Raw genomic sequence first — 71,820 nt, 5'->3', positions numbered from 1 at the left:
GTACTTTGTCTATAACTTTATTTATTGCAGCTTTCAGACGATGGTTAAAGTTAAAGTCCGTCATCTCCGCTACGTGCCGTGATGGTGTCACTTCCGGTTTAGCCACCAGAAGTCACCAAAGAAATTTGAAAACAAAAAGCGTCAACGCTGATTGGCTCAGCTGTTTCACCACTGAGTTGAATCCCCTTCTATGGGCTCCGACCCAGACTGAGCCCAGCTCCAAAATCCAAACATGGACGAGGAGTCAGCGGGGCTGGTTTACAAGGCAAGTGGGGCTAGGCAAGGCAAGATTATTTTACAGCCCATTTATTGCAGTCTCTTATGGCTGAAATACATTGGACACGCGCACAACGCGTGAAGCCAGCGTGTCCAATGTAGGCCTACTCCTGCCGTTAGGGGACAGAAGTTCCGTATCTGGCCCATTGGAAACGTTGTTATTGATTTTTGTTTTTTCGAAGACAAGCTGTAAGAGGCACTGCCTTACTGCAGTCTAGTTTACTGTTACTTGTATGAATATTTTGAAAATTATGGATCGCCTTGTGTTAGGATTTTACCATGAATTATTTCAACAATCAGTTTTGGGGTTTTTTCCGTGGTGAAATGTGAAAGAGGCGACTCAAAGTATCAGTAATCTGTTTTAACAGTGACAGGCATATGTGTGTGAGGATCATGAATGCAAATCAAACAAATTTTCTGTTTGTGATGCTAAAATTTAGAGTTAGGGGCCACTGTGCTCCTTGTAAAAAAAGTTAGTCTGGTGCCCTGGCTAGCTAAGCATCACGATCATTATCTTCATTGTAGTCAGCTTGATTTTTGCAGTATCATTAATTTTATTTATCTAGCTAGCTAGCTAGATAAATTTATGGCTTTATGAGAAATGAATAAAAAGTACATTTATTTCTGCCTTTAGAATGACTTAAATGATTGTTCCAGTTTACCAATAACACACTGTCCCTAACAATAGCATATTGTTAAAGTGGGACGGTAGCATAATGGCATTTTTAAAAAAGGGTAAGACATATGAATGTGATTTTTAAAAATTATGAATCACTATTACCCGCCCTAAACAAAATATATCACAATTACAAACCATCCGCCAGTTTTCTTATTTCTAGAACATTAACATCTTTCACCTAAAACCGCTATGCCATCTGGTTTCACTGCAGAGGTAGCTGAATAGGTGAACCACGCCCCTGGAAGTGATGTTGTGGATACAGAACCAATCTTTTTTAGTCTCATACTGACCTATGAGGAGCTCAGTGACAGTTTTTTCATAACAGAAGTATACACATGTAAAGACAAACACGATTAACCTTTACTCCCCCTAACCTGAGCATTAACCATATTAACCCAACTTTTTAGGGAACTTAACAGTAAAGTAAATTAACAGCACTGTGTCTTATTGCAGTCAAGTATATGGGAAGGATAATTACGCTCTAACTGATTTGATAGGCAGCGTTGCTGACGGATCCGATATAAATGAAAAATGAAACCTTTTTAATTTGCTCCCCCCTCCTCTTTTTTCTAGCAGGGCTGAACTTAAATTTTGTTTCTCAACATTGTTTTGAATGTTTCATTGTTTTTTTTTTCTATACAAGAACGCTGAAGAATAATTTCAGTCACTATCTATCTATCTATCTATCTATCTATCTATCTATCTGTCCATCCATCCACCTATCTGTCTGTCTGTCTGTCCAAGCTCTGAACCGGTGTGTGTGTGTGTGTGTGTGTGTGTGTGTGTGTGTGTGTGTGTGTGTGTGTGTTTAATGACTGATTCCAAACTTGTAGCCCCACATATCCATCTTTTCTTATCTTACACCTTTTTGCCTCTCTGCTTGTCATTAGGCCAAAGAACGCCCCTGAGCATTTACGCTACTGTAACATTGAAAATGAGGAAGCAATAATTATTTCCTCAGATGGTTTAAAGCTCGGGTCGACGATCTTGGAAAACTAGCATGTAGCACGAATGTAGCATCTCCCCAGGGCTCCGCCCAGCTCCCACCCCATTGGAGGAGCTCCCGTTGGGAGCGAACGCACTGGACGCGGAAGCGCCGCGCACGGAGTTTGTGATCGCCTCCAGTGTTATTAACCTTTCTGACTGCTGCACACAACGCACACAGGAGCGCAGCACGCCGCTCCGCTTCCTTCTATTTTTCACGCGAGCCGTGAGCACCGAGAGCGCCTTGGCAGCGCGCTCTGAACCAGGGCCAGTGCACGCTATTGAAATAAACGCGCAGGGGGCTGGTAGAACGGCGAAGGGATTTGATTGGTTCCTGAAGAGCGGTCCGCGCCTTTCGATTGGTTGGAGTTGTTACTGTCCTTTAGCCGCTACAATTGTCAGACTTTTTCCGCACCTTTTTCCGTCCACATAATGAATTGACTTCTCCCAGGGGGCAAGCAGCATTTCATTCAGTATGACAAGAAGTGCTTTTGGACAACATCGTCTACCCTAGCTTTAATGTAAGGGCTCATATTTATCATTATTACACAATATTCATTCTAAAACCATTACATTTTTCTCTTTACAGAGTGTGCACTTTCCGTTTGTTTGTGGTGAGTTCATTGCGTAAGAAGTCAAAGTTCTATGGCTCACTTTTTGGCTACTAGGCCTATTTACAAATACATTGTCAAATAACTTTACTTTCATCAACAGAACAAAACCAAAAGGATTTTGAAGGAAGAGATTGTGAGGAATGCACAATGTCTTAAGGAAAGGGGAGTGGAGTTTGACGTTATTGTCTCACAAACAGGGTTTGTGGGGACAAATGTGCAAAGCATTTGGTATTGCAAACACCAAAAATAATCTCCAGAAACTCCTGAATTGTCATGGATTACAGGAGGTAAGTATTAAATCAGTCAGCAAGATTCCTGTAAGACTAGATGAAACTTCGTATTTGTCCTTCTTGTGTAGCATCAAGCACCACTGACCACAGCCCCTCCAGTCCAGTCCGACGCCAGCAGTCCTGGAACTGATGGAGAGCCGGACACATCTGTACAAGTCAGCCACCACTGTGTCTAATATTCATGTCTGTCACATATATACTGTACAGTCTCTGACCTGTACTTATAAAACGTGTTTGTCCTTCCCATATAGCATCAAGCACCACTGACCACAGCCTCCCCAGTCCAATCTGATGCCAGCAGTCCTGGAACTGATGTACAGCAAGAGACATCTCCACAACAACTTTGTACATTCTGGTGGGTTTTTTTTTTGTTTGTTTATTAGTTTTGTTTTTTGTTTTTTTGTTTTTTTTGTTTTTTTTTGGGGGGGGGGTAATTATTAATATTATTATTACATTGTTTATTGTTGCTAGTCTTAATACTCATGCCAGTGAAGATATCAGTCTGACTAGTCTTCACTACTCTGACAATGGTCAGACTGGTGACGAGTCTAACGACTGTCACAATAGTGAAGACTAGTCAGACTGATATTTAATGAACTGATTAATCCCCTTGGATAAGAGGCAACACATCTTCCCTGACAAATACTAGACCAATTGCGTATGATTCAATTTGTTGTCCAGAGGTAATCTGTTATTGATTTACTTACACTATGAATTCATAGAATTAAATGATGCAAAATCTATAGTATTGTGCTTATCATTTTCAGGACACCACAAGCAGCTCCGAGAGCAATCTCATAAGAATCACACTCCCCTTCAATCCTTCCTTTTTTTTTTTTTTTTTTTTTTGAAAGGAAAGACTGGGAAAATCTACACAAAAATAGAAAACAAAGAAGTTTCAAGGGACTTTACTGGACAAACATTATTTCTAAAGGCTTAAGAACTCTTCACCCATACTGCTCTTTTGCTTTCAAAAGGCATACAGTTAAAGCTTTTGGCTCCAGCACATCAAGCCCCTACTTCAGGTGTCAAGGTTACTGCAAGTTCGAGGACTGTCCAGTCACAGTAACTGTTGCTGTTCAGAGTAACAGTGACTTAAAGGCCAAAGTGGAATTTCAAGGTGGAGTGGCCACACCAGTTGTTCTGAAATACAAAGACGACCTGTGTGGGACACTGAAAGAGTCAAAACTGGCCAGGAACTACAAAGGATGCTTGATGAGGATTTTCTGGAGTCCGGCTGTCGAGACCAAGTCCATAAACCACAGGTTCTCAAAAACATCTCACGAGAGTTCAGACGGAGAAGTAGAAAAAATTAAGTTCAAAGTCTGCAGTTGATGCTTGAGAGAACAGAAGAAAAATTCTCAGACCAAGTATTATAAAAGGTTTTCCTGGAACCCAAAGGGGTGATGCTGTGGTCATCAAAAAGCATTTCCATTTATCATGAAAGATGCAAGGAAGACATTGTTTATCTTGATGCTATGGGGAGCATCAAGACGAAAGAGAAAGGGTCTCCACCTTATTATGTCTACGAATTAATTGCAAGAAATCCACAAAAAAGAAAGTCCCCGTTTCCAGTGGCAACATACTTAGGCTGAATCCCATTTCTCTTTCTGTCCCTACCCCTTAGCCCTACCCCTTGCCCCTAGCCCTTTGAAATGGACTGCTAAGGGGTAGGGCCGAAAGTCAACCCCTCCAAATTGGGACATCCCTTCGACAATCGCGTACATCATCAGTAGTCACCGCTGCCGATTACGTAGGCAGATGCGACAATTGTTTGCCTTAAGACTTGAGAAATCATGCCGTCTGCGGCTGTAGTAATCTCCGTTGCGCGGGCTATTGGGATCTTTTTACGGTTGTCCGCTGCCAATCGGAGGAATGAAAGAAGGAGACACCTTCAACGCCTGGGAATGCTGGTGGATCGTTTTATGGTACGTAGAATGTAATGGAGAATGTTTTTGTGCCAAAAAAAAATAACTGTGTTCCGTTAGTAGACAGTAGTGGGTTGTGCTCAAAAGCTTGGTAATCAAGTGATAGCATTTGTTACTTCGCATTCTACCGTTTGTGTGTCATACGCTCACTGATCTGTGTGCAGGTCTGACAATATGGAGCATGAATGCATTGTTGCTATTAATGCGTTACGTTTTTGGGCTGGGGAAAAGGCAAATGTCCCCCACATAAAACTATAGTTAAATCCTTCTGAGACTAATGATATAAACATATTTCTGTTTCCAGGCTGGTCACCCTACAGCATATTGCAAATTGAACCACAACGTGCCCATCCTGTGACTGTGGTTTAAAGTGGAGGCAGAGTTGAAGCAGGACTTTCGCCTCAGCAGAAGAGCAATGAACAGTCTGCAGAGGCTACTGCAGAGTGATCAGGACCATGGCTAGGGAATTCAGCTAGAAGTGCTCAATATGTTTTCTGGCTGGCTCATGGACTGTCTTATCTCGTTGTATCTCGTGGTTTTAATGTGCCCAAATCCACAGTTCACCGCATCATCCCCAAAATAGCAAATGCTATATGGATCAACCTGAAGAATGTCATCTTTTTCCCCCAGACAGGACAGCTTCATGCAGTTGGACAAGGATTTTTCCACTTATCAGGGACCCCTGCATTCAACAATGTTGTGGGTGCAATAGATGGAGGCCATGTTAGGATAAAACCACCAGCACGGTACCAAATTGACTATTTAAATTACAAGGGATTCCATTCAATAAACATGCAGGCAATATGTGATTCCAGTGGAAGACTCCTGGACATCTTTGTTGGTACCCAGGGTCAGTTCATGACACGCGTGTAATGAAGAACAGCAGCTTTTATAGAGCAAGACGGTACCCTCCCAGAGGCTACATTCTTCAAGGAGATGATGGCTATCCATGTTTGGACACACCAGTCTGTCTGATGACACCGTACAAGGAGCCAGTCATATGCGGATCTAGGGGGTGGCTACTAGGGCTCAAGCCCCGGATGTTTTGTCAAGAGCCCCGGATCGCGGATCCGAGCTGGTCTGAGTATAATGTAGTACTGGAATTCACCAGAGAGTGGCAGCATGCGCTGGAGAGCAGCCAGCAGTCTGCCGCCTGTCCAGAAGAAGTGTTCACGTCTATGCGCCTGCTGCTCCTTGATTCTACTGCTAACCAGAGTCGACTCAAGGAATGAATATCAGAAGCTTTTTCAAAAAGCTGACGTCGCCACCAGCAGCAGCAGCAGCAGCAGAAGCTGCTGCACAGACTGATGTTCCCGGTTTGTGAAACTCTGACTGATTCTGCTCGCTGGCTATCAGTATTATCCGTTAATACCAACAACAACACAACCGCACTGAAAATGAAAGACAGCAAGATCAATGTTACATTCCAGGATAAGACTAAAACCCTTTATGAAATATGAATGAAAAGTATTACAAGCAAAATGATTAAAGTATTCATTGTGCAGGAAAGTGCTCCCTGTCACTGCTTTGCCATTATATAGGATGTTTTTGGATCATTATACTGTATATTACTACTGCAGATGTTTAAGCTTGTCCTAATTTTAGCTAATATGTACACTTTTGGGTGGTTCAATCAACAGTTAATAATGATGTATTCTTCAGCTAATCCAAGGGAGTTTAAAACAGTTCATTTATTTAAAGAAGAGGGAGAATTTTCTAATCTCATCAAGAAACATTTCAAACATTTAAACTCAATATATCAGTATGTTTCATAGGTTTTATTTCTAAATATTTTTGTTTACTTTAGTTCATGTGTGAGTGAAGAGGAAAAGACAGGAGATGACCCACATTTAACATTCCAAAAAAGGCATGACGAGACATGAGAACAGCTCTGAAATATTGTATTTAAAGGGGAACGGTCGTTTTTACAATCTGGACCTTATTTCACATTCGTCACAACAACATTTACTCACCCGTTTGACTTTCGTGTGATTTGCAGTTGGTTCGGAGATAATTAGATACTCCCAGATACTCCTGCAGAGCAGAGACGCTACTTCCATGTAAACAAACAGAATGAATGTGCGCCACGGCGCAGTGTGATGACATCATCGCTTCAGCGCTCCCGGAGAGTTGCTCAATCTAGCCGGTTTACAGACTTCCCAATAGCGCTAAGTGATGCTGACTTAATAAATTTACATGTATCTACCACCCCACAACAAACATAAGAGAAAAGAGCGTCTGTAATGGCTGCATGTCGGCGCCCCGTCCGCTGCCGTTATATGGATATGGGAGCATCTAATTATCTCCGAACCAACTGCAAATCACACGAAAGTCAAACGGGTGAGTAAATGTTGTTGTGACGAATGTGAAATAAGGTCCAGATTGTAAAAACGACCGTTCCCCTTTAAAGAGTAACAGAGACAGAAGAGAGGAAGGAGTGAAAGAGAAAGTGAGGGGAAAATGAACAGGAAATCGTAAAAAAAAATGTGCAGAGAAAGCAAGAGAGAAGAGACAGGAGGATTGAAGACAGGACTTGAGGACAGGATTGAAGAACAGAGCAGTAAAGGACAGCAGAGGTGCCAGCCAGGAACACAGGGAGCCTGCAGTAAGGAAATAAGGTATTTTATTTCTTTAGTTTATGATCAGTCTGAATACAGTTTGTATTTTATATTTTTTTCTTTCAGAGGACATGAGGCATAAAACAATGTTCTTCAAGGCTGCTGGTGGTAAGACATTTGAATCATTAAAGGGTCTGATTTTTAAGTGTTCTCTGTGCCTTTCTCAGCTTTCAGTTGGTGGTAAGTTGATGTAAAAAAAAAAAAAATAAAGATAGTTTAGTATGCATGGCACAAAAAATGCAGGAAAAAATAAATCGGCATCTGCACCCTCAGGGCTAAGCCCCTGATCTCCTAGAATCCTAGATCCACCCCTGGAGCCAGTTAATGGACCAATACAGGGAAGGTTCAATTATCATCATTCCAAAGGATTCAGCATAATAGAAAGGGCTTTTGGAATGACAAAGACCAGATGGAGGTGTACACTTTTCAAAGCCTTGGAGGTCAAGCCAACATTTGCACCTCAGGTTATTGCATCCTGTGCCTTTCTGCACAATGTGTGTCTGGACAACGGGGATGTGCTGGAGCCAGATGAAGATGCTGCACAGGATACTCTAGACCCCCAACCTCCTAGGGAACCCCTGGCAGCTAATGAGAGGTTGGGCAATGCATCAAGAGACCACCTGGCTGCTCTAATGTGTAGGCCCCATGAGGATGCTGACTGATCCGGAAATGGACAGTGTACATAGTTTTTGGTTATGGTACCGCAGGAATGTGTGTTTGAATATGTGCCTAATCCAGAAATGATGTGTATATTCTTTTCCACCTTACCTCAGAGATATGTCAAGTTTTTGTCTGAATAAATGTATTGAAATGCTATTATCTGTTTCAGGCGGTGTTAATGTTTAACTGGTGTGATAGTCATGCTCACAAACTTGTTGTAGAAAACAATATTGCACTTTATTCGGTAAATGGCATCACATTCAGATCGATTTATGCACTAGTCTCAAAAATATTTAAGAGCTACATTAAAACAAAAAGCAGCCACATGTGCCTTTGAGGTAGACATTAGAATACACACACGGGACAACACATCAAATTATTTCTTAAATGAGTCCTGAGAACAACTTTTCATAAACATCGAACAGTGCAAACATACACACAGGAACAAGTGTGTTAAGGGACCATAACTGCACAAAGTAAACTTAAATTTTGTCAATGAGTTTCTCAAACAGATTTAAAAAACGTTCTGTTTTCTTCTTCGTGTCTCTTCTGCTCCTTCTCACTCTCCTGTGCCAGGTGGTTTAGCTTCCTTGTCTTTTTGTTTGGGTGAACAGGGTTGGGGGCGTGTCCACAGTAGCAGTGGTCGGGGCATCAGATGTTGCTGCCTCCGAAGAAGCTGTGGCTGAGGTGGAAGGAGTGGGCTCGACGATCTCCTGAGAACAAATCAAATGAGAAGGTATTATATACCTGAAGAAGGTCATATGGCCACATGTATGTACACTCAACAAAAATATAAATGCAACACTTTTGTTTTTGCTCCCACTTTTCATAAGATGTTCTCAAAGATCTAAAATTCATTCCAGATACACAATATTACCATTTCTTTCAAATGTTCACAAATCTGTCTGAATGTGTGATAGTGAGCACTTCTGCTTTGCTGAGATAATCCGTCCCACCTCACAGGTGTGCCACATCAAGATGCTCATCAGACACCATGATTAGTGCACAGGTGAGCCTTAGACTGTCCACAATAAAAGGCCACCCTGAAATGTGCAGTTTTTTTGCTTTATTGGGGGTCTGGGGACTCAGAGCCAGTCAGTATCTGGTGTGACCACCATTTGCCTCATGCAGTGCAACACATCTTCTTCACAGAGTTTATCAGATTGTCGATTGTGGCCTGTGGAATGTTGGTCCACTCCTCTTCCAAGGCTGTGCCAAGCTGCTGGATATTAGTGGGAAGTGGTCCACGCTGTCGTATACGCCGGTCAGGCACATCCCAAAGATGCTCACTGGGTGACATGTCCGGTGAGATGCTGGCCATGCCAGAACTGGGACATTTTCAACTTCCAAGAATTGTGTACAGATCCTTGCAGCATGGGGCCGTGCATGATCCTGCTGAAACATGAGGTGATGTTCATGGATGTATGCCACAACAACGGGCCTCAGGATCTCATCACGGTATTTCTGTGCATTCAAAATGCCGTCAATAAAATGCACCTGTGTTCTTCGTCCATCACAGATGCCTGCCCATACCATAACCCCCCACCACCACGGGCCACTCCATCCACAACATGGACATCAGCAAAGCGCTGTCTGAGCGGCTGGTCTCAGACCATCCTGGAGGTGAACCTGCTGGATGTGGAGGTCCTGGGCTGGTGTGGTTACAGGAGGTCTGCGGTTGTGAGGCCGGGTGGATGGACTGCCATATTCTCTGAAACGCCTTTGGAGACGGCTTATGGTGGAGAAATGAACATTCAATGCACAAGCAACGGATCTGGGGCCTCACCTATAAAGCTCGCGGTGCACAAAACAAGCCCCAAACTTTGCGCAGCGGCTCCTCTGCGCCAAAGCAGGTACCTATACACATTTTGCGAAGGGAAAAAATGCGCGTGACTTTGTGGTCCTCACCGCCAACAAAATAGCTGCCGTACAGGACCGCACAATTCAGAAAAACTACGTGGAGACGACTAAGCAGAAGGAAACAGAATTTAAAGTCCTTTATTTTAAACTGCAGGGCTGCAGCAGCAAGACATGTAGAAAGAAACGTAGAAAAATACAAAGCCCAACCATACAAGGAAAAGTTAAATATAATTTGTATGTAAAATTAGATGTAATTGCATAACAGGAATATACCGACCGACACAACTAATTATTCAAGTTAAATTAAATACAGTGGAAATCCAAATCGAAGACACATATAATTAAATAATAGATAGAAGCCGACAGATATAAATCAAACATAATTTACACCAAGATTCAAGACAGATATAATGAAATGAATAACAGACATAAGTTCGATATAATTTAAATATAAATTTAAGACAGACGGTGAGTGGTGATGAGCACATGAGGGGAGACACTTTGAGGAAGTCACGTTCAGAGGCTTTGGAGTGTTTCCATCCTGAACCCTCACCTTTCTACGTCTTCTACAATAAACACTACAACAATAGTTCAAAGGGAGCAATCAGACACATCACGGAATAAAAACATGTACAATGTCTTTGTCTCTGCACTACAAATACCGACTGTCACTTGTAATGACATAATTTTTTTCATGATGCACACTTCAAATTGTTCTCAATTAAATGGCAAATTGACAGAAAAAATGTTTGCTGAGTCACCATGGCCACATCTGACGTCCGAACCCCGAATCCTCCGGGTTCTCAGCCTCTATGTGCTGCAGCGGGTTAAACCTGTTGACTCCAGAGGAAAAACAATTTTGATGATGCATGGACGCACAACCATATTGTGCAACCAATTTCCACTACATTTTTATAACTTTTTTCTTTTTTTTGTTTTTGTTTGTTTGTTTTTTTAAGATGTTTCTGCCATGTTGAGACACTATGAATTCTGACAACTCTCCTTTAAGTCGGACACTTTCCTTCCCTCCAGCAGTAGAGTCCCGACGGCTCTGGTCCTGCTCCACTCAGTGTCTCCGTCTGTCCCTCCACTGCTGTGTCCTCCGGAGAGGACAGCAGCCCGGCTCTCCTCCTCACCATGAGGGCCCAGCATCACCTCAGACCTCCACAGCAGCTAGGAGGTGACAGACATAAAAAAGGACAGCACTTCCATGTATGTTTGATAATTAGGCAGTCCTGTGTAGCGCCTTACTTTATCAGTGTCATTTTCAGAAAAAAATAAAGGACAAGCGGAGACAGGAAAAAAAAAAACACGGGAGGCATGCAGCCAGACTCTCTTGGGGGCTAGGCAGCTAAAGGCTAGCTCCCCAACATGGCGCCCGCTGTAACCGTGACGTCATGTGCAAGAGACCCATAGAACTGAATGTGGAGGAGAGTAAAAGAGTTGTTAAAACCAACACAGAAAGGATTAGAGCATAATGCAAATGAAAATATCCTCAAGAAGAGCTTTGTTGGGCCAGCTCACTGAGAGAGAGACAGCAAGACCGATTTGTGGCACTGGCAACTAGCAGTGACACCTCCGGTGGCAACGCGGGAATGCCACGGCAATTGCCACGATTTATGCCACTATTTGGGGCCATGCCACAGTTTATGTCGCTGTTTGGAAACATGCCACGACTAATGCCACGGTTTATGCCACTGTTTAAGAAAGATGTCACGGTTTGTGCAGCTGTTTCTGAAAGATGCCACAGCTATTGCCAAAAAAATACACCGCTGTTTGGGTGAGATGCCACGGTTTTTGTCGCTGTTTGGAAACACGCCACAGCGAATGAGACAGTTTACGCCATTGTTACGAACATGCCACAGTTTGTGCCGCTGTTTAAGAAAGATGCCACAGCTATTGCCAATACATATACCGCTGTTTGGGTGAGATGCCACGGTTTATGCCAAGGGCATCAGTTTGTAGCTGTGTGTATGTGTGTGTGTCTGTGTGTGTGTGTGTGTGTGTGTGTGTGTGTGTGTGTGTGTGTGCGCGCGCAAAATATACTTTCACTCACCATAGCTGAAGATTCACTTTCAAAGAAAGGCGCACAGAGGTTCTTATTTCGGTCAGACTTTTCATTGACTTTCATTCATCTTGATTTCCGATTGTTAGCTTTAGCTTTAGCGGTGTTGAACGGTCACGTCTCCCTCAACTTGTCAGTCAATAATCAGGACCCGCCTACATCAGCGGCAGCCAATCAGCTCTCAGCGGCAATCTGCGCCCACTTGGCAAAATAAATAGCCTACATAGATAGATTGCGCTCGGTCTTATTGAAGCAGCACAGATATTTCAGATAATCTTGAAGAATTTATGAGAGTGAGAGTTCTGAAGAATTCTCATCAGAACCTCGCTTTTGAAAAATACCAGAACAACCGTATCCACAGAAATAGAGTTCTGCAATTACAAACAGATGACAGATACAATTTCAAGTAAATATTAGTAACTATTAAATTTTAAATAAATTACAGAACGCCAAAAAGTAACATTTTGAATACAGTAATAAAAAACAAACTATATGTCAAAAGGTAAGGCATCTCAATGTTCTTGAAAAACTCTCAACTATTTCAATACACAATAAATCAAACACAGAATACCAAAAAGTTACAAAGAAAATACAGTAATAAAATACTAAATACAAGTGTTGTAACCTTATTTTTCTTGTAAAACTCACAACCATTTCAATGCTGTATAAATTAAATACAGAATACCAAAAAGTTACAAAGAAAATACAGTAGTAAAATACTAAATGCAAGTGTTTTAACCTTATTTTTCTTGGAAAACTCACAACCATTTTAATACACTGTAAAATATATATAGCGTGAGTGTGTGTGTGTTTGTGTGGGTGGGGGGACGGGGGTGGTGGTGGGGGTGGTGCTGTTGGATTACTTTATTTACTCAGGTCCATAGCCTCCTCAAACCTGGCAAAAATTTTCTTTTTTTTTGTGTCCACAATTTCCTCCATGAACTTCTCATAGTCATTCTGTTTTTCAAAAACAAATGTCATCATTTCCACTGGAGAGAACTCATCAGGTTCATCCTGCCAGCTCAGCAGTTCATTGAGGAGGTCCATCTGCTCATTTTCGTCCATTGAAAGGACAGCTGGCAGCTTCAAGGCTCCCTCAAATTTTGACTTTTTGCCCGAGTCTGCTGCAGCTTCAGCATGTTTCAAAAACACTGTTCCCTGCAGTAAAGAGAAAAACCGCATCAAGGTATTTTGCATATACATCGTTCACAGTTCTTAAAGTTACAGAGTACCGTATTGGCGCAAATCAAAGACGATATTTTTTTATTCCAGAAATTGTATTCTCAAAGGTGTAGTTGTACTATAATCTTGGACTAGATTGTCGTTACACATCCGCGCCGCTAGATGGAGCCAAAGTACAGGTGACCAGAAACACAATGAAGCGTCACAGTCAAATGGTCTGTGGTCACAGTGATTTGATGAAAAATTGAGGAATGTAAACATCTGGAACAAGGAGCTGGAACGCTAGACCAGTGAGCAAACAGAGGCGAAGTTTTGATGCCAATTTTAAACTGATGGTTTAACGCCGCAGAGTCAAACAACTGCCAAGCGGCCAAGATATATTAGACTGAATAATTAATGCTCATGAAGTTGAATAGTACTTGAATTTGATGGTTATGAAGTTATTTACATCATTAATGCAGTAAATGAACCTTTGAGGCTCCTTAATTGTTGCTTATTCACTGAGTCATCGCCTCACTGCAGCAATATCTTCTTCAATCACATGAAATGTTATCTCTGTTGTGAGTTTCCCTGGAATAACTGTACAATAAAAGTTTTTCTTTTATGAGTAACCTTGTCGTCTTCAACATATATTTTTTTTTCACAAAATGATATTTGAGAAATCAGGGTCGTCTTATAATCAGAGTCGTCTTATATTTGGGCCAATACGGTATTCACTGTACACTCTTAAACAGATCACACCTATTACAACTGTCTAAGCTATTTGTCACACACTTAATGCATACTGGCAGCATATGAAATCTGCGTCATGTCACGTATCAAAGTATTGTTATTAGGGACTGAGCCCTCCGGGCATGGTGGCCACAGGCCACCATGCCTGGAGGGCAAGTTCTCTATTGTTATTTGTCCGTTTATTAGGCCCGAGCCCCTGGCCTGCCAAGGGCGAAGGGCCTATTGTTTCTGTAATTAGGGACCGAGCCCGGAGGGCATGGTGCCCGTAGGGTAAGGTCTCTATTGTTATTTGTCCGTTTGTTTCTTCTTATATATTATGATATATTATGATATTATTTTACGTCCCTCCGATTTGACCCCAAATGTGACCCCCTAAACATGCACGAAAACTCACCAAATTTGGCACGCACATCATGACCGGCGAAAAATTTTATAAAATGGAAAAATTAACCCCATCTGCTCTCTAGCGCCACCTAGAAACAGTAAAATTGCCGCGACGGTCCGTAGGAATGTCGTAGAGAGATCAAACCAACACTCACGTGTTTGTCTCATCAAGATCTACATTTCACGTGCTGACATCCTTGACCTAAATCCAACAGGAAGTCCGCAATTTCCCTTTCAAAGTAAAATTTTGCTCAAAATCACTCCTCACGAAAAAATGATCTCCTCCGAGACAGTTTGTCGTACAGACATCAGACTAACGTCACATGGTAGAAGACAAATTTCTCTACAAAAGTTGTTCAAATCTTTGTCAAAAGTCTAACAGTGTGGATTTTATTAACGTTCAAAGTTGGAAGTCTGAAATCCTGCCTTGCTCCGGCCCTCATCCGTTATAATGGGAAAAAAGAAAAAAAGTCGCCTTTTTTCAGCACCTCGAACAAACGGCGACTGTGGCTAAACCGTGACTCCTACTAACAAACCGAGCACACGTAAACCCTCACCAGGTTCTCCCGAACAAGATGATGTAACATCAGTGGGGATAATTTCATGTTATATGTACGTTTTCACAGGTATGAAAAGGTGTGCGCTCTGCATTTTTTTTGCTCTCAGTTATAATGGAGCCGGATGGGGAAAAATCTCACACTTCTCACAAACTGAGGCCTCTATGGTCGAAACTAAAAGTCTGACTGCTCTGAAAGCTAAACGGGACATCTGATGAGGAGAGCTGCAATGCTGGTTTGTTAACGGGATAGCATTCACACTTCGAGACATTAATTCTATACCCTGAGAGCAAACCAAATCTATGTAAGGTTGAAATCATATTGGGGACCACCGTTTTAGGATCTGTAACATATAACAACAAATCATCCGCATAAAACGAAAGCTTAAATTCTGTGTGCTTCCGGACAATGCCTGTGAGCCAAGGAGAAGACCTCAGAAGAATAGATAAGGGTTCTATTGCAAGGGCAAATAAAAGAGGTGATAAGGGAAACTGTTCTGGAATTGATGAAGACTAAGAATCAGATTGTCCTGGTGACACAGCATCGTTATTTTATTACAATAAAAAGACGATCAGTGGAAGCAAATGAGTATTGATGTTTACATGAAGACATAGAGGATCTCAGTAAATCAGACAAATCGTCTGGATTACAATCACTTGATTCAGACTCCAAAATCAATCTGTAAAAAAAAGAAAAGCACCTGGCATGACTGTCTGAACGCTGTGCTGGAGTTGGATCTGTGACAGGAAGTGATGGAAGGCTCTGATAGGACAGACGACAGCTTAAACTGCAGCTGTGCTTTCATTTTCATTTACCTCACTGTGAAGACGCGTATTCAACAGGACACTTCATCAACAGACACCTCCAGCTCCAGGTAGACTCGACTCTGTGTGTGTGTGTGTGTGTTCAATTGCATGTCTTGAATTTACTCCTAATAAATAAAAAAAATAGATATATAATCTGGCCTTGAAATAATGACATGGCAAAAAAAAAAAAAAAAAACTCAAACTGTGTAATTTTGCGTTTAGTGTAGTTTTCTAAGTGAAAATGTCTTCAACTTTCAGAAGAATAACTTATAAGCATTAAAAGTAAAAAAAACAAACAAAACATTGAACTGCACATGAGCTTCTTTTTTTAGACTTTTGCTTCTCTCTGAATTTAGTTTGATCTCGTTAAAAACAGTTTTAAAGTAACTGGAACAGATGATAAAGTCATAAAGTCCTTAGGTTAGAGAAAACTAAATCACACTGACTGGTAGTCACTGTGACTTAGCAGATTGCAGAAATGGCTGCCTTTCGACATGTGGAGCCTGTGGAATGTCAGTGTGACTGTCTGCCGGTAAGTCTTCATATTTGACATGACATGTTGTTTTTCCAGACAACACCTGATACCACACGTGATGTGACATTCCAAAAACACACTTTGCCCGGAATTTTTTTTAATTTATTTATTTATTTATTTCAGTCTTCTTTTGGCATGAAAACACAAGTAGCATAATTCTTACAACTTAAACAATACATTTGACTGAAAGGGTATAGGCAGAAGTTTATCACTTGTATCGCCTACCCCTAGCAACATAAACATTACCAAGACAGCAACAAAAAATATATCTCAAAAAGAAAAGAACTAAACCGACCTAGTTCATACAGGTATTACTTCTTCTTCTCCTTTTTTTTTTTAAATTTATTTATTTATTTTTTTAATCCACCTTTCGGCATCTCTTACCCTCATACATCTCGCACCCACACACTATGCTATTATTCATGACATACACCCAAAATTATACACTCACACACAAACACACACGCTCAGCCATAATTTGACTACAATCATTTCTATACTTTGCAAGTTTTCCAGAGTGACTTAATCAGTAACTTTATATTTATTTATAATACTGACCTTATACATTTTTTTAAAAGTGTGAACATTTTTGGAGCCATTTAATGTATCATCCAGATCATTCCATAAGTTGACGCCTCTAAACGAAACGCATCGACTTTTCAAGTTGGTCCTCACTGGTGCCGTTTTAAAAATCATACCTCCTCTGAAATTATACTGTCTCTCTCTGGGTTTGAACAAGACTTGGATATTACGAGGGAGTATAGTATTATGAGCCTTATATATGACTAAAGCGGTGTTCAGATTGACAATATCCTGAAATTTAAGACACTTTAATTGTATGAAAAGATCATTGGTTGGAGCGTAGTAATCTGCCTGGGTTATGATTCTTATTGCCTTGATTCAAATGATTGAACTGGAAAAACCTGATATGTGTGATCAACCAACATATTTTGAAATTCTATTTGATCCTTCCTGACGGCCAGACAGCAGTGCTGAAAGCACTGAAAGTTCCCTTCATGCATGCGCAGTTCGAGTATGTATACCAACAATGTCAGTTTTGACCCCTGGGTGACCCTAGAAGAAGAAGAAGATTTTCACCAGCGCTGCAGATGGGCCTGCCGTCATTACACCCCCGAAGAGGTAGTTTGGACCGATTCTGCTTGGATGCCAAGTGGCACCGTCACCGGAAGCTCAGGGTGTCGCAGCAGCACCTCCTGGCCCTGGTCTGGAGGGACTGGACTTCCTGTTGAGGGCGTCCCACTGGGTGCGGCCCCAGACCACCAGGAGACTGTCATCACAGATGCCAGTCTCTCAAGGTGGGGTGCCCTCTGGCAACACAGACCAGTTCAGGGACTGTGGTCTGTGGAGGGCAGCAGAGACCCGATCAGTGCGCTAGAGCTGTGGGCAGTACACCTGGTCCTTAAACATCTCTTGGCCATACCTGAAGGGAAGACACGTACTCGCATGAGAGTCAACACCTTGGCCGTCTTCCACATCGACCACCAGGTTGACCCCATCGTTGCAGGCCTCCCAGCAACTTCTCAGTTGGGCTGCAACCTGTCTGGCCAGCCTGCGGGGTTCTGTATCTACCAGGGGCCTGAATCTACGATCAGACTCCCTCTGCTGTCGGAGTCATCCACCAGGAGAGTGGTCCCTCCACCTGGGGGTGGTGCAGTACCAACCCACTGTCCACTTGGTTTTCTCTGAGGGGAACCACCAGCCTCTGGGTCAAGACATGCTGTGGATGCCACGTAAGACTACACTTTTGCTGGGGAAAGGCATGGGTGAGGTACCCACTTTGTCTATCAGCCCATTATGCCTGAAGTGGCCTCTGGATGTTCGGGATGCCACTCGAAGTTCGAACGTTGCCCTTTTCCCAAAGCTGCCGTCGAGTCTACAGCCTATTCAGAGGCTCTATGAGGCTCATACGTTATGGCTCTCCATTGGACATTCCTCAAGACAGGGCAGAGCTCTTGTACCCAGTAGGAGGATGCAGTATTGATGCTACTACGGCATACGTCATTCCGAACAGCTTTGGTTTGTTATGGAGGCCCTGGCGGAGGCTCTGCTCTCTCCAAGCAGAGCTTCTCCCACTGGATTATGGATACCTTTCACCATTCTTAGCAGGTGGCGAACTGCTCTTTGCCGTTGGGTGTGTGCTGCCACTCCACCAGAGCAGTGCCTAGTGACGTGCAGTCAGAGGAGGTGGGGGGGGGGGGGTCTCCCCTGGTCATGGAAAGAAAAAAGAAAAAAAGAAAAAAAAGAAAGTAAATGGTTGTATTTTCCAGTGATTTTAGAAACTAATTATGAATTTAACTTCGCCGTTTTTATATTATCTTTTAATTTTCACGTTTACCATTAAAACACTGAGAAGAGATGAGGCAACAGACACAGTGCTGCCCCACCTCCATCTGGAGGCCAGGTCTGACCGGCCTCAGGTGAGGGCGGTGCTCTGTTATTATGTCGATATTAAATTTTCATATGCGAATACTATATGAACTAAATTTCCATAGTTTAGCTGATTTATATAATGAGCCGTGTTTTTGTCAGCAACTTTATTTCTGTAATGTGTTTCTTGTGCCAGACGATCAGTGGCGTAGAAACATAAGGCAGGCCGACAGCTCTCCGGCTTCATGTTAGGGGGCGCTAATGATGCCATGCAGTGGCAGTGGAATGAGACATTTACAGGTAGCTATCAAGTGCTGAGTCAATTGTTTTCTTCTCACCTTGTCATACATTGGGAATGGAGGATTACAATCAGAAGATAAAACAATTCTCAACTTTGGATTTCCGCTGGAAGGAGGAAATAACAGCTAAAGGCAGACCAGAGCCAGAGCTGAGAGATTAGCTTCAGAGCACAGATTGGAAAACCTGCTCCTTTGAAACAGACTGGTACTCCCGAAAAGCCTGGCTGTGTGGACGTCCACTGAGAAAGACCAGTTTCTGCTTCTCCTGCCTGCTTTTCTCACCCAGTTCATTTCTAAGTAAAGGTAAGACCGTAATGACTTTCTTTAAAGTTAAATGTGCTTTTTTGTGTGCTGGAACTAAAGCACTGAATAACTGTTTGGTAGGCAAGAGCCAAAGCATGAAGAACAGTTTTTTTGTGAAACTTTTTTTTTTGTTTTTTATTAAACATCTTTTTTTGTGTGCTTCTTGTGAGCACGCTGCTCTGGAGGCTCATGTGACGATCTGACTGAAGACGTCAGCGCCTCCCCAGCCATGAAGCTCCCTGCACGTCACTGGCAGTGTCAATATCTTGGACCGTCCTGAGGGGGTACCCTGGACGACGATGCCGCTGCTTCCTGGGCGGCGCCGGCATGTTTTTCTAGGTGGTGCAGCATGAACACCACCACTACCCGTCCACTGGGTGCGGTCCTTGGCACTGCAGAGGCTTCTCAGTGAGTTTGATATCTGGGATTCCCTTGACTAAGTTGGTTAAACATCATTCCAGAGCTTTCGGCACCGCCTTCTGGCAGTCAGGAGGGACAAAACAGAACAAAAGTTATAAATGCAACGATGTAGTCTGAGTTTATGGGTAATTTTCTCCATTGCCAGTATCTCTTCAACAGTGCTCGTCCACTGGTCCTCAGTCGGTGCGTCTAATTTGTACCACAATCTGGTGATGGATTTTTTACTTGCTGATAGCAGCACTTCCTCTTTTGGTGTTACATGAGATATTGCCCAAGAAGATTATCTTGTCTTTGGAGAATCAGAATATTATCCACAAATAATCCACAAATTATGTTCTTTCCTCCTACTTTACCCCCTTTCACTTCATCTTCCCACCTAATCATTCGGGCTAACGGTTTAGTAAATAATGCACATAGACTTGGAGAGAAGCTGCACCCCTGTCTGGTTCTTCTTTCCAACTTGAATCGTTTGGTCAAACTGCCACTGATTTTAATCCTTGCCATAGATTACTGATATAACGACTTACAGCTATTCACCAAGTCCTTATTGAATCCAATTTCTACCTGTACTTTGTACAGAAATACCCATTTAACACTGTCAAATGTTTTTTTTTGGCATCTATGCTAACCAGGACTGCACTTTCCCTATTGTTCTGTATATTTTCTATAATATGGAGGCTCCTTCTTGTATTTTCTTGTTTGCCTCTCTTAATAAAAACAGTCTGATCTTCATTGTGAAATTTCTGGTGAATCAGAGCCAAAGATGACGAGTCAAGATGTTGACGCTGCTCAAGGAGTTTTTGTTGAGGATTGCTGAGAATACACACACAAATCAGCTGATCGAGAGCAAGGCTGCTGCTCCGAGGAGAACTCAACCCAACTCTGGAATGACTTCCGGCAACACCAAGTCAAACAGACAGAATAGCAGGTGTTGTTTCTCGGATGAACGCTCATGAGCATTCTGTTCATAACACATATGGATATTTCACTAAGAGTACCTGGTGGACTGGGTGTTCTGTGTTTGTTGCACAAGGTTTTGATAAACAGGGCAGCAGTGAGAATCAAAACTTTTACATCATGATATGAATAATATTTACAGCACAACACACAGGTTTTTCATCTTTTACATCAGAGGAATTTATGATGTCCTAATCATTCATCTCTCTTTTTTTTCCAGCCGACATGGACTTCCCAAATTCCACCAACCTTGACAAAATACTGGGCTTGTGCAAAATGGTCATCAATTTGGTATCTAAAGCGAAGGAAAGCAACAAACGATGCCGGCGCCTTTCAGAACAAGTCCAAGTGTTGCAGAAAATTGTTGAGGGCATCAAGCAGATGGAGCCATCGCTGATCACTTCAAAAGTGACCACAGCTCTGAGCATGCTGAGGCGCACTCTGGACACGGCTCACAGGCTGGTCTCCAAATGCAGCAAATTCAACTTTATCAACGTGTGGCAGCACAAAAGTGACTTTGACGATGTGAACGAAAGCCTTCGAGACGACTTTCAGAACCTGACCGGAGCGCTGCGGGAGGTGCAGGGACAGATGACGCAGGGGATGCGCCACAGCTACAACCCCTTCCATGCTGGTCCATCAAGCCCCTGGTCCGCCGGTCCACCGGGCCCCTGGTCCACCGGTCCAACTCCCAACTTGTCCAGCCATCCACCAGTCCCCTTGTCCGCCGATCCACCTGTCCCCTGGTCTGCAAGTCCACGGGTCCCGGCTCCAACTGGGTCTATGGCTGGGATGTCTTACCAAGCCAGCACGCCTCAAGGTGCTGCTGCTTTTCAGGAATGGTTTGCTTTGGAGAACGATGCTGTTTTCATGAAATGGGAAAGATTTTTTTCCACGTATTGATGAGCTCAAGTTGTGATCAGATTGTTATTCACATCCTGCTGATTTACCTCAGTCCAAACTGAGGAAATGTTTGTAGATTGTTCTGGTGTTAAGTCTGTGACGATCGAACAATGCAGAGTCTGTTCTCCATACAGTTTAATCATTTTCATATCAATACCTAAAGGTTGATTTTTCCAATAACATGTTTTTTGTTCGTTTAAGATTGATTCTCTTTTTAAAGTTATCTAAAGGGGCTGTATCATGCAAAATTCAGTTTTTGTATGTTTTAACCTTGTTATATAGTTATGTACTCACCAAAAACACCCCCAAAGCGTTTTTTTTTTCCTTCGTGTCTGTGTGTTTGAGCTTTCCTGGTGTTTGTGCTGCTCAGAGAGGCAGCCCCTCCCGCACCCGTGAAAACGCTCCATTTCCCACGTTCACGTCACACGGTGAAGATGGCTCCCCTGAGTGTGTGTGTGTGTGTGTGTGTGTGTGTGTGTCGGGGGGTCTTGGCGTCCCCGCTGGCCAACGGTTATAAAGGCATCAAAATGGTAATATAATTTTTTGCTTGCCTTCAGGTACAGAATTTTACTGCACAGTTTGGTTACTGTGGAAGAATGTTAATGTTTCAGATCTATGGTAGGGGGCGCTATAGAGTTGAGTTGTATTAAACTTTATAATCCATTACATGAGGACCATTATGGCACATAACTGACTGTAATCTGAGTGTTCTGGGACAATGCCTGAGCTCGCGAGGGGCTGTCCAAATAACAGGAAATGAAGGCGTTTTTCGACGGCGTGCTGTGACGAGACCGAGCAACGTATCAAAAAAAGCTGGCTGAATATTGAAAGTCAATGTGTCCAGATGCAGTGTGCTGAGTTTGGGCTCATTTGGAAGAAAGGAAGTAAGAGTTCAGTTCATTTGAAAAATGAAAAGTGAAATGGCAGCAAATTTTGTATCCAAGATGGCCGCCTTCCTGTTGGTCCCGCAGATTTTAACCAAGAGAGTTTTCTGGTTGTCACCTCATGCTCTGTCACTGGTGTGAATTTCGTGTTCCTACGTCAAAATATGCCCTCTCTGTGGGCCATAGGGGTCTGATTGTAGGTGGCGCTGTTGAGCCAGTGTTGATCTGTCACTGTGGAGGTATACATTTTATCTAGTTTTTCGCTGGGCCGGTCGCGTAGATAGCAAAAAACCCCACATTCAGCTATGTTCAGGGGGTCAAAAATGCATTCTCGTGGGACAAAGAATAATAATAATACAGAAGAAACTGAGCAAGAACAATACCCTACGTGTTACGGCGATGGCTAACGAGTGCCTCGCTAACCCACAACAGTAGTCACAACTAACTATCTCAAAGAAGCACATGAGCATGGCAGATTGCAGCCAGCTGCAGTCTGTGTCCTGCCAGCTTCTTTTAACGCCTCAGGTGCGAGTGCAGGACTGGCTGAGGAGCTGCTCTCCGGCCAGGTTCCGCGGGTGCAGGCGATGAGGCGATGAGTGGTTCCTGCAGCAGCAGCAACCTGGGAACCACACACTCGGACACTCACTCACTCCTGGGAGGGGGAGAACAGAGAGGATACGGCGACGGCCGCAACAGTTTGGAATCTCAATACGTTTTATCTGAAATGAGATCTGGATGTTGTACAGCAAAATTAAAGATCTCTTATTATTTTCTATATGTTTTGCATGTGATTTTATGACATTGAACAGGCTTTTTCTACCTTTATGAATCTGCAGTTATGGCAAATTATAGCAGGAGTTGTGGAAAATTATGTTTTAATTTCCTTTCTTGGTTCTTTCTCAATCAATAAAATTGAAAAAACAGAAAACAAAAGTTGTTTTTTTCTCTCTCTCTTTAAGAAGAAAATGGAAGAGATGATTCCACTGATATTACATTTTTCCATTCTTGCATCTGGAATGTTTAGTGTGACATCTCTCACTTGTACATTCTTGTGCGTAAGCTGCAATTGTAAATCTGTAAATCACTTCTCTTGTACGAGGTGGGACCCAAAAGTTCCCGGACTGTGGTTATAAAAAAAAAACAAGAATGATTTCAGACTTTTGGCTGTTACATGTCGCTATAGCATAGCCTTAAGCATAACTTTGAAAAATTTCACCTCCCAAGACACACAGGCAGCGTTTATGTTACTACAGTCCCGCCCCCTTCTTCGAAAAATGCGAAAATGGCGGAACCCACTAATAAGCGAGACCAGCGCGCTAGCATCAGATTCTGTTTGCTACTGGGGAAAACGGCAACAGAAACAGTCACCATGATCCAGACCACGTATAAAGATGAGGCTCTGGGAAGAACACAGGTCTTTGACTGGTATGGGCGCTGTCAGAGTGGTCAGATGTCCACTGAAGACTCGCCTCGCTCCAGCCAACCCTCCACCTCCCGCACAGAGGAAAATGTCCGCAAAATCGAAGCTGTGGTCATGGCAGATCGACGCAGGACCATCGATGAGATTGAACATTTGACAGGGATCTCCTGGAGTTCCAGCCAGAGGATCCTTCGTGAGGATTTGGGCTTGAGGCGGGTCACTGCCAAAATGGTCCCGCGCCTCTGAAACACTGAGCAGAAACAGGCTGGCGTGGACATGTGCCAGGAGCTGAAAAGGCAGCTGGAGGACGATGGAGGCTGTTTGGGAAGATCATCACCAGGGAAGAGACGTGGCGCTATGGCTACGATCCGGAGACCAAGCAGCAGTCCACCCAATGGCGCCATCAGGGATCACCACGGCCGAAGAAAGCGCGTCAGGTCAGATCAGCGATTAAGACCATGCTGATCGGCTTTTTCGACATCAAAGGGATGATCCACAGCGAGTTTGTGCCGCCGGGGCAAACCGTCAACCAGGACTTTTACCTGGAAGTGCTGCGGCGCTCCGGGAGGCGGTCAGGCTGAAGCGGCGGCGCTGTGGGGGAGGGGGACTGGTGGCTCCATCATGACATCGCGGCAGCGCACAGGGCTCTGCGGTAAAAGAGTTCCTGGTGAAAAACGGCATGGCCCTGCCGCCCCATCCGCCGTATTCCCCCGATTTAGCACCTTGCGACTTCTTTCTATTCCCAAGAATGAAAAAGGCACTGAAGGGGCGGAGATTTGATGATGTGGAAGAGGTGCAGAAAACATTGAAGGACGCTCTTAAAGCAATCATTACGCACGAGTTTGCCGACTGCTTCGAGCAATGGAAATCCCGGCTGCAGCGCTGTATTCAAGCCGAAGGAGAGGATTTTGAAGGTGACAGTGTTGATTGAATGTGAAAATAAAAAAATAAAAAGCCATAACCACAGTCCGGGGACTTTTGGGTCCCCCCTCGTATGTTCAAACTGACTGGACAATAATCTGTTTTCTGGTTCTGATTCTAACGTGAGTCCACCAAATATGTGAAAATGTCAGTGTGATTGTTGTGTTGAAACATCTTGGCCTCTTTTATAGCTTTTAATTTATTTTTGATGTATTTATTGTATTTTTATATAAAGAAAAGACTCAGTTGAAGAACTGCACATAAATCAAAAGTTACAAATGTAGCTATGGTTCTATTTCATTACTACTGACTGACAGAAGGCAGTGTGAAAGCACTGAATGTTCTCTTTGTGCATGCACAGTTCTAGTATGTATTCCAACAATGTCACCTATGACCCCTGGGTCACCCTAGAAAGGTATTAATTCCGATGTAACTCCAAGTTCGGCTCCTACAGAATCTTCTTGCGTGATCATGCAGATTCTGAGAGATAGAGCTCTCTGGCGATCATTCATAGAACCATAGTTACGGTCGTAATTTTCGTTCTATTTCATCCATCCCAGACTAATACCGGCGTAGTCAAGAGGAAACCCAGAGACAAAGCCCACTGATACCCCTTTCCCACTGGCCAAAAACCCGTTTAAACCCGCTAAGTCATGGCAGTGGGAAAAGGTTTGACCCGGGATTTCGACCCGGGTCGTTCACCCTGCAATCGACCCGGTAAATTCCCGGGTGAGTTTGTAGCGGCTTTTAGTGGGACGGACACATCCGGGAACTTACATGATGACGTTGATGCAGCGCGGCTACGTTAGCGCGCTAGTTGTTGTTTCTGGACACAGCGTGAGATTTCCTTCAAAATGACCCAGCAGTGGCAAGAGAGCGAGACCAGAGAGCTTCCCCTGATCCGTGGGGAAGAGGAGATTCGTCTACAGGTAACAGGGACTGTTTTCCGCTGCATTGTTTACTTTCGTTTTGCTCCGTCGCGCTGATGATGTCATCAACGTGGGACACCATCAGTGCAGGAAAACGCAGCGACGCGGCTCGCCAGCAGGAGGTGAGACGCGGGTCTGCAGGCGGTGGGAAAGGCATCTAAAAAGACGATAGTTAGCGGGTCGCAGACACGGGTCGACCCGCTAGTTGCAGTGGGAAAGGGGTAAGAGAAACCTCTGCAGAGCTGATGACCATGCCCAGTAGATGGTGAGTGGTGGCGTTCACACTATACAACGTAGAAACGTGGTATCGTCAAGGAGGCAACGGCACACGTCGTCCAGTTCATCAGTCAGGTATGTGTGTGTGGTTGGCCCGTCCTTTCTGCACTACAGTCCTGGTGACCTCCGTGCAGATGATAGCTGCCATGGGGATGTCCTCTGTAGAAGCAGTCCAGAGTGGGAGGGGTTGCGTGGGGGAGTCAGTAGAGGGAGATAGAGAGCGACCTCATGTCCTTTATCTTCTTCTGGGAGAATGTTTTGAGTTCCAAGGGGCGCCAGATGCAGTCAGAAGGTATCTTGGTGTGGAAGGAGCCGTTTGACATTCCAGGTTTCGCTGGTTCTCAACTGTTGTTCAGACATAAGCTGAGTTTAATCCTCTCGTGATCAAATCCATCTTGCGTCTCAGATCGTCCATAGTCCCAGTGAAATTGTCCATCTTTCGAAAGAGTTCGCACATGCAGTCAGCGTCAGCTTTTGCCCGTTGATTTGAAAAAATCGTCCTCCCTTGGACGTCTTTTATGGTGCCGGCCCTCTTAATCCTCCAGAGGATCAGACCACAGCACAGGCCAATCAGCAGCAGGTGATCATCATAAATCCGAAATGTACACATCTTCTGCATCCTCGACGGAGAGTAATGCTAAACATATGACGCCCCTCCACTGACCACGGGACTCCATCACATACCCAGCATGCCGGGTTCCGTCCCGACAGGCAGGTTCCCCCGCTCCTGCACTCCTCTGTGAAAAAATCGTATCAATTGCATTGAGAGACCAGCTGATCAATTCCATGGTTGATATGTTTGGATTCTTCGAATAAAACTAAGTCAAGTGATTGCTCCGGTCAAACAGACGAGACAAAAGTGCAGCAAGCAGAGACAGTAGGGAGGGGAAGAAGCAAGCAGGAGCGACAGGAAAAGCATCCGCCTCCTCCGAGAGCCAGCGCAGAAGACCATCCAGAGGATACTGCAAGAATCCAAGACTGTGAGGACTGTGCTATACTGCATACTATAGCCGGGTGGACGGCGCTCTGACATCCAGGAGGGTCCACCTGACAGGCTCCATACAGCTGCTCGGCAGGGGCGTCTCAGTTGCCAAACATATAAGTGGAGTCGGTGCAGACTGAAGTGCCTAACCTGACCTCCATGATGGAACAACAGATCTCCTCTGTTGGGGAGCGGGGGGTGGCGATCCACGTTTTGCTACGAGAATCTGCACAGCACAGGAACCCTGCCCGAGCTGGCCAGAAACGGGCCAGCAGCGATAGTATGTGGCCCTCCTGGAGCAGCAAAGAATCGTAATGGAGACCCTCTCGGCCAAGACGTGCTGGCACACCCTGGGCCAGGGCTGGCGGTTCCGCTCAGGAAAAACCAAGTGGACAGCAGGTTGGTTCCTCTGAAGTACCGAAAAGATCCCAAAGTGAAGGCACCCCTCTGCTGGTGGAGGACTCCCCTGGGAGAGGGAGTCTGCTAGTGAGTTGCAGTTACAGGACCCGCAGGCTGGCCAGTCAGATCGCAGACCGCCTGAGGCATCACTGGGAGGCCTGCAACAACCAGACAGGCCTGGTGCCGCCCTGGTGGGTGATGTGGATGACAGTCAAGGTGACGTCTGGCCGCACATGTCTGAGTACATTCCTCTCAGACATGGCCAAGAAGCGTTCAGGAGCCAGGTGTACTGCTCACACCTCCAGCACGCCGATGTGATCTGTGCTTCCCCGCACAGACCACTGCCCCTATACTGCCCTGTGTCGCCAGAGCGCACCCCACCTCAAGAGACTGGCGTTCAGGATGACAGTCTCTTCGTGGGCCGGGGACACACCCAATGGGATGCCCTCGCCAGGAAGACCTGACCATTCACGGGCCGGGGCCAGGAGGCACTGCTGCGGCACCCTAAGCTTCTGCTGACAGTGCTACTTGGCATCCAAGTAGAATCTGTCCAACCACTTTCTTCAGGACAGTATTAAGGCCCCAGAAGGGGGTTGACAGGACCCACAGCCTGGGTTTGCCTGAATGGTCAGCAGGCAGGGGTGTGAAGGACCACAGCTGGCCACTGCGGAGGTCATCGGGGACTCCAACGTATAGGGTGAAAAAGAAGGAGGTGGACGGTAACATGGAATAACAAAATGTAGCTGCCTCAGAAAATCAGTCGTGTCACAAACATGTCATGCAGTCACATGTCACAGACATTATGTATGGAGCGGAAGATGAATCGATTCTGCAAACTGTGCAAATGTATAACGTCTGTTCAACTGAGAGGCGTCAACATGGAGGAAGGAGAAATTGGCACCAACACAGAACATGATCAAGGAGGCTAAAATTAGCTTCCGATTCACAGCTTCTGAGTCAGCATTTAAGGGTAAAGTTAAGGAAAAAATATTTTCACATTTGGAGCGGCTTTTAATCCATTCTCTGTGTTACGTGTTCACGTGAAAACACGTTTAACATTTTAATTGAGGCAAAAACTTTGCCAGTCAATTCAAACTGAATATCTACAGCCTTTGTTATATTTGTGAAAATGAAAAAAAGAAGAAAAAAAAAAACACAAAATCCACAATAAACATTTTCTGTGGGATTTTACAAGGACGAGAATTTACAAATTTGTATCTATACACAACTTCAGATGAATATGCTCGGGATATGTTTCTATGCACACAAATCCTAATTGACAGCTGTCTGTCACCATAACCGGGCTGGTGGTAGCTGAAGCTGCATCCAGGAGAGGGAACGGCTGCTCCCTCTGCCTCCCGCCCGCCCTCAGCGGGCATAATATAATTTATTATATTATATTATATTATATTATATTATAAATGATTTATAAAAATCAGGGAAGCAGATTGTGAAGTTATTACAGTGCAGAAGTTGAAGATGAAACCTCACTGAGACAGAGCAACATTTATTGTTTCCTTTATTTGCTTGTTTTAACAAAGAATAATGAAAGAGATACAGAATGACCGGTGGGACACGTGTTTGTTATTTGGCACCAAACAAGACAATTTCCTCTTCAGCAGAAATTCAAATTATTGCAACAAAACACTTTTAGCTGCTCTCTTCCAGTCAGTAGATGTGTGCGCAGAGTTCAGTGTTTTGCTCCTTTCCCACACAGAGCCACCAGTCACACAGAAGGATAAAGCTCTGATTTGATAGTTTATCGTCACAGTGTACACAAAGCGTGGCACTGGGTTGAAAAGGTTTGGACTTGGAACCATCTTCTCTCAAAAACATTGCTGGTTTGAGTGTTTCTCCAAAAGCAGTAGTGGAAGTGACAGCTGGCGCTCAGGACCGCTGTTTCTGTGTGACGGCTCAGCTGACTGGACTCAATAAAAGCCCAGGCAGCTGTCAAATCCCGGCTCTTGACAGCTCAGGAAATAAGTTTCATCTTTTTAAAACTCTGAGAAAATATGATTTCAAACAGCTGCTAGCAAATCAAATGTAGCTTCAGTTCTGTTTTTCTTAAATGACAGGCTAATAGAGACTATCAGAATAATATTGAATTATGATTAAAGTTTCTTTCTGTTTGAATAGTGTGCAGTAATTACCTCTCAGTTTACAACCAAAGAAGGAAATTCCTAATGTACTGAAAGTCATTTGACATCTTTAACACTGATTTAATGTTGAACTCACTGAGAAGTCCTTTACACAGAACCAAGAGTCAGTGTGAGGATCTCTGCCTCTTATAGACCCATATTTTCATTACCAATCGACCATGAACCGTATGCCAGACATCAGAACAATGCAGAGGAAATAGCTTGTTTTTCACTTCATGGCAGCAGCAGCTTTGAGAATCGACAGCAGAATGTAAAATATCTAAAACAGAAAGGGAAAAAGTGTTTTTTGGAAATGACATGCAGCCATTTCTGTCAATTCCTGGTGGCTTGTCTTCTGTCTGAGTCCATACAGCAGGTCGTCACATGAAGTGGACCAATGATGAGCCGCTTGAACCAGCTTTAAATGACATTTCCTTTCCCTGCATCGTCTAAAGTCGTTTGGGATGCAGGTTGGTGACACTGACACATCGCTGCACTGAACAGTGTTGCAGTGGTTTTGGATTCGGGGTTGATTACTGAGCATTTAGAGATTTTTGTATATATTCATGTACTATTGCAAAGCTTTGCAAAAAAAAAAAAAAAAAAAGATATTTATGTACAAAGTCTGCAATCTCTCAGTGCATGCGAAGCTGAATACACATTTACAGATTCATGCTCACTTCGACGATCGGGACGACGCCTTCACAGATCAGCGTTCGCCCCGCGAGCGTCCGCCGACTCAGTCTCAGCGAGCAGCAGGTGGCCAGCTGCTCTCCCAGCTGCTGGAATGTTCTGAACAGGAAGCGACCGGCTCCGCCTGCTGCCGTCAGAAGCTCTTGGTGCTGTTGGCGTTGGGCCGGCTGCGCGGCTGGGCCGCCGTGCTGTTGTTGGCCCGGCCGCCGCTCTCCTTCTCCCCCGCCGGGGCGGCGCTCTCGTACACGAAGATCTTGCCGTGCTCCTCTTTCATGAAGAGGTCCACCAGGAGGATCTTCTCCTTGTGGATCTGCAGGCTGATGTCTTTGGGGATGTCCGGGATGAGCCAGTCCACCACGTCGTTCATCAGCAGCACAACGTTCTGGAGGAGAAACGAGGAGGGAGGCTCCGTGAAGTCCCTCCACTCACCTCATCAACTTCCTGAAGCTGTCTCACCCCTCAAAAAGCTGTCAGTCTGACTGTTTCATTCAGCTTTAGAAAGTTAAAGAACAGCAAATAAGACAATAAGTTCTCCAGAAAGCAGTCTAAACCCGAGGTCCGGGTGTTCCGAGCCAGCTGAAGCCGTTAGCTTTTCCAGTCAGTGTGATTATTGGTGCTGTCAGAGGCTGAGACGTGTTCAGTCATGATCGGACCTTCAGCTTAGGCTGGTGTAACAGAGATTTCATGGAGTTACTTCCTCTCACCTGGAAAACAATGACGAAGGCCAGTCGAACAGCCAACACCGTCCAGAACTCCTTGGAGATCTCATACGGAGTGGCAGACCAAGGAGGCTCTCGGTAGTCTTTATATCTGTGGAGAAAACACACAGTGGAAATAAGAGATTATCATCTGAGGTCTCTTCAGTCTTTTGTTCCGGATATTCTCATGCTGGCCAGTCAAGTAGCTCTTTACCACTTGGAACTGAACAGCAGTGAAGTTTCAGCATTAAATGTGGGTTAAAAGTTGAGTCCACTGCCACAAAGCAGATGTAGCTACTTCAATCAGAGGTTTTGAAAAAGCAAGCATCAAGTGAGACTATTTTCAGAATGTATTTGGATGAAATCTATTTAATACTTCTCATCGTGAGGTGAGGGAAATAATCAGCATTTGTCTGTATTTTTACGGTAGCTTGCTATCTCTTCACTGCTGTGTGACCCTGTGAGAAGGGTCTGTTGGTGATACCGGAACCAAACAGAGTGTGTAGCACTAACTTTCAATCGTGGACTCTTACATTTCTGCAACAAACAAAAGAGTCTGATGCTGAGCACAGTGGAATGAGGCGTATTCCCACCTGCATATCTCCACGGGGAAGCCCAGCTGCATTGGACTCATGGTTTCTTTGCCCTCCTGGAAGTGGCTGACATTAAAATAGGACAGCGTATGGTTGACAAATCCATGCATGGAGCCATCGGGGCTGTACATATACTGGTAGACCATCCGAGGAATGAAGTCAGAAGTGAAGGAGATGACAAATGCCTGGGAAGAGTGGCAGGGGTGCAGGTTCACACATTGCAGACACGTTAATGAGAGGGGGGTGCTGGAATGTCAGGGATCCACAGGGCTGCACAAGACTTGTCAGGATGGTTAAGTCACTGAAAGGCACCCTAATAAATACAGATGACGACTGGTGGACAACAAACAAACCTGTTCACATCAAAACAGCAACAATTAGCACCCGTGCGTTGTGCACCATACTGATGATATGGACTGTTTAAAGAAGTTTATAATATGATTCAACACTGATCTGATGAATGCTGATTTCTTTAGTGGGACTGAAACTTGTTGGATGAATGAGACCTCCAGCAGATTTTAAACATCCAGTCTGCCTTGAGACAACATTTCAGGCAGCTTCTGATCAGATTCAGAAGGTAATCTTGTAGAAAGTGTAAACTGCATTGATATCTGTGTTTATGGCACACTGTATGTAGAGTGAAAGCTCTGGCAGCCTTTTCACTTCATGTCATACTTACATTAATGATCACGGCCACTTTCGCCACTCCTCTCAGGATGTTGTACCATATACCTGCAGGCATCAGAGCATGAATCAGCTTTGGGTTCTGCTGTGCTTCTATTTATAACTCAAATACTGTCAAGTGTTTGGACCAGCGGACCTACTGAAAGCTGGTGTTCAGACTCATGGAGAAACTCATCTACTAATGAAACACTGAGGAATGACATTTTGCTTCATCAATACAAAATAACCAACACCTATGAAAACACATGCATTCCTCATTATTGCATCTGTTTTTCCCAAGATTAAAATAAGGAGTAAATCAGCTCAGTGTTCAGAGGTGATGCTGCTTTTATTGTGGTGAGAGACATTTCCTCAGCTGGCCCACCATTACGTCCATTTACAGACTTTATCATAACATATTCTCTGTTCTGCACCTCAGATTTCGACTTTCTGATAGAACATCTTAAATGTGTTTGATTTATTCCAAACTCGGATTGATTTCCACATTTCTTCCACATTACATGGGATCAACATGGAAATTGTAAGTCCTAAGAGAGCACAGAACATATAGCAAGACAGTCCAAAGAATAAAAATCGCGGTGGGCCAGATGATTAAATGCCGTTCTAAACTTTTCTGGAGTAAGCTGGGCTGGTGCTCTCTCATGAGTCAGGAACATCCATGGATTTTCCCGAGAGCTGTGAAACTGAATGAAACGAGGACGAGTATGATGAAGATGACCCACCGATGTCTTTGGCTCTCGCTGCCACTGGTCTCCGCAACTCAGTCACAAACTTCTTGGCATCAAGTCGTATCTCAATGATGTTGTTGAGCAGAGCGAAGAGTGGAGCCAGCGGGAAGGAGGCCACGAACAGAGTCACAAAGCCAAACTGGATGACTGGACAGGAGGAAGAGAAGACCAGCTCAGTCCACATCCAACCTCCTCACGGCAGGACAGGACACGGACAACAGTACGGAACGACGCCACCGTGTGCGACTGACTCATCTCCATGTACTCAGGAGTTAATCCACCGAAGGGCTCCAGGAAGTGATCGATTTCATATCTCTGCAACTTCTTCTGCCTCTCCTCCTCTTGAAAGGCTCCAGGTTTTGAGCGAATGTACCGAATTAGTTTTTTCAGCTTGCTGAGGAACACACACACACACACACACACACACACACAGTAATGTTAATGAGCTTATGAACCATGATGGCCATAAAATGTCTGTCCGTCTTTTTCACCTCGGTGTTTTCCTCCAGTTGATTAGTGGAGCATTTCAAGACTTTATTGGATATTTTACACAGAGTTCCGCCATTTTGAGAATTTGTTAGTTTTGTTTTATTTGGTAACATGCGGCGCAATTTGAAGTGTCGGAGGATTGAAGGCTCAAAAGTCTCATGACAAGTAATCATCAATAAATGCCACGTTCCTGAATGTTTTTCACATTCTATTGTTTTTTTTTAATAGCTGATAAATTCATGAAAAAAAAAATAAAAACATTTCTCCTGTTACTTAGAGGCTGTTAACAAAAAAAATCTGCTTTATATCCAGAGGTGATGGATCGATCTGATACAATATTGGTCTTGGTCAATTGTGGACTTAATTAATGGATCAGACATCTCAGTGACTGATCCAAACCCATCCTGCAGTTTGCATTAGACCAGGAAGACACCAAATATATTGCCCGAAAACAGCAATTCAGACATCCTCAGAGGAGAACCATTAAAGGTAGAGATGCTTCTGTTGTTTTCTGGGCTATTTAAGTAATTGGAAACTTAAAAATGGTCAAATGATTTGCCTGAACTACATGCACCAGCGATAAGAGGTTTCCTGAAAGGATAAAGCAGCAAATACGAGGGGGGACCCAAAAGTTTCCGGACTGATTCTATTAATAAAAAAATACAATGAATTTCCGACTTTGGCCGCTAGATGTCGCTACAGGATAACCTCATGCATAACTGTGCCAGGTTTGGTCTTCCCCCGTGATGCGGTCAGCTGACAGTCACTGTTTATGTTGACAGAGTTACACCCCGCTCTTCGATTTTTCAAGATGGCGGATATCCACGGATTTGCGCTCTGTCACAACATTTTGTTTTTTATTGGGAAAACAGCGGCAGAAACACTCACCATGTTGCAGACATTCTTTAAGAAGGATTCTTAGGGTGTCTGAGTGGTTTGGGCCCTTTAAGAGTAATCAGATTACATCACGAAGACCAGGCACGCAGAGGACAACAATCCACTTCCAGAACAGAGGAAAACGTCACAAAAACTGAAGAAGACGTCCTGGTAGGTCCACGCAGGACTTTTGATGACATTGCAGATCTGATGGGAGTATTGTAGAGATCCAGACAGATCATCCTCAGGCGGTTATTAGAAGCAGGGAGACGAAGGCACCCGGAAATGGCCGCATCATAACAGACAGCAGACCACAGGACGCCCCGTTACGCACAGAAATAGCACCAAATGTTGTGCGTAAAGCATATTTTTGGACTAAAACCGTGACCAGCCAGCCTCCCCACCGCCATATTCACCTGATCTGGCCCCAGACGACTGCTTTTGTTGTCAAAGATGAAACTGGAACGGCAGCGGAAAGGTAAGACAGGCATACAGGCGGGGGAGGGAAAATCGAAGTTCAATCTTTCCGGCACAGTTACGCGCGGTCATGGCGACTCTTCTGAACAGTGAAAATCTCGGGTGCAGCGTTGTATTCAAGCCAAAGGAGAGTATTTTGAAGGGGACAGTTTCAAATAATTGCGAAGATTAAAAAATAAAAAGTTATAACTACAGTCCGGGAACTTTTGGGTCCACCCTCGTACACCAAAGCCTCCTTTTGACTGTGTGAATGATTCACTAGCTTAACTTGGCATTAGCATCCATTTGAGTTGTGAACGTTGATGGCCGTCCAGCTGAGCGGTACTCACGGCACTCCGATTTCAAACAGGTTGTTCTGAATCAGCTGCTTGCCCAGCATGGTGATGCTCAGCTGGATGCAGAGTTCCATCAGACAGCCACCGTGAGCGCACTGAAACACACACCACCACACCTTAGCACTAGCGTTAGCATTAGCCCGGTTGTCTGTCAAGTCTGTGTAAATTCTGCGTCACTTCCCTGTCGGTCCTTTCCAGTTTGATTGGTACTCGCTCATCTTGTCTGTCCCGTTCGTTTGTCCTCATATTAATGTGCTTCACCTGTCTTTTCCCTCATCCCCCAGCGTTTTAAACTCCCGCCCCTCATGTGCCAGGCTCCAGACATCCCACCACTTCCTCCAGTTCTCTTCCTGTTTCCCACCTCTGCTCATGTTTACTGCTCTCTCTGGATTCACCTGCCTTGGGATACGTCTGGCCCCTGAGTTATGTGAATAAACTTCTGAAATTGAACTCTAAATCCTGTTTCTTTTTTGGGACAGTTATCCCATGACTCTGAGGAAGCCACAATACTCCTGTGTCACTAGAGGTGAAACCAGCAGTGTCATACCACTTCTAAAAGATGCATTTCACGACAAACTCTGGTCAAAATATTCTTGAGTTACGTTTTTATAATAGAGAATGATTGAATATTTTGTCCCATTACGACAGAAGGTGAGATCAGCTTATTTCTGTGTTTCTTTGTGCTTTGGCATATTTCTGATGAAGAGTTATGATGCATGTAAATCAAAAACTGTCAGTCCTGTTCCTTGGAAGTGCGATATTCAGCCTCTTAGTGCAGGGTCATTTTCCCAGCTCTCAAAGCTGTTTTTCTGCTCTTTTCTTGCAGATTATAGAAAAGGAGGCACATACATTGTTAGTTTATTACAAAATCCTCCACTGAGATATTTGATAAAAAGAAAAAAAAATCTATCTATGAAGGAAAATATAGTTGCTAATCCGAGAGCTCCTGATTCCACAGCCAGTCAGAGGAGAGGAGCTTATGTCTCACAGCCAATCAGAGGGGTTTTTGTGGGAAGAAGAGTTCCCACTGATAGAATGAACGTTTCCTGAATTGTCTACATCTGTCTCTGCTGCTGTTGCTTTAATATTATATGAGCTGAATCGAACTCTTCTTCCTACACTCACAACGTTAAACAGTGGATGCACAAATGAACTTTGCCTTTGCTTTGGGAGTGTGATCATAAAATATTTCTTTGTGAGAACAGTGAGAACTTACTTCCTCCATTCTGTAAGACTCGAACACATACAGGTAGCTTCCCGGCCTGCCAACCAGTCTGGAGAGAGAAACACATTCTGGATCCAACAACGCGTCAGTCACATGACTTAAACTGGATGTGAAGGAACAAACCTCCCCCTGAAGAAGGCGATGTAGATGATGGGGGTGAAGGCATTGACGAACTTCAGGATGAAGGTCTTAAAGATGAGACGCTCCTCAAAACTCTTGTCAGTCTTCGGAGCCTCTAAAAGTGAACACAAGTCTCTCTGAGACGGTTTCAGTCTTATTGAAAACCTGCTCTTCTCTATGGAAAGTTCCCATCCTTTCATTCATTTACCAGGAGCACTGGACAGCAGACTGTTGAGACAGTCTTCAGGCTGACCTGAGGTTGTTGAGAATGATTTAAAGAAGTTAAAGGAGGCAGTAGCAGCAGCTCGGCCTTCGGTCCGTCAAGCAGACGAATCAGACATGAACTTATTAAAGCAGTCTAAAAAAAGAAAAGCATCTCAAAGTTGAAACTATATTCAGCTGGATTCTCCTGTCATGGAAAACTGTTGTGGTGGGAAAAGCGCTTCAGGGTGCGTTTGTGGGAATTTTTCCTCCACCGGACTGAAAAAGCACATTTTAGGGAAGAAAACTAGAGGAAAATGCCTTTTAAGACTATTTATTTAAGTTTATTGGAACTGAAGTGGTTCTCCTGATCGGTGGAGCCTCTGCTTTCATCGAGCCGGAGTGGTTGATTGACAGAATGAGGCTTTTATTATCTTAAGGTTTACTACCAATGAAAAGAGTGTTGAGAGATCCATTGATCTGCATTCTAAATATTCATATTATAACTGCCTGAGACTGAGCAACCACTTGACAGCCTAATTAGTAAATATTTGTTGGTATTGGTTGGTTTTCCAAATGAATGCCAGAAGAAAACAAAAGACCCTTTAAAAGCTCAGTTTTATTTCTATCAATTTGACGTTCATTGGGAGGATCTAGATTCTATTGTGTTTCGCTCGGTTTCTGGTGCGATGATGATGATATGACACCTCATTAGCTTTACAGCCTATTAATTCAGTTTCATCAACCATCTCAACAACAGACCATAAACCCTGGATTCCAGAGCTCTGGAAAATACTGATGATTTAATGCCAGTGCTGATAACTGGAGGGATTCTCTACACAACTTAAACAGCTTATTGTACAAACACAAGTTTAGAAGCGACCTGGAAGCACATTTTGATACACAGAGCTGTTGGCTGCTACAGCACTGCCCCCTTGTGGCAGAAGCTATCACTGCCCCTCTCTCACCTGTTCACTTGTCTTGGGGAGAAAGTTTTGTCGCCCTTAACACCTCAGAACGGACGAAGAAGATTGGGTAAAGTCTCTTTTCCACATGTGGATTTCTTGGTTGGCTGGCCTCGAGCAGCTCTGCAGAGCTTTTTCTTCCATTTGTTTTATATTTTTTATACACTGATTTTTCTCGAAATAAATCATTTGTTAGTTTTCTTTTCTTTTTAAAAAAATAAAAATCAGACAAACTGAACGGAGCAGCTCTCCATCGCCCTCTAACGGCCGGCTGTTCTGCAATCGTCCTGAACTCCTGTAATTCTACTGTTTCCCACAGCTTTGACCTGGTGACTCATGATCTCCCAGATTGTTTCTCATTTTCAAATCCAATGCAAACATATGTTTTAAACTTCTGAAATGATGTGATGTCCACTGGGCCAGCCAGTCAACAGATCTGTGTCTCCTTCAGACACGTTTGATGGTCTTTCCATGCAGAAAAGAGAGACACTGACCGAGCACAGTGAGCCATCGCGCCACAGCGCCGTACACCTCGTCCAGTATGAGGATGACCACCAGGTTGATGATGGCCGCCGTGGTTTTGACCGTCAGCTGCACGTGGTTCCTGGTGATCGGGCTGGAACTCATGTGAAGAGCAGCTTTGGTGGAGATCCGGTAGAGAATGACTCCAAACACGATGGCGAACGTAACACCGATCTGGAGATTACAAGGGGAAGACGTGGATGCTGAGCAGGCAGAAGGATTTCAGGGGATTTCCATAAATCCAGATCTGATCCCACATCAGTCTGGATCAGGAAAACAACAGCTTCAAGACCTTTAAATAATCTCAACTCCAAATGTTTCCCTTTGTCTGGATGCAAAGAAGAACAAGGTTAAAAAGCCTGATGAGTAAAATAATATATATAAGATATAAGAATATAAGATAAAATAATGAGTGCAATTATTTTAACTCATTTTGAATATAGTCTGATACTATTTCTGAGAGCTAAATTAATCAAAGCTAATAGAAAGTGTGTTCTCCTTGGGAGTAGTTTGCAAGAATAGCTAGAATAGAAGAATTGAAGAATAGAATAGATGTTTGCAGTTCAGAGATCTTCTTCTTCTTCTTCTTCTTTGGAGCGGGTGGCGACCAACAGCTTTGGTGCACAGCGCCACCTACTGTGTCTCTTGGTGAATGTACTTCAGCTTACTTCCTGTTCACTGTATTCACTTCAGAGATCTGAAAAACCAACAGCATGTATTTTGCGACACCGGGCTGTGGAGGAGGAGTGGCGTGACGGACCAGGAGGAAATATTGATGAAACTAATGGGTTTTTGGACGATTAAAGCCGTTTTGGGAGCCGGCGCCACACATGCCCCATTGGCTAACAGTATATGGAGGTCTGCAGCTCGACTATAGATCTAAATTTCTCCCGGACCACTTTTCGAATCAGAAAAGCCTTCTGGGTGAGGATATTGTTCTACTTCGTTCCATAAACAACGTGAAAACTGTTAAAACCAAACTTATCCTTTAAAGTTGGCTTTGGTTTCTGCAGCCTGGCTGCTGCATGTTTTCAACCCCCCTCAACTTAAATAACTCCCTGTGTGCTCAGTGCTGCCCCCTGCAGTGAAGCTGGGACTCTCACTTCCTGCCTTTTCACTTCAACCTCCTATTGAATATCATATGGACACACAGGGAAAGCCGAATCTGCACTGTGAGGGAAGTGTGGATATTTAATATAAGTGTCTACAAACATGAAATTGATGAAGTGAGGAAACAAAAATACAAAGCAAAATGTTGAACGTTACACGAGATGGTGCTGCTTGAATGACATTAAGAGTGAGTTAATGTGATGATAAGTTACAGGGTTCTCACCATCAGCAGCATCATGACCAGATTAGTCATGTATGCAGGGAGGCGGTCTCGACAGGTGAGCTTTTCCACCTGCAGGAAATGAGTCCGCATGAGGACATGAAGAGGACAGCGTCAAACAAATGGGAAGAGCTGGAAAGTCCAGCTGAATTCAACAGTTTCTTTCAGAAGAAACTTGACGGTGCAGGAAAAAACTGAAATCTCTTCAAAGAAATCAGAACAAGCTTTCAAATGCTCCTCTATTGATCTGAGCACATTTAGTCAGGATATTCAGAAGTAAAATCACATGTTCGTCTATTCATTTCTACTGCTCATCATGTGGTTTTTCTTTGAACTGAAGCAGAAGATCAGATACACAAACATTAATCTACAAACTCTAAGGATATTTTACTGTGTTGTGAGGGATGGATGGATGGATGGATGGATGGATGGATGATGGATTATCGGTTGGATGGTTGGACAGAAGGATTGGTGGGTGGATGGTAGGCAATGGATAGATGGTTGATGGATGGACAGATGGATGGATGAATGATGGATGGTTGGTTGGTTGGTTGGTTGGATGGATGGATGGATGGATGGATGATGGATGGTTGGTTGGATAGACAGATGATGGATGTATAGATAGATGAATGGATGAGTGGGTGGATGGTTGGTTGTATGTATGATGGACAGATGGATGGATGGATGATGGATTGTCGGTTGAATGGTTGGACAGAAGGATGGGGGGGTGGTAGACAATGGATAGATGGTTAATGGATGGATAGATGGATGGTGGATGGCGGATGGTTGGTTGTATGGATGATGGAAGGGCAGATGGATGGATGGACAAATGGACAGATGGATGGATGGATGACAGATGGATGATGGATGGATGATGGATGGATGGTTGGACGGATGGACGATGGATGGACGTACCTTGTGCTGTGCCCTCCGGTCTTTCCTCATGGACTTCTGCATGACTCTGAACTCATACTCTGCTCTGGGATGGTCCTGTGAGGGCGACACCGACACAAACACCATGACCGAGAACCATCAGGCGTCTCCGTCACTGAGCAATGAGAAGCAGAGGCTGGAAAATACCCAGAAGCTCCAGACTGCTGGCGGAAGACACGGACAGTACGAACGTCTCGAGTACAGAGAAAAAGTCTGAGACCTTTCAGTTCAGCAAGACAGAAGCAGCTGAGAACGAGGTTAAAATACAGGAAATTGTGCAGAAACAAACCCAGTGTGTGATTTTTTTTTAAGATGGGAGACTTGAAACAGAATCAGAAAGCCTGGAAAGTTTAAAGAAAGAGAACATTCTGAGAATTTTTCCAAACCTTGAGAGCCTCCTGTGAAAAAAGACCAAAACAGAAGAAGGTCAATCAAGTGACAGTAACTGATCGTCTTTCAATGATGTCGCTGCATTTAGAGAGTAAACTGGATATACATTCAACCAATACATTATAGGGAAAACACAATTATTATACAGGCAACAAAACTGGAATGTTTGAATGCAGATCTCTGTGACACATCAGGTCAAGACATTTTTATTGTCAGCAAACTATTAATAGAAAAGCTTCATTCACACTGCATAATCACACTGTTGACGCTTTTCTGCTGTTGTTACGAAGACACTGCTTTCCACAGTCAATAAATTGCAATTTTTTACTTTGTTAAAAGATCAAATTGGTTTTCTTGTGGCTTTTTTTTCACTTTGCAAAGTCATAACTGGGAAACAGGTAGGACATTCTGACGGGCTGCTTTTCACCCGCTGCTCTCATGTTTGGTAACACACTTTCTACAGCAATTCAAAAGAGGCTTGAAATCGTTAATTGTTTTGTGAAATCATGACATTAGAGCAAAAATGCAGAGTATCAGAGGTCAGAGAGCCACTTTATCGGCGTGTGGCTTACACTATGTGGATGAGGTGGTCATAATGTTCTGGCCTGTGAGTGTCTGTGCTGCTGTGTGCTGGTGTTGTGAGTCCACTGACCTCCTCGTCCTCAAAGCCGGTCAGGTCCCACTCGTAGTTCAGCCTCATCTGCCTCCTCTTCCAGTGCTCCATGAACATGGCGGCTGGAAGCCCGACAGGAAGGAAACACATGAGAGCCGGCGGGAAACAATCCGCCTCCAGCAGGGAGGCACCGCGACCAGCCGCCACGTCACCGCAGCTCCCAGTTCACCACCGCACACACCCAGACTCTGAAACTGAACGACTCAGCGGCTCTCTCTGAATGACACAACGGCTCGCTGAAAACACTCAGTGAAGGAATCAGTCTGAACCTGTTCACCCCTTCATCGGGACACGAATGTACCCGTTCATCCGGCCGATAGTAACTTGTGAAGCCCTTCAAGATCTCCGTAGAGAAGAACTTCAGCCTGGTTACAGTCTAGAGGTTGAGATGAGCTCCTGTAAATACCACAGGCTGGGCTGACTGAAACTCCTTTTGATGGCAGCTTTACTGTTGGATTGTTTAATACAGTTAATTGTAAATGGTTTCAATTTAATGTTGTTGTGGCACTATCTTGAGAGTTCAAAACTTGAAATAACAACACATAAAATATGAAATTTAAATTTAAAAGAATGCATCTTCTCTGCTTCATTTGAGGATCTGGCTCTGATCGCGCTCTCTCTTGCTGTATCTCTGACAGAAGAAGAGGGGCTGCTGCTTGTTACGCCCTCTCTCATTTTTCAGGTGATTAATAAATATGAAACACCATGAGAGACAACATGTGCAACGAGGAGTATTCAAACAATGTTTTACATTACGAACGACAGTGAGGACAGTCCTCTGGAAAGAGTATTTTTCCATGTTCATTTTCTTGGGATCGTCATGGAACGACTGAATGGAGCACAAAGTCCTCACAAGTACAGTATTAATGTGATAGCATGGATTCAAACCTGTTCATGAAGACAGAATTCAGAAACATAAATCTGAAACTGGCCAAAAACAAAACTGCAACATGTGAGATGACCTGTCAAAGAATGAAGTCCACAAATAGAAGTCATGGTGGGCCAGCTGAGAAAAAGTCACAATAAAACCAACTTCAGGGCTGAAGGCTGAGCAGGTTTGCAACATGTGAAACACATTAAAAAAGGACTAAAGCATCCTCAGATGTGCTCAATGTCTTTTTAAATCTATCAATTAGCATGAATAGAAACCATCCCGACCTCTGAGGTCCTCAGGAAGAGGTTCACTTACTTCCATATTCACACAACAAATATGTCAGACACAACCTGCCTTGTTCGTAGATATCCTTCATTTCTATTGTAATTACGTGATGTACAGGACTGTCTCAGAAAATTAGAATATTGTGATAAAGTTCTTTATTTTCTGAAATACAATTAAAAAAACAAAAATGTCATACATTCTGGATTCATTACAAATCAACTGAGATATTTCATGCCTTTTATTATTTTAATATTGCTGATTATGGCTTACAGCTTAAGAAAACTCAAAAATCCTATCTCAAAATATTAGAATATCATGAAAAAGTATACTAGTAGGCTATTTAACTAATCACTTGAATCGTCTAAATAACTCGAAACACCTGCAAGTGTTTCCTGAGCCTTGAAAAACACTCAGCTTGGTTCAGTAAACTAAATCACAAGTATGGGGATGACTGCTGATCTGACTGCTGTCCAGAGGACCATCACTGACACCCTCCATCAGGAGGGTAAGACACAAAAAGACATTTCTCAAAGAGCAGGCTGTTCACAGAGTGCAGTTTCAAAGCACATTCACAAAAAGTCTGTTGGAAGGGAGAAATGTGGCAGGAAACGCTGCACAACCAAGAGAGATGACCGCAGGCTTAACAGCATTGTGAAGAAGAGCCGCTTCCAGACTTTGGGGGAGCTTCAAAGACAGTGGACTGAAGCTGGAGTCCAGGTATCAAAAGCCACTGTTCACAGACGTGTCCGGGAAATGGGCTACAATAGCCGTATTCCCATGGTCAAGCCACTTCTGAACTCAAGACAACGGAAAAAGCGTCTGACTTGGGCTGTGGAAAAGAAGCACTGGACAGTTGAAGAGTGGTCCAAAGTCCTCTTTTCAGACCAAAGCAAGTTTTGTATTTCATTTGGAAGTCAAGGTGCCAGAGTCTGGAGAAAGGCTGGAGAGGAGCAAAATCCAAGTTGCTTGAAATCCAGTGTGAAGTTCCCACAGTCAGCGATGGTTTGGAGCCATGTCAGCTGCTGGTGTTGGTCCACTGTGTCTCATCAAGTCCAGAGTAAATGCAGCTGTGTACTAAGAGATTTTAGAGCACGACATGCTTCCTTCTGCTGAAAAGCTCTATGGAGATGATGATTTCATTTTCCAGCATGATCTGGCACCTGCCCACAGTACCAAAACCACCAGTAACTGGTGTACTGACCGTGGCATTACTGTCCTCCATTGGCCTGCCAAGTCCCCTGATCTGAACCCCATTGAGAATTTGTGGGGTATTGTCAAGAAGAAGCTGAAAGACACCAGACCCAACAATGCAAATGAGTTAAAGGCCGCTATTGAAGCATCCTGGGCATCCATAACACCTCAGCAATGCCATAGGCTGATTGCCTCCATGCCACGCCGCATTGATGCAGTAATTCGTGCAAAAGGATTCCCAACCAAGTACTGAGTGCATTAATGGACATTTTCAAATGTTTGATTTTGTTTTGCTGTTATAATTTTGTTTTTTTACTTGGTCTGAGGAAATATTCTAATATTTTGAGATAGGATTTTTGAGTTTTCTTAAGCTGTAAGCCATAATCAGCAATATTAAATAATAAAAGGCTTGAAATATCTCAGTTGATTTGTAATGAATCCACAATGTATGACATTTTGTTTTTTTAATTGCATTTCAGAAAATAAAGAACTTTATCACAATATTCTAATTTTCTGAGACAGTCCTGTATATCAAGCTTCCTCCCATTTTTCTCCACACAAAGCTTCAGTGAATCAGGCCCCATGTATCTGTCATGAAGTCTAAAGAATCGCCTGCATGTTCAGCGAGTGGCAGAACGTCTTCCCAGTGTCACACACTGAAAGGCTGAAGGAACCACTGAGCGCTGTGGAGTTCACTCACCCCACAGAGCCATGAATATGGAGAAGAACACCGTGGCCGGGTTGTCGAACAGGTGGCTGGCCCGAGCCGTCCCACAGGCCGTGCTGAGCCTCCAGTAGCTGCACACCCGGTCACACAGAGGACACATGGTGATGTTGTTCCTGGGGTGGCAGATCTCCATGCTGGGAATCACACACACACACACACACACACACACACACACACACACACACACGGTCAGCACTGTGTGGCAGTCAGTAAGTTCAGCTGAAGATGGAGGAAATGAAGTATGAACTGATGGCAAAAGGACAAACCAGGACAGAGGTGCAGGCAGCTCGTAGGGAGGGAAGCTAACGGCTATCTGAGGCTGCTCATTAAGTCACAGCTAATGAGGAAACAGACCAAGAGTGGCTCTGATCTGAGTTCCATCAGAGAGAGAGATGCACTTTTCTTCCAGCAAACAGGAGTTTAGTGAAACAGATGCTAGTGCTAATGCTAACAGTGAGCAGGATTTCGAGGGACAGCAGCTTCAGATATAAGTATTTTAGACTGCCTGTCTCTCTGTGGGTTATTCAGCAGGAACTAGATCAACTGGTACAGAAGGAAGATGACTGACAGTCACTTATAAAGCAGCCAAACGCAGTGGGCTCTGATGACTTCAATTAACTTGTCTAAAACTCTGGGCCTGACGCTCACTGAGTGCTTTATTGTGGTCTTATAGAGCGTGAAATGAGAAACAGAGATTGTGAAACAGAGGTAGAGGTTTGATGGATGAGGTGAGAACCCAGGGCCTGCTGTTCTTCGTCTGCCTGCTTCCCGTCAGCAGCAGGATATTATGACATGCTGCCGGGACACATTTTCATCCCGTACAAACGCACAGGGCAGGAGCGCTGATGTCTTTGGCACGAGGCCACGAGCGAAGACAAACCAGATCCCCTGTGTGACTGTCCCACAGCGTCCCAGGATCCAGCGCCGACAGCAGGAGAGCTGCTTCTCTCACACACTCTGACGGAAACGCCGAATCCACAACATCCAACGGCCTTCATATCCACACTTTACCACTGAAAATGACTTGTCTTTTCCTCTTTGAACTCAACGGTGAGATCCTGAAATCCTTAAAAAATTCCTACCAAAAAGAAATACTTTTTAATTCGTTTGAAAAAATATGTTTTTATTACGTTTAAACCTTAAACAAAATCCTCCTATTTGCACATACTATTATACTATCATGGACATTACAAGTGAGGAGGTCGTTCGGTCAGTCATTCATTCAGATGTTCATTTGGATGGTCAGTCGTTCATTTGTTCGGTCGGTCATTCAGTCAGATGTTCATTCGGTCGGTCAGTCATTTATTTGTTCGGCCGGTCGGCCATTCGGTTGTTCGTTCGTTCGGCCAGTCAGTCGCTCCTTTGTTCAGTCAGTCGGTCATTTGTTCGGTCATTCGGTCGGTCGTTGGTAGGCACGCAGGCTGGTAGGCAGCTAGCTGACGGCAGAATTGGACATCCTGTTAGGCTTCAGAACCACTTCCATGCTGGGAAGATATTTAGAAATCTGGTTGGTCTCGTTAAACAGTCACAACTGTTGTTACACTCATGGCTCATTTTCTAAGTTTAATTTGTCTCCATTAAACCTACAATCCATTCAGTGATGATAATGAGGGGTTCAACAGACTAATTAATAGGTTTTATTTCCTATTCAGCTGTTCTTTTACATAATTTTTATGTTGAGTAGTGTGGTTGTGTACTGTGTGTACCTCGGTATGTTGTCGTCGACCGTTGCACAGCCATACAGGAAGACAATGACGCCCACCAGAGAGGCTGGAATCAACATCTGGGTGTACAGACCCAACCAGGCAAAGTACAGACCGATCTTCTCTCCAAAATACTTCCTGAGCAAGAGAACAAAACCACACGTCTCTGATGAAACACTTCGCTGAGGGAGAGGTGAAGCAACCAGAAGAACTCTGATCTTCATTAAAACAAATCATGTTAATAAACTGTATGTTGTGCGACATGAATGTGAAAAGGCAGTGAGCTATAGGGTGAACATGTCCTTACCGCACCAGTCCAATAGGCTGGTATTTGTAGAAGACGCTGTAGTTTGCCCACTCCTCATAGAGAAGCTACACAACACAAACACAAATCGTGACTTCACAGACTGACCGTGTTTCAGTGTGTTTAAGTTTCTAAGGAAAATAATTCATTTCATTTTGTTTTCTGTATCAGACACACCAGAAAACCCACAGTGAGATGACGTGAACTGACTGCTTGGGAAACTGACTTTTCCATTTATTTACCTGAAGAGTCTGACTTTCAGCCGTTCCTTCTACCAGAATAAATAAGCGTCTGAGAGTCACTTGGTGTCACCGACAAGCAAAAAGTGCATGTTTTTAGAACTCACATTATTGTCAAAGGAAGAAACAGTGACTTAAAAAACCTGGAGAATCGTACTGAGGAACCAGAAGAGAGATGAACGCTCTGATTTCACCTGGAGCCGCTGTTTGAGGATCCAGAGTGGTTTTCCCAGCTGTAAAACCTAAAATTAACCCAGCTGTTTGTCAGGAGGACGAGGGTTTCTGTAAACACACAGGGTTTCACTTCAAATAAAATCTCAGTTTGAGTAAAAGGGAACGTGTTGGTATGCTAGCACTGGCCAGCACTTTAGGAAGGTCTTGTCTGTGGCCGGTTGGTTTTCCATTCAGAGATGAATCTGTTCCTGACAGAGGTGCTGCAGACATTCCTGAGAGGCTGACACTTTAACATCACAGTTTCTGAACATCCCAATCCACCATGTGGTAACTGTGCTCTGTCACAGTGAGAGAACCCCAGGTACCCAGCAGAATCTCCCACAGAGTGGTATAAGATGGACAGATGGACAGATGGACACCACAGAGTGATTCTGTGAAGCCCGTCCACAAAGACATCCAGAGAGCGAAAGAGTGGAGGACGGACAGAGCAGACTCTGTCGGCAGGGAGGAGGAGGTCTGCTGGCAGAAGTGAAAGTATCTCCGTGACAGCCCGGGCAAAATAAACTAATACTTAATGATAATATACTGACAATGTATGAGCTTGGTTTTCTATAAATAATCTGCAGTAACAGAGCAGATAAACAGCCTGGAGCGCTGGAAACGCTCCCAGAGGATGCGTGGAACGTGCACGGCCTGAGCCCAAAATGCAGCATGAGGGGAAGCTCGTGTGCATCGGTGGTGCTGGATCCTGCTTTCCCCGTCTGCTTTAGAGCAAGGTCCAGGGTTGACAGTCAGAGATCTGAGGCTGTAACAGTCAGAGGGGTTACTGTTATTCCACATGTCTGACTGAAACATCGCATTCTTCGGCCTGGCCTTCAGTGGACGAAGAGCCCAACACCAGCATCAAACGACTCAGCAAGCCTTCTTCTTGTCTGCTGACTCCCATCTATGAACAGTTGATTACTTCTAAGCTGAACACTTCTTAATAAAAAGAAGTTTACATGATGGTTTTAAAGAAGTATGTTTTATTTAAAGCAGACTGAGTCTGGACGCAGAAATGACACAAAGGACAGAGAATTCCAGTGAAACAGAATTCTGCTGCTCTGTGTCGTCACGTTGGACTGAAAGTGAAAAGTGAGGCTGTGGTAAAACTAAACATTTCAGGACTGCTGTGTCTTCCTTACCTTCCGGTCGTTGGGCTCCGCCCCCTCCTCGTTGATGTCTCCCTGTCAAGCACAGAGAATGGTGTTACTGAGGAGGACTTCCACAGCAGGCCGGAAACAGCCACGCTCTCCAACTCTAAGCCATTTCCTACAGGCCTCAGATTGAAGAGACGGACAGAGGAAGACGAGAAGCAGAGAGATCTCCTCTGGAACAGCAGGATGCAGATCAGCTTCTTCAGTTATTATTTGGCTGCAAACTGCACACTATTAACCTTACACTAAATGAACATACGAGGGGGTACCCAAAAGGAACTGGAATTTGGTCAGAAAACAATAATAATAATGAGTTCCGACTTCTGGCCGTCAGATGTGCTGCAGGTAAGCCTCGTGCACATCTGTGAGAAATCTGAGCTCCGAGAGTGACACTGACGCCTGTCAGGCGCTATTTATAGTAACAGAGTGCAGTGGCGGTCTGCGATTTTTTTCCAAAATGGCGACATTGACTGGGAAGCCAGAGCAGCGCAAACATTAAATTCTGCTTTTTGCTGGGAAAAAACAGCAGCAGAAACACTCAGCTTGTTGCAGCAAGCCTACAAGGATGATGCTCTGGGGAAGACTCAGGTCCATGAGTGGTTCGAGTGGTTTAAAAAGGGCCAGATGTCGGCGCGTCAGGTCCGCTCAGCCGTGAAAACAATGCTGATCTGCTTCTTGGCTGTCCAGGGTCTCGTCCACAGCGAGTCTGTCCCTCCAGGTCAGACTGTAAATCAGGACTACTACAGGAAGTCCTCAGACGCTCCGTGAGGATGTGAGGAGGAAGCAGAGCGTCGTGGCGGAGTGGAGCCGGTTGATCCACCACCACAGAGCGCCAGCGGACACGGCGCTGCGCCTCACGCAGTTTCTGGAGAAGAATGAGATGAATCTCCTCTCCCATCCGCCTGATTCGCCAGATGAAGCCTCCAGTGACTTTTTCTTGTTCCCCAGGTTGAAGAAGCAGCTGAAGGGACAGCGGTTTGCAGATGTGGAGGAGGTGACAGAAAAATCACAGCCGGCAAAAAAATGGCACAATTACGCACGGGTCTGACGACGCATTGGTGAAGTGGGAGACACGGCTGGAGCGCTGCAATAATGCGGATGGAGATTATTTTGAAGGCGACAGTGATGTTTTATTTTGAAATGTCAGAAATAAAAAGTTAGTCAAATTCCGGATTCTTTTGGGTCCACCCTCGTATAGTCACATTTAATGGTTTTACTTCGACCTTCAGAACCACAAAAAACTACTTTTTTTATTTACTAGGACACTAATCAAATGAGTCTGTAACACAGAACAAGCTGAGACATCACCAGCATTTCTTCTTTCCAGACAGTTCCTTAGTATCATTGATCAGCTCCCAATCAGTCACGAGGAATCATCTCCAATATTCATTCAACAGACTCAAAGCGTCTCTGGTTGGACATCGGTTCAGTCCACCCTGCACTACCTTCAAGCCAGCTGACAGAAACGAGAGTCAGTTCATCAACGAAGCCCTGAAGAGTTTAAAGTGGTTACACTGATTCATAACATGACAACCGTCTCATTACTGCAGAGCCTGATTTAAGGCCGAGAGCTCAGGAGTTCTTTTAGCCACCATTTAAACATCTTTAGGAGCCAAAATCCACATAGTAGCCAAAAATATAAAGTCTGCTGTATGCGTCCAGTATGTGTTAAATGTGTGATTATTTGTCTGTGTGTGTCGACGGATTGTACATAGACTGTGTGTGATGAAGGATTTTATGTTTGCGGATTTTGGCACTGTATTGACGCCGTCCCAGGAGCCCGACACTGAACATCTGGACCCCTGACCGGCCTGTTTTCTGTGATTTTTGGTAGCCAAAATTGGTTTTATGCTGCAAATGTCAATCCGGCCATGACTTACTAAATGGGGATTATATATCTAGCAAAGCTTTACTGAATAAAACACACCTGTGACTATGCATCAGTTTTTTTTACAGTATTGTATTGTACAGTATTGCATTGAAGAGGAACGATACTAAAAACCCTGCTAGACTTCCTCTGGGGACATTTCTCCTGCAGCTTTGACACAAACAGCAGAACCTTTGGCAAAATCCCAGAAGAAAGAGAGAAAAACAGCTTTTCCTGTGAAGACTCAGCACACCAGAGGGAGACGCAGACAGCGCTCAGCCATGTGTGGCACAGCGGGGCTCCGGAGCGAGCCGGCAGGAGGAAATGTCACGGCTGTGGAAGCGTTCGGAAACGTTGTCCTGTTGGACGCCGGGGACACGGTGTGCGGACAGCGGAGCACTCACGTCGTGAAGCGGGTACGCCGCTGTGTAAACCCCGCCGCCGAGCAGGCTGGTGATACCTGCAGACGGAGCACAGGTCAACAGAGCTCACTCCCATCAGGACTTCCTCTCAGCGCTGCGAGCCGCTGCCGGGAGGCAGCAGAGCGTTCCACTGGACGTCTCCTGGTCTGCGTCAGGACTTACCCATGCTGTACTTGGCCTTGCACTTTGTTCGTTTCAGGATCTCATACACCTGAAGGGACAGGAAAGGCAGAGTTTACACCAGACGGCGGACACTGTTCTGGCCCTCTGAGGGTCTCTGGGTGCTGATAGGACAGGACTGGCATCAGGACCAGGACCGGGACCGCACCCCCGGTCTGGAGGACCAGCCTACAGAACCCGTTCACTCGCTGTCGGTTAAAATCAGGCGATTTTAACACACTCACACACACACTCATGTGAACGCTGACGCTGATGGACACACACTTTAGCCCTAGTTAGCTTCAGGAGCTTGTAATGTTAGCATGAGGGCTCTACCACATCTGAAAGCATTTGGTTGCTTTTGATTGTGTGTTTTTAAACTCCTTTTCCCTGAACACGTGTTTCTGTACAGGCCCTCGGTGAATCGGGCTGAAAGCGTATCGATATCAGACTTACTATTGAACTCCTGGTTTTACTGTCAAAGAAATAGTCTTTGTCTGAGAGATCAAACCTGTGGAAACACAGAGAGACATCGCAGCAGATGCATTTAGTGTGTTAACACTCCTGTTGTAGCTTTAAGCTCATGTTTGAAAAAAAAAAAATAAAACTTTCAGCCATTTTGAAAACCTGGCAGCAGACTGCAGGAAGCTGTGACGGCTGGCCCAGACTCCGGCCCAGGTCTTCCCTCACGTGTGAAGAAGGTACTTACAGGTGCTGCTTCTCCCTGGAGAAGGTGTGTGACAGGTGTTTGATGTTCTTGGGCTGATTTTCCTCAACGTGAGGGTGAAGAGGCTCCAGGATCTTACTGATCAGAGAGCTGATCTTCTCCACAACCCCGCTCGACTTCTTCACCTCATACACCTTCAAATCCGGGAGAAGACACACAGGTGAGGGCAGGACAGGGTGACACACAGTGCCAGTCATGTTTCAGGTTCCATCTTGTTTGATCTGCCAGAGACTCGGGGTCACCCTGGAGAGCCGGGAGAGCCTGGAGAGCCTGGTGATCCAGGATGTCAGGCTCCAGTGTGGCTACAGGAGGACTGACGGTCTGTGAGCCGATTCCACTCTGAGAGATTCCCTCCTTCATTCTCTCACACTGTTTCTCTTTTCATAACACAGAAAACAAAACCGAGGAAACACCAAATATGTTTTTCTCACCATCGTTCAGTCCCACAAAAACAAAATTCTTTCTTGCTTTTGGATTAAAATGTTTTTCATGAACCTTTTCCTCCTGGAACGCTGGAATCATGAAGAACTGAAGCCTCCTTTGGGATCAATAACCTGACAAAAGCTTTTTCAGTAGCTGCTGATCACAGCTGTGCAGCGTTCCAGAGGTCATCCAGAGGTCATCCCGAGGTCATCCAGAGGTCATCCAGAGGTCATCCAGAGGTCAGCCACACCTCACAGAACAGCTTCAGCTCTGCCAGATTCCAGCATCTTTCTCATTAACATCATGAACTCATTCCACAGCGGACAGGCTGGACTCTGGTCTGGACTCCGGTCTGGACTCCGGTCTGGACTCCGGTCTGGACTCCGGTCTGGACTCCGGTCTGGACTCTGGTCTGGACTCCGGTCTGGACTCTGGTCTGGAGTCCGGTCTGGACTCTGGTCTGGACTCCGGTCTGGACTCTGGTCTGGAGTCCGGTCTGGACTCTGGTCTGGACTCTGGTCTGGACTCTGGTCTGGACTCCGGTCTGGACTCCGGTCTGGAGTCCGGTCTGGACTCTGGTCTGGACTCCGGTCTGGACTCCGGTCTGGACTCCGGTCTGGACTCCGGTCTGGAGTCTGGTCTGGACTCTGCTCTGGACTCTGGTCTGGAGTCCGGTCTGGACTCCGGTCTGGACTCCGGTCTGGACTCCGGTCTGGACTCTGGTCTGGACTCCGGTCTGGACTCCGGTCAGGACTCTGGTCTGGACTCTGGTCTGGACTCTGGTCTGGACTCTGGTCTGGACTCCGGTCTGGACTCCGGTCTGGACTCCGGTCTGGACTCCGGTCTGGACTCTGGTCTGGACTCCGGTCTGGACTCTGGTCAGGACTCTGGTCAGGACTCTGGTCTGGACTCCGGTCTGGACTCTGGTCTGGACTCTGGTCTGGACTCTGGTCTGGACTCCGGTCTGGACTCCGGTCTGGACTCAGGTCTGGACTCCGGTCTCATAATGTGGGAGAACCAGGGCCTGCGGGGGCAGTGTGGGTCTGCTGGAGCGCTGTTGTCCGGCGGGCTGAGCGACCTCTCAGTGTTGCTCCCCCAGTGTCTGGACATGAGGCTCCTTATGTCAACCATGTGGAGTGTTTCCTGCTGACAGAACCGCCAGAACATTACAGCCCGTCCATCTCCATCTGAAAGGGTTGAAACTCCAGATTTAACCAGCTTACAGAGCAGGAGACAGCCTGACACCGTGAGGGACCAGGACAGTCTGGACATTCCCGGGACATCATAACGCAGGACTTTAGCACAATTAGCACAGTCATCTGAAAGCACTCAATATGTAAATAGTGAGTCAGAGAAATCCCAGAAGCAACTCCCAGAGCTGAGGACAAACAGGAAGAGCGCTCCTGCCGGACCAGACACAGAGGTTGAGAACATCTGGCTGAGTTAGATAAGAGAGAGGAGACGAGTCCACATGTGAGAGGCTGCTGGGAGCAGGAAGCACAGAGCAGCACAACATCTGCATGTAAGCTGGGTCACATGATCTCCTGAAGGTAAAAACAGGAGTAAACACTGATAGTCGACTCGGTGAGGTCCAGCAACACGGAGTCATCTGCAGTGACGTGCTGAGAACTCGGATGAGAAACATCGAGTTTCTTTCATAATACATCATGTTACTGGACAAACGACGGGCTGGAACTGAAACCAAGGTCATGAGAAATGCCGTCACATGACGGGATCAAGTGCTTCTACAGTCCGTCACAGTGGGTTTGTGGATTCTTACAGATGTTTTTCATTCTCAGAAGTTGCTCTTTCTCCAGCATGTGGGCCGCTGCGGCCTGGAGGGTCCTGCGTGACCCTGGACTGGCAGCCCACTGCTCCCTCTTCCAGTTAGTCAGCTGAGAAACCATGTCCTGGGGGCGGGGCCTGGTACGATTTGCTTCCTCTCTTTCACTGTGGTCCAGCAGTGCCGGTGATTCCAGAAGTGACTGAATGTTGCCGTCAATGTAACGGCGTGCAGAGGCCCGGCATGGCAGCGCCGCACGCTCATGCTTCCTGTCGCTGATCTGAGAGCTGCCGACCGGCTCTGACTGCAGGTTGACCTACTGTTTGACCGACAAAACGCATCAGGAGAGACGTTCCACCCTGCTGATATGCTTCTGCATTCGTCCGCAGAGCCTTTTCCTGTTTCAAACACCCAAAACATGGAAACGACAAAAGTAAATATAATCCAGCCAATATGTACGAGGGAGGTTTGGAAATGACTGATTGAATATTCCACCGTTTGGAGAAACTGGGGAAAGGAAAACAGAGCACAGTACAAGAACTTCCTCGAGAGACGAGGATCGAACAGCAGAAAACCTCAGAAACCCAAGAAAGAACACAGAGAGCAAACTCAACAGAGCAAAGGAAGAGCCGATCAGAGAGAAACAAACTCGCCTGGAGGAGTCAACACACCAAACCAGAGAACACTTCCTGGTTCTGGAACCAGACCGGCAAGAACAGACGAGCTCACACTGAGAACGCTCACACCAAGAACCACATCCAAGAACTAAACAGGCCCATGGAAAGAAAATGATTCTACAGGCCGATAAAGGAAGGAGAGGAGTCATTATGAACACATGAACAGAAACTAGAAGACAGGAACACAGGAAATACTGAACGAAGAGCCCACAGAGCGAGAGGAAAGCACATTAGAACCGCTTCCTGGACACCAGTCAGACAGCAGCAGACTCATATAATACAATTCAGACAATAGAACTGTCCGGAGCAGACGCTCCGGTCTGGATCATGCTGATCAACAAGACAAGGAGAGGATCTCTCCTGGTGACAAAGGGTTCTTATGAGGAGATGTTGTGTGTTCTGTGTGAAAAGTTTCATGTGAAGTTAAAACGAGCACGAACAGAAAAGCAAGAAGTAACTCTCCGAGTCAGTCGAGGCTGATGAACTGCTGGACGTCAGAGGACGTTTTCCTGGAAATTCCGATATAATAAATAGAATTTGTTGGTTTACAACAGTCACATTTTGTAAGCTCTGTGTTATCCAGGTTTGTTTGTTGTAAGTTTCAGTCTTCGGTCAGAGTTGACCCTACAGAGCAGTGGAGCACCAGAGCTCGGGTCGGACTCACCTTCTTGGTGGGCATCTTCAGCTTCATGAACTCCGCCTCTCGGCACAGAACGCTCCAGGGAGCGTGAATCTTCAGGAAGCCCACCCCTGGGATCTTGGCCTAGGAGATACACAACATGTTGTCATTTCATACAGTTAACAAACCGAACGATCTAAAAACCCGACAGATGTTGTGACACTGTTCCTGGCAGTCTTTAGGCCAGATTGCGCGCCGACCGGCCGGTTGTGAGGAGGCCTGTGGAGCCAAGCTGAAAGTCTGTTACTACTCTCTCTTCAAATGCAACACTTTGGACTGTGGGAGGAAAGCCCGGGCAGAAAGTCCTCGCCGGGATTCGAACCGCAGCCTTCTCAATATGGCTGGAGCCTGAAAGCAGACGTGTCTGCGGCAGCAGCTTCTCATTTCTCCTTGTTTCCAGGCTGAGGAACATCAGGAAGATGGATTTTTAGGCGTGGCAGCCGTGGCCTCAGCTCAGTCATTTCGAGCCACTGCAGCAGAGAAGCATATTTTCTATTTATATTCTGGCATTAGGACATCTCACACATACACAGACTATCAGTTTCCACTTTTACACGACTGACGTACCGATGCATCCAAACTGCAACGCTGCACATAGTCCTCGGCAGACTGGCAGCCTCCTGAATAGCTGGAAACATTCACATGTCTCCCGACTTCCTTTAGTTAAATATAAACAAAGCCCAGGCCATGTCCAAACCTGTCTGGGAGGCAGGTTAGACTGAAGAAAAGCCACCTGAGGTGGTCCTGCTGGAGGGACGGCGGGACCGTCCACAGCCTCCCAGCTGGATCCTGCTCTGCTGAAGGGCGCCGGGCCAGGAGCTCTTTAACGATCGATCTGCATAAAGTGACAGCAGGTACAGAGGCTCTCTCACCGAGTGGTGGCTCTCACTCCGTCAGGCTGGTGGAGGCAGATGAGGTGGAGTAGGGACACCCTCACCTTCAGCTCTGTACTAGACTGGCCAACTGGGTCGACATGCACCCACTGAAGAGGTTACAGCTTTCATCTCTCCTCCCTTTGCTGCCCCATCAATTCATGCTGACTGATCAGCAGAGAAGAACAAAGCATGCTTCATAGCGGCTGTGGTCAATGAGCTTTCCTGATCAGTCTCAGCTGCTTTAACCCGATCAGGCAGAGCGAGGACGGCCTTGATGGTGGTCCAGACACGACACTGTCTCTGTATCAGATGTCCGGGGAAGATGGCCGACTGGCTCCGTACGTCTCAGTCTCACTTCAGAGTCACACTGGTGTTATATCAGTGCTGTACCAGCACGATAGCTTATCTGAGAGATCGGAGGTTTGCATGTTCTCTCCAGGTATGTGTGAGTTTCCTCCTGATACTCTGGTTTCTGGTGTGTGTGTGTGTGTGTGTGTGTGTGTGTGTGTGTGTATTCCAGTATTTCAGGAATGCATCGCTACTCTAATGAAGAATCAGGTTTAAAGCGTGAACTCACGTCTTCGTCCTTCTCCAGCTCCAGCCCCATGTCTCTGAGTTTGCCCTCGAACTCCTCCCTCCTGAAGGCCTTGTGGTCTTCCTGTCCGTTGAAGGTGTCCGTCGCACAGCCCAGCTCCACGTCGCCCGCCGCCGCCGGGCGCGGCGTCGACGAGTCGTTGGGTCGTTGCGTCTGGTTGTGGTGTTTGACGTGCTGGTTACGGCTGTACGGGCCTCGACGGAGGCTGCGGGCCACGGCTTTCTCCGTCAGCTGGTACACCGACTGGCGGCCGGAGCGGCCGGCGCCGGGCTTCTTCACGTGGTAGGTGAGGACGTAGTCGACCCGCCGCTGACCGTCCTGGAAGAAGAGGCCATGCTGGCAGCGAGTGGTTTCCTCCGGGGTTAAAGCCTTCAGCAGCTGCACAGCAGAGGAGACAGCGAGCGGGGACGGTCAGGACACAGGAAGTCCCCATCTGATGACGTCTGCATCAACTGAAGCATGTAGCTTTAGCTTTTAGCATGTAGCTTTAGCTTTCAGCATGAACCCTGTAACTTGTTCAAACACTTTCCCAACAGCCTCATCAGCTCGCTCTCGCAGGAAGCTCCAACCTGTACTGAAGTTTCTGTTCTAACTGGATGCAGGAAGCGTGATGCAGTGAGTCGCTGCTCCGTCTGGAGGCAAAAAAACCATTTGTTTTAAAAGTCGGTTGTTCCAGAAGCCAGTCGAGTTCTGTTCCACACCATGATGGATATTTCTATTAAAGATGTAACGAGAGACAGTTAAAAAATCGATACAAACGTGAAAATGAAGCTGAGGCACACTCTAGTTTTTGAACGCTTCCCTTCCTTTATAAACATCTGTGTTTGACGTCCAGCGTCGCACACAGAGTGGAGAGCGGCAAGACGAAGGCTGCAGAAGACAGCAGAGTTCTGTCTCTGGCCTCAGCTCTGCAGCATTTCGGCTTTCGGAGGTCAGAAAATGAAAGTGGTGAGAAAATAACAGACAAGACTGAAGCCATGTGCAAAGGCTGCAGTTAGTTCAATAATGTTATTTTATTAGATTTTGTTTAGACAAAATCAAAACAAAACAATCCAGATTTCAGTCACAATTTGTCTGGAAAACTGTGATGATTATCATGAAGCATATTGTTTCAGGTGTAATGCTCATACAGCTAAACAGACTCGAGAACAAGTGAAGAACCAGAAGAAGAACCTCCTTTGGAGCTCAGTGACCAGGCTGTAATTTATCATGACAGGATTGAATCTCTCCTAAAAACTCTGCCTCTCCTCCTCTCACCACGGTCTGCGATCCAGAACACAACCTGCTCCAGAGCTGGTTAGCTGCTCAGAGGAAGTCACTGCGGTGATTTACCTGGTAAAAAGCTAACCAGTGCTGTAGGACAGAAATCCAGGATTAACCCTCAAGTTTTCTTCATAAGCATAGATCCAGTTTCATAGTGCAGGCGGTGGCGAAGGCAGATGGTGAACCTGCCTTCACTCAGTTCAGAGAACGGGTGGATGGGTGTGAGTTTAGTATTTGCATTACAGTGACTTACATGATTTGACAGCTGATTAGATTCATAAAACAGGAGTTGCTGCTCTGCAGCGTGAAAGCAGCTCTGTTCAGGTGTGCAAGCAGCGACTGTGTGATTCAGGCATGAACAGTGAAGAGGAGGAGGGAAGATAAAGAGCTCTGCAATACTTGACAGATCCACACGCAGCCCACAAATCATGTTTCATCAAGAACAAACAGGGCTGCTGCATTCCTTCCAGTCCTCGAGTAACACACCTGAAGTCCACCTGCATCTGAACACTCCTTTGATATGGAAGTAGTGAAGCAGCTCCTAAAGAACAATAAAATCTGACAGTTCCAATAATTAAAGACCAACGTCCAACTCACCATTTACCAGCTAAATCTTAGAGGAACCCAGTTTATTCAGTTGGAAGAGCCGACAGTCAGGTTTCAGAGTGAACTACAGCACACGACCTTCATAAATATGAAATGAAATGCGGTGTGCACCAAGGGTCAGTCTCGAGGCCACATGCTCTTTGACTTGACATGCTGCCGCTCGGGAATGTCGTCAGGAGACGTGGCATCAACTTTCACCGATATGCAGATGATTCACCGCTGTCTGCTGATGGCCGGGGCCAAACCATGCCTCTCTTACTGTATTCTATATGTTAAATCCTGGATGTCTTTAGAGCTGGACCAGGTCAAGACCGAGCTTCTGGTCATCAGCTCCAAGCTGAGAGAGAGAACTGTCTGTTAAAACTACCCACAATGCATCGGAACAAGTCTGAAACCTGAGCTCACGTTGTAAAAAAGAGCTCTCATCCCTCACCTGTAACAAACACAGAGATGCTGATGCATGCTGTTATTTCCCAGAAAACAGTATCTCGCACCTCCAGTTCTTCCAAAATCAATCAGCAGGTGTGTGAATGAGGACGAGCAGGAGGGTTCAAATTACACTGATTGGAAAGGCACCGCACTGGCTTTCCCTCTGCTTCGGGGTTGAGTTTAAGGTTAGGAGGAGCACAAAATAAAACAGGAAGTGACTTTAAGACCCAAGAGGAGCCCTGCCATCGGGTCTGATGCCGCCCACAGCATACTCATACTGAAGAAAGCTCCCAGATCCAACCTGCTGAGAATCACCTGACCTGATCCATCATCACCGTCAGCAGCAGGTAGGCGAGAGAGAACGGCTGACAGCGGCGGTTTGGAGATTCTTCAATATCAATGACAATGACAAACGTAAGAACGGCTAAATCATGTTCTGACGGAATATCAAGAGGAGGAGAACGAATAAGAAAGATCCTGCAGCACACGGTGAAGACAGGCTGGAAAACAAGATATTTTATTCACACTTACTACATTTAGCTTATTTATTCAAGCTGTATTTTGATATCTTGTGTGTTTGCTGCAACAAAGTGAGAGAATTAGTTTGTCAATTCCTCTTTGAATCCTAGACATACAGAAATTTGTCCAATTAAAAATCTATTCTGATTCGGGGGGGTTTTTTTTCTGATTGAAGGTCTGGCTGCTGTCAGGTACCAAACACACCTGCTCTTCCAGGAGGAGCTTATAGGAATAAGGCTCCTGTAATATAACTTCTTGCTTTATTTTATTTAGTTTGAATATTTGTTTATTACTAAATGTTGCCCCCACCCCCTCTTCCCCTCATCCCCAGTCACACATTCCTGTGCCGCCCCCCATCGGTCTCCCCTCCAGAACAGAACAATCGGCTGGAAGCTGTTCGTCTGTTCTGTCAGTCGGTGGAGCGACTGGATGAAGTCCTGGACCTATTCTGATGCAGGCGTTCTGTGTTTATTGAGAAAATGAGGACTTCAGGAGGGAGACTGCGTGTCAGAGCAGCAGCAGCTGCGATGTCTACTGTGGCGCTTCCCAGTAGGTTGTATATGAGACATAAATAGTGGGTGAATTATGAGCCGTGACGCGACCTCGCCTCCTCCCCGTCAAGTCTACTTATAACATCTGGCTGCAGATCTGAGGGAAGGTGCATGAAGATCCCACTGCAGGGAGGAGATCCGGCCTGCTATTGATCCCTCTGTCACACCTGGGGGCGACAGGTCCTTCAGGTTCACAGCGGAGTGATGAACGTCACACCAGATTCCACTGAAATGATGTGAAGTATTATGTGGAAAGAGGGGCAGGACAGGACTGAGGAGCCAGACTCACATGGTCGCCTGAAGCACTCGGGCAGAACTGTGGTTCCCCAGGACAGCCTGGAGCACCATGACCCAGGAGTCCCTGTTCCTCAAATAAAACATTGAGGGGTCACGACCCCAGGTTTGGAGCTTGATGGACTGCAGACCCACACAAATACACTGACCTCTTTCTATGTAAGGGCAATTTTCTGAAGATCTGCGATCCAGAAGCAAAGGAGGGCTTTGAGTGATCTCTAAATAACACTCTGGGAGCTGAGATCAATTGAAATGAGAAACTAAAACATCGATCTCTGCCGTTTGCTGAGTCAGCTCGGCTCTCTCGTTTTCTGGTCAAGTGCTTGTTGTCGTGAAGCCAAGAGCTAAAGAGAGCTCCAAGGTCTTCAGAGGAAAGGTGGCCGAAGCCTCTCCGGGCCTCAAACAGGATCCCTGAAGCACTTTGAGCCAAATCGATAAAGTGTCAGGAGGGAGCAGCCAGCCTCCTGCTCTACACCCAGAGGAAAGGCTGACGGATGACAAACTCCTCCAGGAGGAAACCTCTCAAAGCTGTCCCCGGTGAAGGCTACCCAGGTATCGCACCGAGAGCCCAGGACACAAAAAAAAACAACACACTGCAAAAAGGATGGAGGAGAAAACACAGAACAGCACTGCCCAGTGTGTCCAGTGAGCTGGAGACATTTATTTATTCTGATTCTCATTATTCTAATATCATGATGCCAAAAGAAACAACCGATAACGAACATGTACTTAAAGTGCGGCGCTGTGAATCCTCCGGCTGTACTGCAGCTCTTCATTAGGCTGTTATTGAATTAAGATAAAAAAGGAAACATCAGTCAGCTAAAAACAGCTCGCTCATAAAACCAGGAGCAAAATATACACACAGAAACCAGCAGCCTCAACCGAGAGTCTCAGAAGACCGACTCCACTTCCTGACAGAACAACCCGGAACGGCACAGGGCGGAGAACAGAACAGCAGAACAGCAGAACAGCAGAACAGCAGAACAGCAGAACAGCAGAACAGCACAGGGTTCCCATGTGGAACCTCGCCCTCCACAACTTCCCTGAACTTTCTGATCATATAGATGTATATGTGTGTGTATATATATATATATATATATATATATATATATAAAATATGTGTGTGTGTACTGTCACATCTGTAATTGTGAATGAATGATAGTGTTAATGGCTGTCAGCGTCATCTGTAGGCTTGATAAGTGATCAAATCTTTCAAAAACATGTAAGAAAAACTAATTTCCGATAGATTTAGGCAGGTGTATCAAATGTCAGGCTCACAGATCAAATCTGGGCCACCAGGGTTTATTCGGGGCCGCAGGACAACTGCAGCCTGTGGAAATGAAAAACTAAAGAGAAATCTGGAGGTTTTCATCGACACTCCTGCAGTGGTTCCACCGGGGATCAGCTCAGGAAGACATAAAACATCACTGGAATCACAGCGAGCTGCAGCATTGCAACCAAAACCAAACCAAAAAACAACAACCTGCAAAGTCCCGCAGCCAGAGGAAAATGTTTTGGATCAGAGAAAAAAATGCTGTAAAAGGTTTTGTGAAAATGTTCTGCTCCTTTTCATTAACACTAAAAAAAAGAGACAATGTGGCTTTAACAATTTCAGTCAGTTTAATGATCGAACCCACTCAAGATCGAACCGCAAACGAGATGTTGACCCTTCAGAACACAGAAAGGAAAAACACAAACACGGGAAGGCAAGCGGCCGCTTTTAGCTTTGATATCAGCCTTTCCTCAAACGTAATCTCCTTCTTTCCATGAGGTATTCCACTGAAAACAGAGCTGCAGAACAGAAAAACAAACCCCAACCCAGAGGACGGCTGGTGGAGTGGGTTCTCTTCCAATCCCAGGGTCCACGGTTCGATTCCAGCCCCACCATGACTCTCAGTGTGTGAATGAAAATCATAGCATGAATGAACAATGGGAAGAAAGCTCCATTTCTCATTCTGAACTGAGTGAATGATGGCTCAGGGTGAACTAAATGCTCAGTCCTCAGCTTCTGTCATGACTGCGATCTTTTTAAAAATAGAAAAGTTGCTGTTTTACATCATCATTATATAATAAAGTCAGTTTGAAAAGTCTAGAAAGGATGTAAAATATGTTTGCTCCTTGAAATTGATGGAAAAAAAATACCCTGAAACAACCATTTAACATCTAAAACGACCCTATTCTCTTTGTGAGAATATTTAATATTTTACCGAAAAATTCAATTCAATTCAATTCAGCTTTATGTATGAAATGCCAGTTACAACACAGAGCAGCAAATAGCCAAAATCCCCAAAACCATGAGGTTACTGTCAAGCAGAATATTTTGTGATCTAATGAGGTCAGTGTGGAAGAAATGAGGAGAAATGAGGAGGAAGCTTGTTTCCTGAAGGGTGACGAACAGCGATGAGCTGAGATTTACAGGATGAGTTTCTCTCACCGCTTCATTTCGTTTTATGAATATTGAGGAGGGCAGAAAACACACTTAATGTGTGTGTCCATACACAAGCTGTCATGGTGTCAGATGTGTGTTTAGGGACCCTCGGGGAGTTACGGCCCTTCGTCCGTCTGTGAGCCGCTCTTCCTTTATGAGCCGCCTGCTGCCGGGACCACCGGAGCAGACGGCGTGAAGCGCTGTGTGGCCACTTCCTGTTCACACAGCGCCTCAGCCGTTCATCACCCCCAACAGAGACGGTCCAACACCACCGGTCCAGGACCAGAACCACCGGTCCAGGACCAACACCACCGGTCCAGGACCAGAACCACCAGTTCAGGACAGAACCACCGGTCCAGGACCAACACCACCGGTCCAGGACCAGAACCACCGGTCCAGGACCAGAACCACCGGTCCAGGACCAGAACCACCGGTCCAGGACCAAAAGATCCCCTTCCAGTCCAATCAGGAACAACAGAGCTCCTTGAACCTTCACCACCAAGAGACCAGCTCTCAAAAGGTTTAGGATGCTGAAACTCTCTCAGGGTTTTCCAGAGATTCGAGCATTTTAATTTTAGTTTCGCATTTTGAAGTCACTTTAGAAGTTTGATCACTTTTTAATTCAATCAGTCGCACTTTATTCACCAGACACTTCAAGAAAGAAAAGCAGCGGAAAGCATTCCGATCAGAAAAACAAGACGACAAACATTCCTCTGTCTCCTCACTGAACGAAAAAGATTAATTCTATAACATAATGAAGATAAAGCAGCTCAGAAAGTTAGATATATAGTTTTGCTGTACATGTATTTTAGATTACCTTAATGAACCTTCAGATCCATGATCTACAGCTTTTATAGTTTTTAAATCACTACTCAAAGAAACAGGAGAAATATCAACACTTTTCAGTCATTTTAACTGCAAAAACAAGGTTTATTCAACTATCTCTATTGGTCAGTTGACTAATGTGATTAAAGTAATGAGATGCTGACGGTACTTGCTCTGTGCTGCCACTGTTACATTCATGCAGCTTCTAAACCCACCAGTGGCTTCTGAGCTGCTGTTCTGTACTCAGACACACAGCTTTAAAAGTTTGATTCACAGTTACATTTCTTCACCAACTTCATTTAAATGTCATTTTATACTGAAGGATGTGCCATAAATGATATATCGGCTACATTCCACCAAATGTCTGTAATTAACAAGACAGTCAATCACAGTTAAAAAAAAAAAAAACTATCACTTTAAAAGTTTTATAAATTTACTTGTGCATGTCATAAAAACCAGTACAATCAATTCATTACTTAAAAAGTTACTGATACTTTGAACTTTTACTTGTTTATCTAATTGAATCCAGAACAGTTCTCACACACACATTTATATTTATCCCCAGTTTAGAGTCACTAATCAGCCTCTGATGTTCGTTTTAGCATTGTGGTAAAAAGCCCAAGCATGCGCAGGAGGAACATGCAAACTCGCCGGACTGCAGCTACTTTGCGTGCGGTCCGTTAAAACGTGGGTGAAGTGAGAGCGGCGGTCTGAGCGGCGGCCGGGCCTCCGGCGCCTCGTGTCCACTGCTCTGGACAGGGCGGACACGCTGTCCCCTCTCGCCCCGGCGCCGTCCCCCTGTGAGACCCCTGAAGACACACTCACCCGGAACTTGCCGTGGAAGACCACGTCTCGGAGGAAGTGTGGCGCCTGCCGCTCGGACCCGGAGCTCGGAGCCTCTGCCTCCTCCTCCGTCATCGTCCGGGTGGGAAAGAGAAAAGAGGCGAAAGCCAGAGGTTATAGTCCAGCGTGTGTGTGTGAGTGTGTGAGTGTGTGAGTGTGCGAGTGTGTGTGGGTGTGTGTGTGTGAGTGTGTGTGTGTCGCTGCCGGCCCTCTGTGTGAGAGTGTGTGGTGTGTGTGAGCAGCCTGTCCTGTATTTCCCTGTGATTCGTCACTTTTCTGAGCGGAGGGGCCGAACGCAGCCTGCAGCCTTGTTACTTGAGAAGCCGCCTGCGAGCCAAGATCTAAACTTAGACAACGATAAAACTCTGATGAACACAAGGTGCCCTCCCTCACTTTCTCTCTGTTTTCACAACTGCAATCGCTGAAAGATCAACCGGCTCGGGACACAGAAGCCTCCCCTCTCTCACTGCAGACGCTGTGAATGAGCTCCAGCTCAGCGGGGCCTGGAAGCGATCCAGTCCCGACCCAAGGATGGCGTCAGCTGCTTCTTATGTTGAAGCTTACTGCAGGAAGTGATCATAAAATTTGATCTGATGTGCAGAAAATCAGACCAAATCCTGCATATCAGTGTGCTATTTTCATATGGTCTGCATGCATTGAGCATGCAGAGAAGACTGAGTGGCATCACGCTCAAACAGGAGCGCTGAAAGGAGTGTTTTGATGCATTCCGCCTGTTTGCATGAAAAACAGCGATGTGGATGAGTGCTGTGGAGGATGAATCCCAGACTGTTCACCTGACACAGGGAGGACCAGAGGAGCTGTCCAGAGTGATGAAAACCCCCAGACAATGAGGAGGGACTGTGTCTCCACTGTTCAGGGGTTCAGCGTCTTCCTGAAGGACACTTTGACATCAAGAGTCGAACCAACAACCTCTCAATTATGAGACGACCTGAGCCGAAGCCGCTTCCTATTTAGATTTCTAGATAAGGTCTGATATGTCAGCAACAGAAGGGAGGGGGACTCGTACGCCGGGTGGAGGGGAGCAGGAAAACAGGAAGGAGAACTGAGAAAGGGGTGGGAGGGGGATTTGCTGGTGGATCCAGTTACTGGAGGTTCCAATATCTGGTGGATCCACGTGCAAGCTGATTCATTTGCCGATGGTTCCAGCTACTGGTTGATACAGTTGCTGATAGATCCAGCTTCAAGTTGATCCCGTCACTGGTGGACTCAGTTGCTGGCTGATCCAGTCGCCGACAGAACAGGTTGATGATGGATCCAGTTGTCAGTAGATTGAGTTTTGTGTGGATCCAGTTGCCGGTTGATCCAGTTTCTGGTAGATCCAGTTTTGGGTTAATCCAGTTGCCAATGGATCCAGGTGCTGGTTGATCCTGTTGCCAGTAGATCCAGTTTCTGGTGGATCCAGTTTTGAGTGAGCTTTATAAAGGCGAAGCGAGTTATATTTCAAATGTTTCTGAACAGTGAGACCAGGTTTCTTCTGTCTTTCAATCGACGTCCTTCAGCTGGAACTGTGACGTTCCCATGGAAGGGAATTAGTATCTATCTGTCAAATGAGCCATCTCTATCTATCTATCTATCCATCTATCCATCTATCCATCTATCCATCTATCCATCTATCTATCTATCCATCCTGCTTTAAGCCGTCTTAGTTTTCTTTCTGTCAGAAAAGCAGGTTTGTTCTGTGGTGCTGCAGCGGCTTCCTGTCGTCACACAGAGACATCTAGTGGTCACAGATGGTAGGTGCCACAGTGTTTTGACGAATAGATCATTTCTTAATAAAAGTGCAGCTGGAATAAACACTGCAATTCTTGAACTGAACATTTGTCATCACTGACAGGAAACGCCAACGATCAACATTCAACAACACAAATCCAGACAGACTCAACAACATAATGAGACTTTTTTTGGAAATTCCACACAAGTGAACTGTGTTTTTCCACTTATTTGTAATTATCTGAAGAACATACGATCAGTCATGATTCGTTTGTTACTTCTTGTCAGTCTTGGGTTAAGTACAGCAACTCTCAGATAAATGTAGTGGTAACGGAGGTTTTCCTGTGGCTTCCTGTCTTCATACAGTCACGTCTAGTGGTCACATATGGTTTCTATCATATAACTTGATAAATAAGTTACTTCTTAATATTAGTCATGTCTCAGTGTTTCCAGGCATCTTTGAGAATGACTTTGTGCAGGAAGCCTACAGTTAGCACAGTTAGCTAACATTTAGCACATTTCAAAAGTGACCTTGTGATCTAAACCGGCTGACTCTCTTTAAAACACGTCGGCGTCATTTCATTGAATCATCTCATGATCAACAGTCAAGAACATTCTGCACCATGAACTCCAGACATGAACCCACTGGAACGCCGGAGGAACCGACAGCCAGGCGGAACGAGCACTAGGAGGAGTTCACACATCCCAGATGATCAGTCAAACAGTGGGTTTAGTTACCCGACGGGCATCAGTAACCTGACAGGTGTGTTTAGTTACCTGCCGGGTGTGTTTAGTTACCTGCCGGGTGTGTTTAGTTACCTGACGGGTGTGTTTAGTTACCTGACGGGTGTGTTTAGTTACCTGACGGGTGTGTTTAGTTACCTGAAGGGTGTGTTCAGTTGCTGACCCGCTCTACAGTCTACTCCATCATCCAAACAGGTGTGAACTCCGTCAGTGATGAAGACGTGTCTTCATGTATTCACTCAGAGCCGGGCTGGACTCAGACGGACAGGAGGACATGAGGACATGAGAAACGCTTCAGTTTGACAAAACATCCGAATATTTGGAGCGGCAGTGTTCAGTGTTCACTCTACACGTCTTCATACTGACCATATGTTTGAAAGCAGTTTTCTGACTCTTCATTCTGACTTCAGTCGAATCAGTTCCAGCATTTATTGGTTAATCGGACCAGTTTTGTGAACTGATCCCAGTTATTCAGATTTTTCTTTCATATTTAAACTTCTGATGAAAACACAGGGCTTGGAATCAGAATTTATTGGACTTCAGGCAGATTTTTACAACATGTGGACAGATTAGCTATGTGTGGTGGAGAAACTTTAATTTGAAGAAATGTGCAGTAAATCATTGCTTTAAATTCTAACTCTGTCTCTGAAAGCTCAGTCTTTCTTACAGCTGATTTTCTTTCATTTTATAATCTCACTGAGATACACCAGTTTGATATTGTGAGTGTAATTATTGTTTTTTTTCTATCAGTTGAAGAGAAAATGAGACGTGATGCTGTCCAGAGGACCGGGACGTCTTCAGGATGTTGAGGAACTCAGGAATGGCGTCCCTGAGCTGGACTTTATGGCTGTTAGTGTTATCTGTTCGAGCGGAGCCCAGGAAACCTGACATTCTTCCTCTGTGAAGCGCTTCCAGGAAGCTGTCCGTCCCTCACCACTGTTTACTCTGTGAGAACCTCAGTCCAGAGACTTTCTGTACAACCTCTCATTCCTGACACTTCAGTCCCACAGGCTTATGTAACGCCGCAGCAACATCCGCACTCCGGCTATTTTTAGCCTTTAAGGGTTAAAAAATACACAGAGAACGGAGCAAAAGGGAAGCGGCGCCCCCGCAGAGCCCCCGCGGAGCCCCGGCCCCCCCGCGGAGCGCCGGCCCCCGGGGGACGCCATGTGTCTGCGGCGCACTGGGAGCAGAATGTGGGGCCGGCGCTCGGTTCTCACAGGAAGCAGCAGGACAGCTGTTTGTGTTCACATGGCAGAGCCCAGCCTCTGCAGCAGCCAGCGGCCCGGCGCCGCTTTCATGTCCTCACCTCGACACCCCGCCCCCCCGACCCCCCCGGACCCCCCCCGGACCCCCCCGGACCCCCCGGGCCCTGACCCCCTGCTGGGGGGGGGAGATCATGAAGAGACACTTAAAGTTTTTCTACATTGTACAGCTGCTTTGTGTTTGTGGCGCCTTCTCGTGGGCTTTTCCGAATTAACTTCAGTGTCTTCAGGTTGAGTTTCGGCTGCTTCAGTAGTTTTCCTGTTTGAGGTGTTATTATTCGTTTTCCAGGCTGCTTTAACTTTTATTGCCCCCGAGCTTCCCTACATTGTCTTTTTCAGCGTCTTTAACGTCTTTAACTGTGACTGACTATTTTACTTTCCTCTGTTTATTTATTTTTCTCGTTCAGTTAATTCAGCTGTTTTTCTATCTTTGATTTTCCTCCTGCTAACAGTGTTTCTTGTTCCACTGTTTGAAACATTTAGTTATATTTTTAGTTTTAAGTTAGTCTATTTTCTGAACCTGTTTTTGCTGTTTTATCCTTTTTAAGTAATTTAAATAATTGTTTTTTTAGCTGTTCTGAACACACGGATGAAACGATCTGCAACAGTAAATACCTTCAGATTGTGTTTAGCAATGATTTACAGAGAACCAGAAGCTAGGCTGTTTCACCAACAAATCTGGATTTTTCTTTTACAATTTTGTTCTTTTCAATTTTTCAATTCTGATCAGTTTATTCGATCAGCTGGAAGAAGAATGAAGCCATTCTGGTCCTTCCAGGCCTCCTGCTCCCTTCAGAGCGCCTGGCTGGACGGGTCTGAGACGGGCAGCTGGACTGTTGGTCCTCTGGCTCTCTGAAGTCCACTCAGGCGCCAAGTAGCTCGATAAACACACGCCTGAAGTATCTCCAGTGAATCCTGCAGCATCTGTGTCAACATGAAGAAAATAAACCGAACAGAGACTCAGAGCTCAGCCTCAGCAGGGTAAAGACGGACCACAGGGGGTCACCTGAAATGTCTCATAATTTAAAATTACTGACAAAACATTTTCCTAACTAATTATTTTGGATTTTTAAATTCAAACACTGCTCAGAATCTCATTGTATTCTATCCAGTTCCTGATACTTCAACCTGTTTAAACACAAACCTGCAGCCAGGAGGGGAAACAGGAGGACCTGCAGGTCCACGAGGAGCAGCAGGTCGTTGCCACGGTGATTTCATCAGGCCACACCCACTCCTCATCAGCTGATCAGTAGATCCACCTGAAGCGCCGGCCAACCGGTCGGTGTTTGTGATTGGTTAGTATAATACTGATAATATTCATTTCCCCGGCTCAGATCTGACAGAACCTGCGGACACAGACCAGTCCCTGTCCTGCTGATCAGAACGTCTCCAGCTGTCCAGCTGTTTCAGCAGGACAGACGTCCACCCAGCCACCGATGGAGCGGTGAGCAACACTGGAAACGGTGCGGGATCTCGTCCCTCAGCGAGACGCCGGCGCTGAAGTCTTCCCTGACTCGGTGTGTGTGCTGGACTCCATGCGTGGTGTGTGTAGACGGACCGTTGTCCCGGAGCTGCTTCCACTCGCCACATCCTGAGACTCCTGCCAAACGGAGGTTCTCATCCCCAGACGGAGCGTCTCCGCGGCTCAGCGCCACTTTTAATGTTGACCAACCACTGCAGGGCCTCTCCGTCCAACTGAAGACAAACCGTCCAGCCGGCAGCTCAGAGGAGCTTCTGTCCAGATGAACATGCCTCAGATCAACCGCTCCGACTCTACGGCCGCCATCGTGACGGCGGCTCCAGCAGACCGGAGGCCTTTACAGTCATCAAAATCAAAAACTGCAAGAATCTTTTTCGTTGTTTGTTTCATATCAAACTGAACAAGACCTGGATTAAATCTGACATATCTGGTTAAAATCTGCCCCTCGTCTTTCAGAGATCTGCTCAGAGCAGCTGCTCTGACGAGCTGTGAGGTTCTCTGAAGGGTTCTGGATCTCCAGCTGCTGCACACTTCACCTCATGACTACAGGGAGCTTCCACAGCTGTCCAGGAGCGTCCCTCTGGACAGACTGTCCAGCAGTCTCAGTCTGAAGCCTCCACGTGACTTTTCTTCATGGCTGTTCCCAAACTGTTCCCAGAAGAAGGAGGAATGTCTTCTGAACGCCTCTGAGCACGACGCTTCAGCACCGCGTGAGAAACTTCATAGAGCCGCCTGCTCTCTGCCGCCCTCGCGTGTCCAAACTGCGTCATTACATCTGTCAGCATATAGTAAACAACCCTACGTCACTTCCGGTTTCAGCTTGACAGCATAACAACAGAAGCAGGAGCGATTTTATTATACCTCATCCCGTTTGTATATGTAAGAAAAATCCTGTCTCCAGGAGAAAAGCTCTGATCGATCAGCCGCTCCGACATGAGGATGAAGGTAAGACCGATCCGGAACAGCCGAGCCGCGCGAGGACGACCAGACAGCACACAACAGCTCAAATCTGCTCTAACACACAAACAAACACAACATCCTGCGGTCTGTGTGTGTGTGTGTGTGTGTGTGTGTGTGTGTGTGTGTGTGTGTGTGTGTGTGTGTGTGTTCAGAGGACAACAGCTCCGTTATCCGGTGTTTCCCATCTTTGATCAGCAGCATCATCCCATTACCAGCAGCAGTTCAGAGGGTTCTGATGGTTCTGAGGGTTCTGATGGTTCTGATGGTTCTGAGGGTTCAGAGGGTTCTGATGGTTCAGAGGGTTCAGAGGGTTCTGAGGGTTCAGAGGGTTCTGATGGTTCTGATGGTTCTGAGGGTTCAGAGGGTTCTGAGGGTTCCAGCAGGTGCTCTGCTGCTCCACATGCTGCTGTCTTTTTCCTGAAAGCAGGTCTTCCTCCTCCTGCATGCAGGCTTTCAGTTCTCTGCTGTCACTCTGTCGTTCTGGGGCTTGATGCTTGATGGTGGAGCTTCTGCTGACTGGTCCTGATGTGAAGATGAACTAGTACAGCAGGACTGATCTGCTCCGGGCTGACCTGCGGAGCAGCATGCAAATACTGCAGCGCGGTTTAAAGTACAAAGAGCACAGTTTGGAATTTTATCATGTTTATCCTGTTAACATGATAATCATTATTATTAATATTAGTAGTAGTAGAAGTAATAATAATAATAATAATAATAATAATAATAATAATAATCGTCATCATCATCATCATAATAATAATAATAAAGCATTTAATCTGTTGTGCACTTTACATTCATGAAAATCTCAAAGTGATAGAAACAACAGAATAAAGCTAAAAACAGACAAAAGTTCAGTATTTCAGCCTCTGATTTTATTATTCTACAGGGTTTAAGATGTAAACATTTGTTTAGTCCCATGTTTTCTCTCTCTCTTTAATTTATTTTTTAAATTTTCTCAACTGTTCGGTGTGGAAAGAGCCAGAAGCGCTTTAAGTCCAGTGTCCAGGAAGGTTCGATTCCCGGCTGTGAGCAGATGTGATGATGTCTGAGCGTCTCCGCTGAACGCTGCTCGTGTCTCTCAGGTGTCGCAGCCGGACGCCGACGGGGACTTCAGCTCGTCTCCGGCCGAGACCGACAGCCACCAGAGCTGCGAGGACACCGAGGACGAGGAGGCTCCGTCCCCTGTCCAGCAGGAGGAGGACGCCCCTGGTGAGGAGCAGTCCTAGAACCAGCTGTCCAAGAACCAGTGGTCCTAGACCAGCCGAGGGTAGAGCAGTAGTCCTAGAACTAGCAGCCCTCGAACCAGCAGTACAAAAACCAGCCTCGCATAGAGCAACTGTCCTAGAACCAGCTTCCTGTAGAGCAGCAATCCTAGAACCAGCAGTCCCAGAGCAGCCGAGGGTAGAGCCCCAGTCCCAGAAACAGGTTTCCTGAGAAGCAGCTTCCTGTACAGCAGCAAGCCTCGAGCCAGCCTCACACAGAGCAGCAGTCCGAGAGCATTCTGAAACTGAACATTCTGAGGAGGCTTGACGGACAGTCCTTAAGGTTCTTGTCTTCCGCAGACTCGGATAAGGACCACCCCCGGCCAGGAGGCGGAGTCATGTGGAGAGTGGGCGGCGGCCTGTTCAGCATGACGAGAAACGTGGTGGGCGCCACCATCG

At 45.5% G+C, this 71,820-nt stretch overlaps 2 protein-coding genes across 3 annotated transcripts in view; one reads left to right on the top strand and one right to left on the bottom strand.

Annotated features, from left to right (window-relative positions):
• Nucleotides 1-30,075: 30,075 nt before the first annotated feature.
• Nucleotides 30,076-66,609, bottom strand: LOC115391786 (anoctamin-1-like). Of its 2 annotated transcripts, XM_030096136.1 has the most exons (26): nucleotides 66,593-66,609; nucleotides 63,962-64,042; nucleotides 56,204-56,599; nucleotides 54,737-54,835; nucleotides 51,172-51,323; nucleotides 50,919-50,973; nucleotides 50,466-50,514; nucleotides 50,286-50,341; nucleotides 48,003-48,044; nucleotides 46,409-46,473; nucleotides 46,105-46,239; nucleotides 44,372-44,532; nucleotides 41,301-41,383; nucleotides 40,645-40,656; nucleotides 40,241-40,315; nucleotides 39,329-39,397; nucleotides 37,968-38,169; nucleotides 36,311-36,422; nucleotides 36,179-36,236; nucleotides 34,957-35,057; nucleotides 33,037-33,179; nucleotides 32,780-32,932; nucleotides 32,053-32,105; nucleotides 31,374-31,558; nucleotides 30,787-30,892; nucleotides 30,076-30,464 (listed from the first exon to the last, which is right to left on the bottom strand). In XM_030096136.1, exons 3-26 carry the CDS (start codon nucleotides 56,231-56,233, stop codon nucleotides 30,216-30,218), a joined length of 2,445 nt encoding a protein of 814 aa, XP_029951996.1. In that variant the 5' UTR covers nucleotides 56,234-56,599; nucleotides 63,962-64,042; nucleotides 66,593-66,609; the 3' UTR covers nucleotides 30,076-30,215. The 2 variants fall into 2 exon arrangements, with proteins under 2 accessions (XP_029951996.1, XP_029951995.1); XM_030096135.1 differs by lacking the exon at nucleotides 66,593-66,609 and having other exon boundaries at nucleotides 63,962-64,104.
• Nucleotides 66,610-70,017: 3,408 nt separating this feature from the next.
• The window catches only part of LOC115391795 (transmembrane protein 263-A-like), a 3,232-nt gene continuing 1,429 nt past the window's right edge, over nucleotides 70,018-71,820 (top strand). Inside the window, exons 1-3 of the mRNA XM_030096150.1 lie at nucleotides 70,018-70,144; nucleotides 71,242-71,368; nucleotides 71,722-71,820. The exon at nucleotides 71,722-71,820 is cut by the window's right edge and continues 1,429 nt beyond it. Coding sequence (XP_029952010.1) covers nucleotides 70,133-70,144; nucleotides 71,242-71,368; nucleotides 71,722-71,820 — 238 coding nt within the window. The 5' untranslated portion in view covers nucleotides 70,018-70,132. The remainder of the gene's footprint in view (nucleotides 70,145-71,241; nucleotides 71,369-71,721) is intronic.

This window comes from Salarias fasciatus, chromosome 7 (assembly GCF_902148845.1).
Source record: "Salarias fasciatus chromosome 7, fSalaFa1.1, whole genome shotgun sequence".
NCBI lineage: Eukaryota > Metazoa > Chordata > Actinopteri > Blenniiformes > Blenniidae > Salarias > Salarias fasciatus.
This window is presented reverse-complemented; position numbering and strand designations above follow the sequence as displayed.

Excerpts from the sequence above, each read along its gene's own strand:
- LOC115391786 (XM_030096135.1), bottom strand. The coding sequence starts at position 64,054 with ATGACGGAGGAGGAGGCAGAGGCTCCGAGCTCCGGGTCCGAGCGGCAG. Across the intron at positions 38,170-39,328 it reads TGGTCATGATGCTGCTGATG|ATCGGTGTTACGTTCGCCAT; the intron begins GTGAGAACCCTG and ends TGTAATCTCCAG. Across the intron at positions 35,058-36,178 it reads AGTCTTACAGAATGGAGGAA|TGCGCTCACGGTGGCTGTCT; the intron begins GTAAGTTCTCAC and ends TGTGTGTTTCAG.